General features: G+C 47.0%; 1 long non-coding RNA gene across 1 annotated transcript; it reads left to right on the top strand.

Annotated features, from left to right (window-relative positions):
• Window positions 1–38,457: 38,457 nt before the first annotated feature.
• LOC143268023 (uncharacterized) lies at window positions 38,458–42,716 on the top strand. Its single transcript, XR_013043612.1, has 3 exons — window positions 38,458–38,887; window positions 40,787–40,881; window positions 41,301–42,716. It is a non-coding gene; the product is annotated as an uncharacterized LOC143268023 (long non-coding RNA).
• Window positions 42,717–72,089: the final 29,373 nt, after the last annotated feature.

Raw genomic sequence — 72,089 nt, forward strand, 5'->3', positions numbered from 1 at the left:
CCGTATGTAACTCCAGTTCCTTGGGATCAGCTATTCTATTCTGTCTTCCTCATACACTAAACACAGACATGAAGCCAAACACTCATACCATCAAAATAAAATATTTTTTAAAAGTAAGTTTAAAAAAAAAAAAGCAAAAAGTACATTGATACATATGTGTGAAAACAGCATAATGAAACCTATTCTTTTATTTGCTAGCTAATAGAACCCAGGACCACCAGCCCAGGGATGGCACGCCCGCCCCTGCCCCCGTCCACAATGGGCTGAGTCTCCCCCATCAATAACTAATTAGGAAAATGCCTTCCAGCTCGATCTTGTGGAGACATTTCCTCAGTTAAGGTCCTGTCCATTGAGATAACTCTAGTTTGTGTGTCAAGCTGACATGACTGGCGGGCACAGATACATTCATTAAAACAACATTGAATGTAATTTTTTTTTTTAATACTTGAGCATGGCAGAGTAGGGTAGTGAAGTCACATGCCGAGGTTAAACCCCAGTTCTGGGAAGACTCAGCTAAGTACTTTTTTATTTTAAATGGAAACAATAATGGAATTTAATTTCATTTGAAAAATTGGGGAATAGAGAGGGAGGAGGTTATAACTTTCCAATGGCTAGAAAATAAAAAAAAGGGAAGTGGACATGTAACCATGTCCTTGGCTGTAACGGTTGCCATGTGCATTTGTCTTCCACAGTCCAGAGTGTCGTGGTCGAGTACAAGTAACAGTGAAACTCACTGGCCAAGTGTAAGGTGTGTTCTGGAGTAAATTTGCATATCTAATGTGAGAAATCCACGGAGTCTGTTTAATGAGCAAGGGAATTTATTGGGGGTAACTCACTCTAACATGGGTATTTGTCGAGGGGTCAGGAAAAGCAGAGATATGTCTCATGCTGATCTTCTTCCAAGATCCGCCTGGTCAGTCCCAACACCCAGAACCAGGAGGGAGCAAAGAGATGGCCGCATATGTGCATCCCAGGCCTTAAGGATCCCTGGTAGCCACGCCCCAGGGGCATGCACTTCAAGGTCATAGGTAAATGTAACAGCTACCTGCTAACTCACTAGGGGCCAGAGCTTCAAGGTCATAGCAAGAACAGCTACCCACTACACATACCTTTGTACCCCGGAACAGAGCTGCCTGCTCTTCCATGAAGGCTCCTGTGCACAGCAGAATTTTCCTGCTCTTCTGTGACGCCTCCTCCTGTGCACAGCAGAATTTTGCCCTGAGTTAGGCAGGAACTTGATGGTTTCGGGTGGCTTCCAGAGACAATCTGGAGAAAGATGAGGAGGGTCTGAAACTATGATGTCAAAATAATGTGTATCAATTTTTTTTCTGGGTAAATCCAGAGGGTTACTGTCAAAATAGAAGATAAATTCTTTTCTGTATATGGTGAATCTTCTGCTATATTCAAAGTTGTATATGGGTAAGTTCCCCCTTGTGCAACTCCCAAGGCGTCTGGTCCCCCTTGGTCCCCTCACACACTATTGCACCACTTTCTCCAACAGCAGCGTGGGCTTCCTGTGAGTAGCAAGCAGCTTCCTGACCACTCAAACTGGCTCAGCAACCAGTTCTCTTCTTTATTCCAGTGTGCCCATGTTACATTTAGCATCCCCCGGGGTTGGTGGATTACTTCCGGCTGGCACAAAATTCATGGAGAGCTACTGTGGTGTAGGAGAAGGCAGGCACACTATCGTCTTCTGAGTCGTCCCTTCCACAAACTGCCCACAGCCACTGATTCATGCTCAGCTGAGTAAGTTAAGTACTTCTGAGTCTATCCGAACGAAAGTTGTATCTACTGATGACTGTTTAAGTCAGAAATGGCCGTTGCCACACCCCAGTTACACCACATACAATCAATCTTTCCGTTGTCCAGTAGTCTAAGCAAAGTTACATTCCCCAGGTGTGAGCTCACAGCTAATATGTGAACAAAAATGGGGAGATTTGTTGAAGGATGAGCTTCCACTTTAAAAAACTACATAGTTTAGTGTGTGTGTGTGTGTGTGTGTGTGTGTGTGCGCGCGCGCGCGCGCGCGCGCGCGCGCGCACGCTACTTCGTGTGCATCCCATGTGTACAGGAGCCTGCTGAGGCAAGAGGAGGGTGTCAGCTACCCTGGAACTGGAGTCACAGGGGCTTGTAGCTGTCCTGTGGGTCCTGGGAGCTGAACCAGCGTCCTCTGTGAGCACAGTAAACACCCCACCCGACTCATCTCTCCAGACCAACCTTGCCTTTCTCTAGTGTCCAAACAGAGAAAAACTTTCAAGTGTGCTGTTCTGCCACTGTCTCCCTAACTCTTGGGATATTTAATTATGAATGGAATCTCAAATTTTACTGATTTCTATGAAGAGCTTCATGAAATTACAGAAAACATAAACCCGAAGTTCGTAAATTTCTTGTCCAAACAAATAAAAAAATTCAGACTTTATTTATTTTTTTTACTGTTTGGGGAACAGTAAAAGTATACATTTCGGCAAATTCTTTTTGGTCTACAAACTTGTTACAAAGAGAACCATTAGCTATTTTCCTGCTGCTGTGATAAGACACCATGATCAAGGCAACTTACAGAAGAGAGAGTTTGTTCTGAGCTTACAGTTTGAGAGCACTGGAGTCTGTGAGGGCAGAGGGGAGGCAGCGGGCGGCAATAGCTGAGAACTCATCATATCTTAAGCCACACACAGGTAACCGAGAGTGTATTGGGGATGGCTGGGGGCTTTTAAAACCTCAAAGCCCACTCCCAGTAACACACTCCTCCAAGGCCACCCCCTCTAACGCTCCCAAACAGCAGGCAGCTAGGAACTGAGTGTTGAAACAACAGGACTGTACAGCTCACTCACACACGACCGTCTACAGACTTGTCACCAAAGACGAGGAAGAGTTCTTACTCACCCTGCCCGCGGAGGACCGCGATTCGCTTTGACTTCACGCTCACGTCAAGGTGTAGCCCTGCAGCTCTTCTGTATTACATGGGCCCTAAAGAAGTCAGTGCATCACATGCTCTACTCAGCACTTTATTGCTTGCAGACTGGCAATGACTGTAGATGCTTTGCCTCGCTGTGGGTTCCCGGTTCCCACCAGTGTTCGGAACAGGTGCAGCCCGGGCTGGGCTGAGCTGGGAGACTGGGTACGTTAGGTGCGGTTGTATGCTTTTGGCTTGGGAGTTTTTCTTTTTTTGTTTTGTGTGCATGTGAACAAGTACCTGCAGGTGTGTGTGTGCATTCTTTACTCTATTGCTCTCCACCTTATGTTTTGAGACAGGGCCCTTCAATGGAGTGGAGCTCACCAATCAGCTACATAAGATGGTCAGCAAGCCCCTAGGGTCCTCCTGGCTCCTCCTCCCCTGGACTAGAGTTACAGGCTCACACTGTCAAGCCGGGCTTTTTATGTGCTGGGGATCTGAACTCAGATCCTCATGCTTGCCACAGCAAGTATTTTACCCTCTGACTCACCTGACCTAGGACGTCCTCAGCGTGTAATGGGTTTGTAAGGATGCAACCCCACCGCCCACTGAGGAACATCTCTAATACCATCCAATGGGCTTCAGAGCATAAAATAATGGCCATTAACCACACATGGTGGCCCTGTAATGCCAGGACTCTGTATCTGAGGCAGGGTTATTTTGAGTTCAAGGCCAGCCTGGGCTCCATAGTGAGGACCAGGTTATACCCAGAACTACCTCGAAAAACCCTGTCTCAAAACACCAAAATCAAAGCCAACGAAAACGATGGCCATTTTGGACAATGCCCATGCTGCTTTGACAGTTCCAGAGCTCCTGGAAACTGACTCCCATGGAGGAACCAGAATTTCCTCAGGGCAGTTTCCTACTCTCTGTTCAAGACACAGTTTCATTTTTGGTGTCTGTCCCAGAGATTATCACCTGTCTTTGACTTTTCACGTACCTGTGGCCAAGTGTGCACAGCAATCCTAGGCTTCCATTTTCTCACCATCTATTCCACTAAAACAATGCACGGATTTGTTATGGGACCCAGCCATCAAGACCTAAAAGTGACTGGAAATCCCATGATTAAGAAATTTCTTGGCCGTTCTCTCTTCTGCTTCGTACACTGCTCAGGCCTTTCAACAAAATAATAATTTTCTGAAGTTGGGCATCTGATTCTAATCCAACAGGGACAACCACCGTAATCATGGCAGGTACTTATTGAGGGCTGACTGTGTGCCAGCCCCTGCGGGGAGTGTGTTTTGACATGGTCATTTCATTTAATCTTTAGGATAATCTTAGGATGTTTACACAATTAGTATGTTTTTCAGAAGAGGCTATTATGGCTTAAAGCATTAAATAGCTTGGCCCAAGTTTACAGGGCTAAGCAGGAGATCAGGGATTTGAACTCTAGAAGTCTGGCTCAGCTTCTGCCTTTAATTGCTAAGCATTCTGATTTCCTAATCATAGCCCTTTGTAAAGCCAAGATAACCGGGCAACTCTCGCCTGTGAGGAGGTTTGGGGAGGTGGTCCTGTCAAATGGTGATAAGAAAGGGGACAGTCGTGAAGACTGACCTCCGTCAAGGGACATGCTTTGAGTCCCTCTCCTGCATCGGTGCAGACACATGGTAGAGTCACTTTAATTATGTGCTCACAACATAAAAGCAAAAGGAAACTACAAGATATTCATGTGCCAGAGCAGAACTGAAGAATGGCCTGACAGTCCCAGGATGATGGACTTGGAGACAGTTAGAGAAGTCTCACGGTAACGAGAATGTTCTGTGTAAGGCTGGGGAACAGAGTCAGGGATGGAGTGCAGCTCCCTCTTTACAGAGGGGGTAGGAAACGCTTCTGTCCACCTCTGGCTAGATTCCACAGCCAGTTAGGAAGGAAAATAAACAGCTCTACAAGGCAGGATTAGAACCCAGCATCTCCAGCAATCCTGTGAGGACCAAAGCTCTGAAAGCACTCTATCTGGCTCTGAACTAGAGGTCTTCAGAGAGGAGACAGGGGCAAGAAACCCTGCAAGGGGGAGGGGGAGGTACAGAGCCAAGATCTGCAGTGAAATGAGGCAAAATGGCAAAGAACAAATTCTTGTCAAGCTCATGTAATTTGTTTGTTTGTTTGTTTGTTTTTGGTTTTTCGAGACAGGGTTTCTCTGTGTAGCTTTGCGCCTTTCCTGGGACTCACTTGGTAGCCCAGGCTGGCCTCGAACTCACAGAGATCCGCCTGGCTCTGCCTCCCAAGTGCTGGGATTAAAGGCGTGCGCCGCAGCCGCAGCCGCCGCTGCCACCACCACCACCACCACCACCACCACCACCACCACCACCACCACCACCATCCGGCAAGCTCATGTAATTTAAAAAGCAACCAATCAGGGGAGCATGAAAACAATGATACAACATGAAAATCATTTTAAAAACCATTGCATGCCTGGTGAGGCGGCTCAGAGGGTGAGGCACTTGCTACCAAGCCTAAAGACCTGAGTTCAATCCCCAAGACCCACACAGTTGAAGGAAAGAACCAATGTTTAAAAGTTATCTTCTGACTTCCATACACACTTGTTATAGAATATTATTTTAAGATGTGTTACATTTGTTTATGCTGTGGAACACTTATTTAATGATGCAAAGATGTGTTGCATTCTTTTATGTTGCATTTGTTTAACTCTGTGAAGCTGTGTTACTGTGCCTGTCTAAAACACCTGATGGTCTAATAAAGAGCTGAACGGCCAATAGCCAGGCAGGAAAAAAGGATAGGTGGGGCTGGCAGGCAAAGATAAGAAATAGAGGGAGAAATCTGGGAAAAGAAGAAAGACCAAGGAACAAGAGAGAAAGGAGGAGGACTTCAGGGGCCATCCACCCAGCCACCCAGCCACTAGCTACCCACCTACATAGCCAGACACAGAGTAAGAAGGAAAGAAGAGGTATATAGGAATAGAGAAAGATAAAAGCCCCAAAACCAAAGATAGATGGGATAATTTAAGATAAGAAAAACTGGCAAGAAACAAGCCAAGCTAAGGCTGGGCATTTATGATTAAGAATAAGCCTCCATGTTGATTTATTTGGGAGCTGGGAGGCAGACTTCAAAAAGAGGAAAAACAAACAAACACACACTGTGACATGTACATGTGCACACATACACAGAGCAATAATGTTTTGTTTATATGTTTACAACACACACATGGGGGGAATAGAGTTGGGTGGATGAGGAAAGGAAGATCTGGGAGGTGTTAGGGGAGGGGAAAAGCTTAATCAGAGTATATTAGATGAAAAATACTTTTCAATTAAAAAAATCAAGAACTAAGCATAACACAGGGGTGGTTGTGCTAAATAAATATCTCTTGAGTAAATGAAGAACATTATGGATTAAAAAAAAGAACAGATGAGTATTAAAAAGACAAGTCTTGAGTTAAAAGGGTACAGGAGCTAATGACTGCAACAGTCAATGCCCAATAGATGAGATAAACTCTAGACAGGATGGCTGAAGAGTGAATCAATGAACTGGAAGGTCATTCCAGAGGAATTCAGCCAGAATCATAAGTCTTCAAATGGCCAATAACACAGAAAGGTATTAGGCATTATTAGCCTAAAATCTTACTTTAAAATGACAAGCAGCTACAGGAGGCAAACTGGTCCTAAAGCAGATGAAACAGCACCATTGAAAACAGTAAGCGACAGCAGGCCATCCTGTGTGAAAGCTGCCCCAGCCCAGGTGGGCCAGGGAAGCAGAGTCAATGCCATGGGTATGTTTATGTAGAAAGAAGTTTTTATTATAAGGGATTGGCTCGCGTGGTTTTGGATGCTGTTGAGTCCCAGGGCCTGCAGGATGAGCCTGTGAGCTGGAGACCCAAGAACAGATTATGCAGGTCCAGTCTGGTAGGTAGGAGATAAGATGTCCATAGGGCCAACGTTTAGTTCCCATCAGAAGAGAAGAAGATTCCAGTGTGCCAAGGCTATCAAGCAGGTGGTGATTCTCTCTTGCTTCAGGGAAGGTCAGTAGTTTTGTTCTGCCCAGACCTTCAAGAGGCTGGACAAGGCCCACTCACAATTAAGAGGGCAATCTGCCTTATTTGGCCTGCCAATTAAAACTATAATCTAGTCCCCAAAGCACTATTATAGAAGTATCCAGAATAATGTTGGACCAAATCTCTGGGCACCCTGTGGCCTTTTCAGGTAGATGCATAAAAATAACCATCACTTGTAATCCTGGTAATATAACCAGCACATGATATGTTGGCTGGGTTCTGGGTGATGTAGATGGCATGTGTGCTTTTGAGATTCAGGTGAGATATCCCTAACAGCTGTGTGATCTTAGAAACATTATTAATTCTTCTGCTCTTAAGAGAGAATAGTATAGTGCCTATCTCAAGGGGATAGTGGGTGTGGAGAGGGACATTTTCAAAGATAATATATATAATTCTTGGCAGAACACCTGATCCATGACAGCCTGCTGGTGGCTACTACTGTGTTGTGGGCAGGTGACCTACAATGGATTAAGTGATATTTTGGGTTGTTATAGCTGTGTTGGTTGAGGGGGTCCACAGAGGCTTCCTAGTAAGACCTTACTCAAGGTCAGAGAATCTGAGCTTAATTTACCCAGCAAGGCTGCATAATGGGATGATTTGGTCATAGGCATGTTTGCCAGGTGTTTTGAAGGGTCTAAACTTGCCTGTGTATTGTGCTTTGATCTCGCCCCTTAACGTTGTATAAAAAGTCCTTTGGAATAAACCTTGAGGTGGCTGGGTATGGACCCAGGGTCCTCCTGAAGCTATCCAGTGTGTCTCTGTCTTTTTTATTGTCTATCTTTCTATCTATCATTTCCTCATTCCTCTCTCATCCCCATAAGAACCCCGTGAAAGGTGGGAGCTGGACTCCCACAGTTGGTGAAGCAGATGCTTTCAGTATCTGTAGGCAGAGGCCAAGGTCACCACTCAACATCTCACACTGCTTGAGGACAGTCCCTTCCTAATCCCCTCCTCCAAGCAAAGAATTACTCAGCCCAAGAGTTCATCCATGCTGAGAAACTGTGGGAAGAAACACCTACAGGAGGTCATGCTTACAGGCTGTTAAGTGGTTGAACTAGGCTGTAATTGAAAATAGAAGTATTGCTGTCATTGCTATCACCACCTCCACCACCATCATCACCACCACCACCATCACCACCACCATCATCACCACCACCACCACCATCATCACCACCATCATCACCACCACCATCATCACCACCACCATCATCACCACCATCATCACCACCACCATCATCACCACCACCTCCACCACCACCATCACCACCACCACCATCACCACCACCACCATCATCACCACCACCATCATCACCACCACCATCATCACCACCACCATCATCACCACCACCTCCACCACCACCATCATCACCACCACCACCTCCACCACCATCATCACCACCACCTCCACCACCACCATCATCACCACCACCATCACCACCACCACCTCCACCACCACCATCATCACCACCACCACCTCCACCACCATCATCACCACCACCTCCACCACCACCATCATCACCACCACCACCATCATCATCATTACCATCATTACCACCACCTCCACCACCACCATCATCACCACCACCACCATCATCATCATTACCATCATCACCATCACCACCACCATCATCACCACCACCACCATCATCATCATTACCATCATCACCATCACCACCACCATCATCACCATCACCATCATCACCATCACCACCACCATCATCACCATCATCATCACCACCACCATCATCATCATCACCACCATCATCACCATCACCACCACCATCATCACCACCACCACCATCACCACCACCATCATCACCACCACCACCACCATCATCACCACCATCATCACCACCACCATCATCACCACCACCATCATCACCACCATCATCACCACCACCATCACCACCACCACCATCATCACCACCACCATCATCACCACCACCATCATCACCACCATCATCACCACCACCATCATCACCACCACCTCCACCACCACCATCATCACCACCACCATCACCACCACCACCTCCACCACCACCATCATCACCACCACCATCACCACCACCATCATCACCACCACCTCCACCACCACCATCATCACCACCACCATCACCACCACCATCATCACCACCACCATCATCACCACCACCACCTCCACCACCATCATCACCACCACCTCCACCACCACCATCATCACCACCACCACCATCATCATCATTACCATCATCACCATCACCACCACCATCATCACCACCACCACCATCATCATCATTACCATCATCACCATCACCACCACCACCACCACCATCATCACCATCATCACCATCACCACCACCATCATCACCATCACCATCATCACCATCACCACCACCATCATCACCATCATCATCACCACCACCATCATCATCATCACCACCATCATCACCATCACCACCACCATCATCACCATCACCATCACCACCACCATCATCATCATCATCATCACCATCATCACCATCACCAGCAGCAGCAGCAGCAGCAGCAGCAGCACCACCACCACCACCACCACCACCACCACCACCATCATCACCACCATCACCACCACCACCATCATCATCGGATGGATGGGTTTCAGCTCATCTTCTCCCCAACTCTCTGCCTCCCCCATGGAGAAGAAGCCGTACTATCCGGGCAGCATTCTCTCTGCTCAAAGCGCGGAGGGAGGGAACCCACTTGTGGCCTCACATGAAGAGTCTGCCAGCTGCAGCTTAGACATGCCGAGTTCTGGAATGCAGCTTCTGGGCAGTGGCATCTAGAGCACTCTGGCTCTGAGCAGACCCAGTCTCCCCTCCTCCCTGGCGTTCCTGGCAAGAACTGCAGGCCCAGGAAGACCAGGCAGCTCAGCTCCCTGTCAGGGAGGCTCTCACCAGCCCAGCCAGCTCTACCCCACGGCTCAGCGTTAGGGATGGCCGTTCTGCCTACTTTAATCCATTTGGATTCCCAAAGCCGTTTCTTTGAAGACAGGTGCCTAGGCAGGCAGAGAGGAAGACACAAGAAGAGATGTGGGGAGAGAGCTGTCCCTTCCCCCCAAGAGCTGTCTCTCTGCTGTCTCCCCCGACAGAAGTCTTTCTCCCTCGCTTTACACTCCCAAAGAAACACAAAGCAAATCAGCGTTGTCCTCCCCGCCATGCACACGTGAGCTCCACCCATTTCTTCAAGCCCCTGGTGTTTAGCGGCTCAGCCCACGTTCCCAGCCCAGTCCTCAACTAGATTTAGAAGGCGGCACCCAGACAGCACTCAAATCCTTCATACGGAGCCTTGCTGCTTCGCATTTGTTTAGCTACAGCAGAGGAAAGTCTCAGGGAAACTTTCCCGGACTCCAGGGCTCCGCTTTGAAGCAGTTCCCAGCACTAATACTGTAATGGACACAAAGCTTGCTTGCTTATGCGGAGCGTATTTCCCCTGCAGAACCACAGCCGGGCTTGCAAGGATGGCGCTGGACTCCCTCTGGGGAATAAGCTTCCCTGGCCAGAGATCGGTTGAATTTTTTTTTTTTTCTTTCCTGACACAGACCCATAAACACATAGATAGCGAAGAGTTAATTTGCGTTTTTTAAACCCCCTTTCCAATGCCCGCTCTCATTCCTATAAAATCTCCATGCCCAGACATCAAATCAGTAAGCCCTGTTGCCTGTCAGTGAATACAATGTCAGGCCATTAGTATGTTAATAAGTCCGGAGGGCGACAGGTGGCCTACTAGACAGCTCAATTAAGCTGCTCATTAAACACACGCTAACGAACAGCCAAGGCAGGGCCTGAACAGCACCATTCTGTAATGACATGATGTCAGAGGGAACAAATGAGGAAAAATAACAAAAACATTACTGCCGCGACAGACGCCACTAATAAGGACCCCTCGCACTACATCAGCCCGCAAATCAATGAGTCACAGGGATCAAAAAACTCGACCCAACATTCTCAGGAGGCTGAATGAAGCAAGGTTGGTTTTTTTTTCTTTTTTTTTTTTTGGTCACTATTAAAAAAAAAAAAAATACCTAAACCTAAAATGATTGCAAAACATCACAATTTAACTGCTACCAATTATTAAAGCAAAGTTTATTTGACACAGCTAATCATACAGTCTGAGAAATTCGTATTATGGAATTTGAATGGAAATCCTTATTTAATGAGTTCATCATTGACATTTGATTGGCCTCTCTCTCTCTCTCTCTCTCTCTCTCTCTCTCTCTCTCTCTCTCTCTCTCCTCTCTCGCACAGGTTCGAGCTATTTGCCTTCTCTACTACGCATCCAGTTTGGGAGCACAGGGAGGGAAATGTAGAAGAGCCGGTGGCCAGTTTCTCGGGCGAGGATCCTGCTTGTTAGCGACACTAACCAGGGACTTCCAGCAGCTGTAGTGTGTGTTCCTCTCATTTTCTAGTGAGCAGCTTCCTGACAGAAACCTCTCTCAGGCCACAGCTTGGCCCCTGGAGATAACACCCCGCTAAACTAATAGGCTGGCTGGCCATTAGGAGGTCCTGACCCCCAGCTCTTCCCTAATGTTAAGTTCAAAGCTGATGCCACCTTGCAGTGTGGACTTTCCTCCAGATTCAAGGGCTGAGCTGCTCGGTGGGAAGGAAGCTGGAAGACGGGGTCCACCTGCTCTGGGTCTGTGCTGCCGCTTGGAAGCATGCTTGGCCCACGTTGGCTGAGTGTTTCTTTTCAGATCTGGGATCTAAATCTCTAAATGGAGCCGGAGAGGCTGCTACCTGCCGACCCCCACACACATTGTTTCACTTCTTGGCTATTTCCTCTCAGATCTGCTGGTTCTGTCTTGTCTTTTGGTTTTTAAAACTTTCTGTGGACTTAGCAATTGAACCTAATGCCTTGTGCCTGATTAGGCAAGTGTCCTGCCCATGAGCTCCATCCTCCACCTGAGTTTTACCTTTTGTTTTGAGACAGGGTTTTACTAAGTCTGAAGATTGGTCTTGAACTCACTCTGTAGCCCAGAGTTGAAGTCAGGAACCTCTTTCCACACTTTTCCCAAGTATCTGGGATCATGGCCCTGGCCTGGCCTATCCTTTCCATTTGAAGCAAGATATTCGTCCAAAAGAATTGTAAGATATTTCTGAAATTCATCATGTGCTTGGAAAGCTGAAACAGGTAGCAAAAAGCACTTCAAAGAAATCGAGGATAAAGTTCAGGGTATTACCTAGAAATGCAGTAAGAATTAAAAATAGGGCCTAGGAGTGTAGATCAATGGTGGAGAGCTTGCCTTACATATATAAGACTGTTTAAGACCCTGGGTTTGAGGTCCAGCACCACAAATGTATAAATGAATGAATGAATGTATAAACAAGCCTATAATGCCATCACTGCAGAGGTAAAGCAGGAAGATCAGGAGTCCGATGACTATCTTTGACTAAATAGAAAGCTTAAGACGAGTGTGGGCTACATGAGACTCTTTGAAAAAAACAAGTCAATGTCTTGAAAATCAGCTGGCCAGAGTAGATGGAAGGGTGGGGCATCTGCTGGCCCTGGAAAATGTGGGTAGGATGCATGGGCAGAAGGAGTCCCAGGGAGGTTGCCTATTTCAGCCACGTACCCCAACAAGCAAAAATGACTTCGGGTACACCTTAAGTGTGTGTCTAAGTTATAAAGAAGCACATTCCACCGCATCCATATATTCTTAATGCTTTAAAATACAGAGCAGAACAGGACAACTGTAAACAGTGAGATTAAAAAAAAAATAAAAGTAGCAACATCATCCTCTGCATCCCAGACGACCACATCATCTGGGTGAGTCCTGGGTAGACACCAGGCCCCACTGTGGAGTGAGAAGGAAAAGCTGTCCAAGAAATGTAGGTAGGAGTCATCTGGGAATGTGGAGATGCTGGAGTGCACGTGGAAGGGGAGAGGTGCCAGCGGTCCCCCTCCTGATGGAGGGAAGGCCGGGGTGCTGAGGCTGAAGGGCACTAGAGCAGATGCTGCAGGCAAGGGCAGAGGTGACAGGGGTGGCGTGGACTTGCCCAGCAAACTGCCCAGGACCGTTGTCTTAGCCAGGGTTTCTACGGCTGCAATGGAACCCCACGGCTACAGCAACTTGGAGAGGAAAGGGTTTAGTCCGCTTATGCTTCCACATCATCAAAGGAAGTCAGGACAGGACCTCAGACAGGGCAGAAACCTGATGCAGAGGCCACAGAGGGGTGCTGCTTACTGGCTTGCTCCTCCTGGCTTGCTCAGCCTGCTTTCCTTTAGAACCCAGGACCTCTAGCCCAAGGATGGTACCACCCACCATGGGCTGGGCCCTCCCCCATCAATCACTAATTCAGAAAATGCCTTATATCCTGATCTTCTGGAGGCATTTTCTCAATTGAGGCTCCCTCTTTTCAGATGACTCTGGCTTGTGTCAAGGTGACATAGACCAGCCATTACAACCATCCTATCTGGTGGGGGAGCATTCAGTCTTTGAGAAGTTGAAGTTCTCCTTTTGCTCCAGAAACTGTGGGAAACACAAAATGAAAACATTTTATCATTGTCTTCACAAAGCATGCAATGGAGTCATCCATTCATATTTATTCAAGGGTGGTCTAGATGTCATCCTAGGTGCCGTGACAGATGACATGTGCTTGGTCCCAGCCCTCATGGTCATGAAAGTGTCCCTAGGCTGAGTGTTGAGGTGGTTCTGTTATTTGCCTAATCTTTCCAAGAATAATGATCATAAGGACCAGAGCCTTCACATAGGAGTCTTCACTGAAGCTTTTCCAGTGATGTGGCTGTAGAGACCCATAGACACTGACCACTCTGGGTTCCCCCAAGGACATGAGCACCATTGTACCTAAGTCCAGAGTTGCAGAGCCCCATGAGTGTGCACAGATCTTGCCACCAGCTGTTAATGTCCTATTCTTCAGTAGGAAGGGACAGTTACAGATCACTTGGTATTTGAGAACAGTCTCCACCAGAAAAGACAGAACCAGAGAAAGATTTACAAAGTACAAAGTTGTAAAGGGAGAAGAAAATGTTTTTCTATCAGTTCAGATCCTTAATCATTTGGTAGTGAATACACTAGTTAAAATCACCTCATTTGGCTCTTTTAAAGTTGGCAACGCATTATTCCCTGCAGCCACCATGCAGTGCAATTGATCAGCAGGACCTATGCCTCCTGTCTGACTGATTCTCGAGCCCATTGCCCACCGTCTCCCTGTTCTCTGTTCTCTCTGACCCCTCCACCCCTCAGCCCCTGAGGACTACGATTCTTCTCCCCGCTCCTTCCAATTCACTCGACTACATCTGTAGGTATGGTCCTGGGCTATCAGTGTTTCTGTATCTGGCTTCCTTTAGTCCGTATAATGTCTTCTGGGCTCATTTACATTCTAAATGAAAGAAGTTCCTGTTTGTCAAGGTTAAATACTATGCCATCATGTCTCTCTGTGTGTATATAGATATAACCATACACACATACGTACATGCACACAGTGCATGCATCTATATATGTTCATATACATACATATATTCTCTTTATCCCCTGTCAGTTGACAGATGGTTTGCACATCTTAGCTACTATATAACTTTATAGTGAACATGGGGATGAATGCCTTTCTTTTTGACATACTGATTTCAATTCCTTTGGACGTATACCGAGAAAAGGGACTGCTGCATCACATGATAACTCTGTTTCTCTATTTGTAGGTTTTGAAGAAGCTTTCAACTCTTTTTCGGAAGTGAATACCTTCCCACAAACATCATACAATGGTTTCTTTTCTGTGCATTGTCACCAATACTTTCATATTTTTTTTAAAAAAATTGATTTCATTATGTGTGTGTCTATGTGTATGTGTCTATGTATATGTGTCTATGTGTGTGTCTATATGTATGTGTCTATGTGTGTGTGTCTATGTGTGTGTGTCTATGTGAGCATATGTGCACATTTGTTACAGGTGCCCAAGGAGTCCAGAAGAGGGTGTCATATCCCTTGGAGATGGACTTATAGGCAGTTGTGAGCCACCTGATGTGGGTACGAGGATCCAAACCATGGTCCTCATGATGGAGTAGCAGGTGCTCTAGACTGCTGGTCGATCTCTTTGACCCCTTTTACATTTCTTGATAATAGCCAGTCTAGTAGATATGAACTAGTAAGTCACTGAGATTTTAATTTTCCTGATGATTTGAAATGTCGAACATTTTCCACATATCTTTTGGCCATGTGTCTGTCCTCCTTTGAGAAATGTCTATTTGAGACTCTATCCATTTTTAATAAGATGGTTTGTTTTCTTGATACTGAATAGTTTGCATTCTTTAATTTTTTTACACTTTTTTTTTTTTTTTTTTTTTTTACTTATTTGGTGTGTGTGCAGGCTTGCACATGCATGGCGCACATCTGGAGGTCAAAGGGTAACTTGAAAGAGTTAGTATTTCTTCCTCTACCATTTGGATCTCAGGTGTTAAAAGCTTAGCTTGACAGGCTGGTGGCCAATACCTTTGCCCACTGAACCTTCTAGCCAGCCCTCGCTTGAGTTCTTTATGTATTTTGGCGATTATCTTTGGCTCTTTAGTCCATGTAGGATTTGTGAGCGTTTCCTTCCAAATCCATGGGCTGTGTTTTAACTATGCTGTTTCTTTTGCTGTTCAGTTTTTTTTTTTAATTTGGTGTAAACCCATTTGTTTATTTTTGATCTCATTTCTTAGATGAGGTAAATTTGAAAGAACAAATTTCAGAATACTGTCAGGCATGGTGGAACACACCTTTAATTGCAGCACTTGAGTGGCAGAGGCAGGGGGATCTCTGCGAGTGTAAGGCCAGCCTGGTCTACATATCAAGTTCCAAGCCAGCTAGGACCTGTCTCAAATAAATAATAAATCAATTCAGAGAATGAACAAAAATCCCTTAAAACAAGAGAAATGAAAACCTCAGGTAAATGTTTCGGCCTGTGAAGGAAAGCACTAAGGGAAAAAGTGATGTCATGAACTTACAGGGCCACGCCGCATCACATTGTCCAATGTCCAGATTGGGAAGGTCTACAGACAGTGACAGACAGTCCCCCACAGAGGTACTCTGTGGACTTCCCCATGTATCCAGTCCCCAACTTTCCCAGTTGTGCCCAGTATTGTGGACTCAAATTGATTTACTAACTCACTGTCCAAACAAAATCCTAAATACTTCCAGAGAGGATAAACAAAATATACCTTCTATAAAGAACACTGGAATGATGGGCCCAGGAATGTGCTCTGGAAACTCTGTGGTTTGTAGCCTTGATCAAGATGTTTCAAGCAAAAGGGATAAATAAATTGCCAAACATTACAAAGTGACACAGGGGAGTGAGAACCCATTGAAAACTCCCACAGGGGTCAGACCTCTACTGCTTTGCAGAGGCCAGTTCCAAGGGCAGGCCCCGAGTGCTAGGAATGGCTGGCTCCTTGGCATCTCCTCAACACAGGTCAACATGATTCATAAGACCGTAAGTTGCTTCAGTGGGCACATGAAGATTATTCAGATTTATCAAACAAGGGATAGCTCCATACCAATCCTTCCTACTAATATTCAGCCAATGAAACCCAAGTGCTCACTTCCCAACTTTGCATCTCTGTCTCATGGAGCATCTACCACCACACCTGGCCGCACATCAAGTCTAAGTCAGGGCATCCTGTAGACGTCAGTACAGGTTTGAGAAGTAGATGGATGAGAGAGGAACAGTTTCACAGGGATCCGGGTCTCCTCCTCTCCTCCGTGGGACAAGGACCAGCTTCTGAAAGACAGTCTTCGTTGTTCTCACGGTAAGACAACAACCACCCTTCCGAGTGGTGCACTGAGCACCTGCTGCAGGGGGGCGGGGGGAGGTAATCATTTTATTGTTTCAGGCTCTGACTGTGGCCAAAACTCTGACATCTCCAGGTACTCTTTATCAGCGACTGGGAACATAGGAAAACGTCACTGGGAAATACGAAGCAACAATAACTTGAACATGCCAACAGAACAGAGGTTCTCAGTCCATGGGTCGCGACCTCCTTGACACGGGTTGCCTAAGGTCATCAGAAAACAGATCTTTACATCACAATTCATAACAGTGGCGAAACCGCAGTTAGGAAGCAGCGACAACAGTTTCATGGGCAGGTGTCCCGGCAACACGAGGAGCTGTACTGAAGGGTCTCAGCCTTAGGAAGGCTGGGAACCACTGCTCCACAGAAACAAGCAGAGTCAGTCCCACTGGTCATTGATGAAATAGAAACTGTTTTCCACCTTTTTAAAGCATGACAATTAACTTGTTCAAATAAAGAATCCTTAGGTTTTAGGGTTACATCCTACCTAGTCACATATGACATTGTACTGTATAATAGTTGGGATTTGGTTCAAAACAATCTGTTACTTGGAGATGAAGATGTGACAGGATAAGAAGTTGAGGCTTTCAACACCCAATATGGAAACAACTTCCTCTACTTTCAGTTTAATTTTTCTAATAGAATGTAGCCAGTGATGTGTGTGTGTGTGTGTGTGTGTGTGTGAGTGTGGTAGGAGAGATGTGTTTGACATGCAGGACTCATTATTTTCTAGCTCAACCTCCCTTAGAGAGAAGAAGTAGGGACACTAAATGACTTGTCCAAGCTTTTGACATGCTCATTAAGTGGCAATGCTGGGCTTCGACCTCGGGTCTAAAGGTTCCAAGTGCAATGGCCTCTGAGACACCTGAGGGGGAGAAGCAGCTTTGGCAGAAAGCGTCGTCTCCCAGCCACGGCATTAAGGGGTGGAGCAACAACTCCACCGCACTTCGGTGTGGACAAGTGCGACATCCCCTTCTGAGACAGACCCTACGGAAAACTCCAGAGCTGGGAGGAGCAAGGCTGAGGAGAAGGGCAAGACTTGAGTAGCGAGGGCCCTGGCCCTCAGTTTCATCCATTCAAAATGTCCAAGGTCAGAAAATGTTTAGAGTGGTTATTTTTAAGTGATGGGATAAAGAGTGTGGGCACTTTTGTTCGTTCGTTTTTGTTTTTTTAATACTTTTCCTCCTTGTTTTCCAAGTTTCCTACACAGATCACAAGATCACATGCTGTGTGTATTAGTTACTTTTATGTTGCTGTGCTAAAGAAAACGTAGAGAAGAAAGAGTGTTTTGGCGGATGGTTCCAGGTCAGAGTCCAGGATGGTGGGTAACAGGACCAGAGCAGGCGGCAGGCAGGGGAGCAGAAGCAGGAAGAGGGAATACAAACTGTTAGATGGGGAGGCCTTGAACCCCAAGAGTCCAGCCCGAAGCAGAATACTTTTTCCAGCAAGGGTGCACCCCTTAAACCTCCCTGAGCATCACCATCAACTGGGACCAAGTGTTCAAATGCCCACGATTATGGGGACATTTCTCAGCAAAGCGCCACACTGTGTTTATCATTCATTCAGTTATTAAACACATGTTTACTAAGTGTCCTCTCTGAGCCAGACCCCACCTTGGGGCTGGGATGTAATGAACTAAAAAGAGCATAATTCACCTTTTCCCACAGTCAGAGGCAGAAGTGGCCTTGGGGATGCAGAGGTCTGTCTGGACCAGCACATTGTTGCTGGCTTGAGATGCCACCCACCTCTCCACTCCGAAGGCTGCTGATGAGCCAAGCAAAGGGACAGCTCTGGCACTGTGATGCCCAGGTTTAAATCCCACCTCTGTAACTTCCTGTTTGGATGACCTTAAATGACGTAACTTCTCTGTCTTTGACGTCCCACTCAGAAAACAGGAATAATGGCAGTAGACGCTCATTCTCAGAGCAATGTTTATGGGCATTATAATATAATGTTTTTTATATTATATTATATTTATAACATAAATATATTTATATATATAAATTAAATATATTTATATTATATTTAAAACATAATAAGTTTTAAAATAATTCATTACCTAAAACTTCAAATTTAACTAGCACTCTCCTTTCAACGTGAATGCCGCCTTTTGGAACCAGTACTGGACGCCTGGGTGGGCTGACCCAGAGGGTCAAGGCTTGCCAGCCCAGGTGCTGACAGAATTACATAAGCGTCAAGTACAAGCGCCAGAAGGAAAAGCAGAGGTCCCGGACCCAAGTGCGCAAAAAAGGAGAGATCCAGACAGGGAGAGTTCCTGGGCCAGATTCAGCTCATGTCCCCAGTTCCACCTTGCCTGCCTTCATTTCTTGGAAGCCCCATCCTATTAAAGGGGACTATGGTCCTTGAGTGTGGCCAGAGACAAGGGACATAGTGCCATTATCCAAAGATCAGTCATCTCAGAGTTAGTCAGTCTTTGTGGTTATAGGGTTTTCTGTTTGTCGTCTTTAGGGACTCCACGCCCCCACCCCGCCCCGATTCCTTTCCACTTCGCAGTCTAATGAGTAACAGGCATGTACAGATTCACCTTTGCTCCAGCTTGTACAGCCATGCATTTTGAGGAGTGCGAGGCTCCCTTGTGACTCACGACGGAGGTGGCGACAGGATAGCCAACTTAGCCGAGGAGAGGAATCCACCCCACATGGGACACTCCTGCAAGGTGGGAAGGGCCTCGGCTTCCCTGATCGCTGCCTCTCAGTCCTTGTGTGGGTTTGCGGGCTTCATTTCTGGTACCCAGGCCTTGCTGGGGAGTGTGAAAATCCACCAGGGTCCTTTGTAAACCCGAGTGAGGATTTTGAGGCTGCATTAAAATGCCTCCCCCCTTCTTCTGAAAAAGGATTAGGTGCCACGAAGTGCTTGAGCCTTCAGCGCCTTTGAAAAGAACCCCAGTCTTAAGTGCTAAAGCTCAGATTCCGCGAGGTCGGGCAAAGGGCTCCTCAGGAAAGCAGCCTGGCTGTCACAGCTGCTAAGACCCAGCGCCACCTTTTCATGGCGGCTCCATTCGCGCCGGCTGGGGGTGGGGGCAGACCAGATGTTTTAAGGGGATTATCGCTGAAACAAAAGCCGCTTTTCCTGTGTGCCACCCACTTCTTAAAGGCAATTTTTTCCACACAATGCCACCAGAATCGGTGGGAATGGAAATCCGAATTTCCACCTTCTGATGGCCTGAAGCGCCCTAGGCTTGGGGCCTCATCTCCCTGTCCTCACAGCAACACATTGCCTGGTCAAGACCTCAGCGTCCCTAACGCCTTCAGAATGCAACCACGTTTAAAGAAGTCATTAAGATAAAATGGGGTCACACAGGAAGCGCCAAATCAGCACTATCTTTGTAAGAGGGGGAGGGGGCTTAGGTCACAGTCATTTGGGGAAGGCACAGGGATAAGATGCCACCTACAGGTCAAGGACAGAGGTCTCTGGAGGCATCAACCAGGTGGGAAGGTCAATCTCAGCCTTCTTGCCTCTGGAATTATGAGAAAAGAAAGTCCTGTTGCCTATGCCACCGAGGCTATGGTACTTTGTTATAGCAACCCTAGTTAACTAACAGAGCCCTTATTTTAACAATGAGCAAAGCAAGGTTTAGCCAGGTTAGGTAACTGACCATGGCACACATCTAGGGAGCTGTTCATCTTGGGCTGGAGTCCAATTTGCCTGTTTCCAAGGCCCAGTGTTTAACCCTCTCATTAAGTCCTGAGACTAGAGCCCAGAGGGGCTCCCAACAGTCTGGATTCACTACTTCTCTGTCGGTGTGAACAGTACCTGACAAGAAGCGACTTCGGGAAAGAAGGGCTTATTTGGATACAGTTTGAGGAAACTGCCCATCATGGCAGGAGGCTGTGGTGGCAGAGAGCAAGGCGGCCGGTCACATGGCATCCACAGTCAGGAAGCAGAGAAAGACACAGGCTGATGCTCAGCTCAGCCTCTCCTTTTTTATCCAGTCCATGGCCTTGGCCCATGCCACTCGCAGTCAGGTTGGGTCTTCCCTCCCTCACTTAAACCTGGAAACACCTCACGGACACATCCAGAAGTGTATCTCCATTGTGATTCCAAGTCCCATCAAGTTGACAGCCAAAATTAATCATCACACATTCTTCTCTCAAGTGTTGGCACCTAGGCTTTATGATGCCTTCAAAGACGGGGCAGGAATTAGACTGACGCCAGGCCACAGCGCCCAACCAGCCCCCTGCAATGACTAACCACCAAGGCTGGAGGCTCCATAGCATGAGACTTGGCTAGGGGCTTACTCTAGTTTCATCCTGTTAGCATGATAAAACACTCTGATCAAAGCAGTTTAGGAGAGGAAATAGTTATTTGACTTATACACAACTCATCATTGAAGAAAGTAAAGGAAGAAATTTGAATTAAAAAAACATGGAGGAATGCTGTTTGTTGGCTCTGCCTCTGGCTTGCTGAGACTCGTGTTCGGTCAGGTTCCTTATATAACCCAGGACCACTGCCCAGAGAATAGTACCGCCCACAGTGGACTGGGCCCTCCTACATCAGCTAACCATCAAGACAACCCCTTACAGACATGTCCACAGGCCAGTTAAGGAAAACAATTTCTCAACTGAGGCTTTTCTCTCAGGTTATTCTAGACTGACACATAATGCTTACTCGGACAGGGGTCAACATGGGCTTGTCAATCAGACTGACAATGAAGTGCTTTTCAAACCCATTTGCAAATTTAAGTTGTGAGGGCTTTGTCTTTCTAGGACTAGCTAAGAGCTACTTGGGGGTGGGCTTCTGAAATCTTCGTTTTTCAGTAGATTCTCACAGTGGTAACAATGCATAATCAAATTATTTCTTCTGAATTCGAACATTCCCTCTTAGAAGTAGGAAGGAGGCTTTTGAGACTCAGGAAGCACAGGAAACTTGCAAGGCTGAGGAAGCTCCTGCAACTTACAAGATTCACAAAGGTTCCTCCCTAGGGGTATAAAACAATGGCCATGAAGAGAAGGCTCCCCACACACCCTCTCCCTGCCCCAGCTGCCTACAAGCTGTGCAGGCAATTCCAGGGATCCATTTCTGTCACCCATGCTGGTGCAGGCTTTTCAGCAGTCAAGCTGCCTTTGAATCAACCATTCTCTTGTAAGTAATACATCATCCATACTCCAGTGGGTAACTCTCGTACTGACTCACAGATATAGACTTGGGTGGGACAGTTTCCTCGTTTGTCATTGATATACTATTTAGGGTGAGTAGGTTTGAATTCCCATCATCCCAGGAAGAGTTACATCGTAGGCACGTTTGTTGACACTTACCATTGTCCTTCCGTTGCAGAAACATTGTAATTACCCTGTAGGCCACAGCTCCAAGCTTGGCTTGCCCAGACATTGTAATTGGCTGGTCACATATGAAGAATGTAACTTGTTCCATGGAGAGCTGGCAAACCTTGTAGCCTCCTAGAGAGAGGTGTTCTGCTGTGCTGAAGTCCTTTGGATTAGAAAAGAAGCTGTCAGGTTCTAATGGGTCAGGATGACCATTTCTTCCCTTCTGACTTCATCCTGTGTGCTTTGTAAGGACCTATTAAACTTGTTTCTGTTGTGGTGTAACTAAACATCCTAAAGCTTGGTGGCTTAAAGCAACCTTTTTATAGAAGTTTCTTAGATCCAGTGGGTCCAGGGATCTAGGAGTAGCTTAGCTGGGCGATCTCAGCTCAGGGTGTCTCATGTCGTTACTGCCAAGATGTCTCCTGGGGCTGTAAGCACATAAAGGTAAGATTGGGATCTGGGGTCCCTTCCCAGATACCCAACACACATACCTGGTGAATTGACACTGGCTGTTAGTGGGAGGCCTCAGTTTCTCCCTTGTGGGCTGCCTTCAGACTGCCTTGGTGTCTTCATAGCATAGTAACTGGTTTCCCCTGAGATGGTGACCCAGGAGGTGACAAGGCAGAAATTGGAAGGATTTTATGTCCCTGCATCAGAAATTACACATCAGGCTGGAGAGATGGCTGAGTGGTTAAAAGCACTGGCTGCTCTTCAGAGGTCCCGATTTCAATTCCCAGCAACCACATGGTGGCTCACAACCATCTAGAGTAGAATCTGATGCCCTCTTCTGGCATCAAAGGTATACATACAGGTAGAGACTCATATACATAAAATAAATAAATAAATAAATAAATAAATAAATAAATAAATAAATAAATAAGTCACACATCCTCATTCCTAAAATCGTGCCAGCTTTAGCCCTGTGGAGGGTTCCACGGGGAGTCATTACCGGGGAGTGGGAATTTAACTGGGCTGTCTTGGCTGCTTCAGCTACCACACTGATGAAACAAAGTGGGCAGAAGTGTTGGCCACTAGGCAGGACTCAACAATGAAGCTATGGTGGTGGGGTTCTCTGTGGACCACCAGAGGCTGAGCTGAATGGTTGTGCTGGCTAGTGACACCAGCTGGAGTCATCAGAGAGGAGGGAGCCTCAGTTGAGGAAATGCCTCCATAAGATTGTGCTGTAGGCAAGCCTGTAGGGCATTTTTAAATTAGTGATTGATGGGGAGGACCTAGTCCTTGGTAGGTGGTGCCATCCCTGGGCTGGTGGTCCTGGGTTCTGTAAAGAAGCAGGCAGGGCAAACCACAAGAAGTGAGCCAGTCAGCAGCCCCCTCCATGGCCTCTGCATCGGCTCCCGCCTCCAGGTTCCTGTCCTGTTTCAGCTCCTGTCCTGACTTCCTTCAGTACGAAACTTGCTTTGGTCACGTGTGTGTCATAGCAAAAGCAACCCTAACTAAGCTCCTTGTGACAGCTGATTCTTCTGTGGAGTTCTTGTCTCACCACCCTGAAGAGTGGAGTGGACATACCCTGGGTCGGGTGAGCAAACCCGGAGGACTTTATGCATGCAGGATTGATCATCTGAATGAAAAGTGAAAGTTTTGAACTCTCAGTAGTGTGAGGGTCCCAGCAGAATGAGGCTGTCACTGTGCATTACAGCTCTGTTCCCTGTGGGTAGTGGTGGTGGTGGCAGTGGTGGCATGCTAACTGAGGTCAGGCCTCCAAAGAATGAGTCTGTAGAGGGCAGGTCATGGACAAAGAGAGGTTACCTTCCTCCATTTTGAATCTCCATTCTTGGCAGAGTCCTGTGTGTCTTTTTTGGGAGCTTTGGCATCTTGGAGGAGGGTGTTCTTTTGGCAGACCTTACAAGTACTGCAAAGAGATACAGTGTATCTATCTTGGAGCGGGATCCCGGGAGAAAAGACCCCTTTAAATGTGCTTTGGGGTGTGTGGGCCAAGGAAACATCTGGACACTCTACCTCCTGTGCATTTCCTAGTTAACACTGATGTCAAAATTTCCACCAACCAACCTTGTCTCCTGTCCCCAGATAAAGCAAGGGGGCATTTCTGTTCGTTTCTTCCTGTTTCTTTCTTGGATGTTTACGAGACCAGGACAATGTCTCACAGGTGTCCCTGTTCAAAGCATCCTGTTGAAACACCACCGAGCGCTGTTGTCTCAATCAAACTCTATTAGGTGTAAGAGTGAAGTCTAACTTTACTTGCTAGGAATTGAATTGTGTCTCCTTAAAAAGAGACCACATCTTGAAGCCACAATCCCCACTCCTTTAGAAAAATAGTGAATGGGGTCATTGCCGATGTAATCAGCTCCAGTGAGGTCCTACCAGTGTAGGGCAAGTCATGGGACCGGTGCCCATGTGAATGATGGCCAATGGAAAACAGAAATACAAGGAGGAAGCCACGTGAAGATGGATTAGGGTAGTGCAGCCACAAGGCAAAGGCTACCAGGACCTGGAAAAGACAAGAAGATCCTCTCAGAGGAACTTCTGGAAGAGCTGCAGACCTTGGGCATTCAGAACTGAAAAGCAGCACCGTTTTGCTGTGTTGAGTGACCTGTATCCCTCTCGGGCAGCTCGAATGCTAACTCACCGTCTGTGGCCAAAATGACTTCCTGCCCACCCAAGCATGACTAATGACATGGAGAAGAATTTCCTGATTATAATTGCTTTTTCATTTTCTGCCATTAATTCCAAATTCTACCATATCCCTTATCATTCAGGGAAATTACACTAATTCCAAACTATGAGACGGCTCAGCAGGTGACGTCACCTTCCATCAAACCTGGCAACCTGAGTGAGTAACTGTGACTCAGGAGCTGGGAAGAGAGAAACTCTCTGAAAATTGTCCTCTCGTCTCTCTACGCACATTCATGGCACAGGTAACCCCCCAAGATAAAAAAATAAACACACACACATAATTGTATGTAACATGCAAGAGTCATGGCAATCTTTATGAACACCCACTTTATCATTGAGCTAGAGTGGCCTTATACGATTATTAGTATTATCATCAACAACAATAAACGGAGCATTCATCAATGCAGAGGGTGATCTTACCCCCTAGGGTACATCAAGATACATTTGCCAGTAACTAGAAACATCTTTAATTATCCTAGGATGTGTTCCCTGCATCCAGTAGGGGAGGCCAGGGACCTTACATGGGACCGCTGCCCACAGCAAAAGATGACCAATTGCACATGTCACTAAGGCCCTGAATGTATCCAGGGAAGTTGCATCTGGTCCTCTTCCTTTTCTACAGAGTGGAGTGATAGTAGCATGAACAGAAAGTTGGGAACCTGTGCCTATATCACTGTGAGATTTGAGGACAGGAAAAGTGCTGGGAACAGGGAGGAAACTACATTAAGTTGGGCTCAGAACTGCTACCTCTGCTGTTCTTGGCAACCGTGAAGACACTAAAGTCAAAACAGCCACCAGAAGAGTTCCTGAGGCTTTCTAGATATAAATAAATAAATAAATAAATAAATAAATAAATAAATAAATAAATAAATAAATAAATAAATAAATAAAAACTGCCACTTCTCTTGAGCACTTTTTCCAATCCTGCGTGTCAGTTGCCATGACTAGAGGACGCCAGAGGGCGCTCAAGAAAGGAAGACGTGGCCCTTTGACCACCAAGGTGTTCTTGTGTCTTTAGCTGATCCCAAGGGTCAGGGGACAGAAAATTGAGCCTCATCACAAGCCAGCACTGATTCCTCCCAATTCTCTGCTTAGAGCCGCTCAATAAAACTTCCTGACATTGTGGCTAAACAAATCTTTGCTGGCTGGCTAGCTGAAGGGGACCGAGAGCTGGACACCTTCATATGATGAGCCCTTCCGTGTGTGAGAGGGAGATTTTGATCTGAAAGCAAGCCTCGCAGAGTAATGTTGTGATGGTCTCTCTAGGCAAGGCTCGTGACAGATCCTTTTGTGGCCTCGTTAAAGTTACAGGGGTTGGAAGCTGGTTGGACCGCAAGATAGATTCTACAAATGTTAACTGCTATCAACCCAGTTAGATGGAACCCTCGTTCTTCTGTAGATTTAGGTGGACCAGATGGATAGTGAGTTAATTTCACAGCATGTGCCAATGTGTCCGCAAAGAACTGAAAACCAGCTGGATTATAGAAGTCCACTGTCTATTAGTCCTGGAGGCTAGAAAGCTAGGACAAAGTATGCTGTGTGGCAGTTTCCTTTGAATGGAAACATTCTCTCCGGTATGGAGGGAGAGCATCTAAGGATCTTGAGACTGGGGGTGGGGGGTAGGGAGTGGTAAACATGTCATCTGTCTGAGAGGGTCAAAGATTGTAAGTGCCTCCCCAGCTTTGTAGACACAGTGAACAACTGCTGGGCGGTGGGTGGAGTGTGGGGACAGGTACAGGGAACGGATGGGACAGACCAGCCAGTTGAGCGGCCTGCAGGGCATGCAGAGGGAGGGCTCCAGGGTTGCAGCTTTCATCACCCGTGTTATCTTGGGCTTTTCAGTGATGTGTAGGTGACCCAAATTCCTGTTAGTAACCCATGCTCCTGTAAGTAACCCATATTCCTGTAGCAGGAATCTTAAAAGTTCTTATTAATAAAATCAAATCTGGGGCCAGTTATTGGGGTGAACTCTGGAAGATCAGAGAAGCAGAACAAGCCATAGCCACCTTACCTTGCCAATTCCTCAGCTGATTCTGTTTCCCCAGACTGTAAGCCTCTGAGTCCTCATCCAGAATGGATCTCAGCTGAACTGCTGCTCAAGAGCCTAAAAGCTTAACCAGGCCAAATGCTTCTAGTTTCTGGTCCTCATGCCTTATATATCTTTCTGCTTTCTACCATCACTCCCTGGGATTAAAGGCTCTCTTTCTGGGATTAAATGCGTGAGTCACCATGCTTGGCTGTATCCTTGAACACACAGAGATCCAGGTAGATCTCTGCCTCTGGAATGCTAGAATTAAAGGCGTGTGCTACCACTGCCTAACCTCTATGTTTAATATTGTGGCTGTTCTGTCTCTGACCCCAGATAAGTTTATTAGGGTGCACAATATTTTGGGGAACACAATACCACCACATATTCCTGTTAGCAACCCCAATAAAAACTTATTGGGTCACCAAATTGGCCATGGTGTAACCATTTTTTTTTTTTTGACCTGTCATGGGTTGGTTTCCCTTCTGGGGTGGATAGAAGTGTATTGCATTTCCCCAGGAAAAATCTCTAGTGCAATTAAAAAAAATTTCAGCTCCCAAGCTTTGAGGGACAGTGTCTCCCAGCTTCTGGTGCTGCTGGGGGTCTTTAGCATATCTTGGCTGGTAGGTCCATTATCCAAGCCTCTGTATCTTCAAGTGGTGTTCTCCCATGTCGCTGTCTCTTTCTCTCTTCCTCTCCATCTCCCTCTCTTTCAGAAGGGATTAAACCCATGACCTCACCCATCTTAGACAAATGCTCTAACATGGATCTACATTCCTGGCCCCTCAACTTCCCCTCTTGGCCTCTTGACATTACAGCCATGGGGCCTTGAACACAGGACTGCTCAATGGTGACCCCAGAGAACACCTCCCAGGAGGTAGGAGTGGTCATTTCGGAGAGGAAAAAAAGACTGAGTCTGTCTTGGGGAGTAGGAGGTTCACACAATTGATAGTTCTTTTCCAGACACCATTTCCCCTGCTTCGTGGTGCTATGGCTTCACTTTGGTGCCCGTTGAAATAAATGGAAACCGTATTTAACTGAAGAAGTGAAGCACACAATGCTATCATATTGCACAAGGGAGCATCCAGCGGGGCAGGGGACAGAGGACAGCTACCGCTTCAAGATGACTTGGGAATTCAATCCGACGTGGGGCCGCACGATTGCGTGCTTTGAAAGGCACCTCCCAGATGGGTTTCATAATTGAGAAATGCATTTGTTCTTTGTTGCTGTGTAAAAATAATGTGACTCGAAGCTTGGAGTTGGATGCCTTCCTGGAATGATTTCCCTCCGTCTTGCACACACTTAGAAATAAGTGCTCACAGAAACAGCATGGGGTTCGGGGTGGGAGTATACCCGCATGCCTTTCAAAGGATTCTGCAAACAGATGCCGAAGAAGAAAATTGATGCCTCAAGTCAGCGTGCCTGAGGCCTGTGTTGTGTGTAGAAAAGTAGGCACTGGGAACAAGAGGCGGGGCCAGGCACCTGTTGAAACAGGGAACTCCTAGGGCTTTATAGCATGAGGCAGCTCCGTATTTTGAGGACACTGGGGAGTAGGCTCCTAGGAATTCCCTGCTTCATATTTCTAGAACATTCTAAGATCTCTAGCACCAGAGAAAAGAAGTAAGGTATTCTTAGAAAGAAAAGAGAGACCTTGCCCAAGTATCAGTGGCTAGGACTTCCTCTTGTGCCCAGGGAGCAGGACCTTCCTACAGCCCTAGCTCCGAATCTGCCCTTCAGGGTTGTTTCTGACACCAGAACATTGTTCAGCTTTTTTATGTTCCTGAGATTATAGAAACTGAAAGATCTTGGTGGTGTCTTTTTCCTCGAAGATACACAAAGCTCTGAGGTTCTATTCTGGGACAGGAAAGACATCAGTTCTGGTTTTCATGTACTTCAAGACATAACATGCAAAAAACCACATCCCTACCTTTGGGGTTTGGTGACCCCTTGATCACTGACTTGTGGTAGCCTAGAAAGAGGCCCCCACAAACACTGCTGGTTCCAGTGAGGGGCCGCAGACATCCTCAAACTCCAGGTTCAGACTGCTGTGCCTCCCACAGAGTTCCACGATGCTGGGAGGGGACCCGGAAGATGCTCTTCTCACAAGCTCTCCGCTGCTGCTGCTGCTGCCGCCGCCGATGCTGCCAGGGACTCAGGAGCAGAGCTTCTGGGCTCCAGGAATAACCAGCAAGAAGATGGAGAGCTGTGGTTAAATGGTCTCAAACACCTCCCACCAAAGGTCTCCCAAGTCACCAAGTCAGCTTGAAGACACACTGGTCCAGGTTCAGCTACTCTGAGATCGAGGCTAGTAGCCAGGGGACACTATGGAAGGACACTATGCCCGAATGGCCTAAAAGCAGACCCCTGTGTCACATCACTGAAGACTGGAAAGAGGACTCGGCTTCTAGATATTTTAGCTGAGAAATGCCCTCCAGGACATTCCCAGCTTTGCAGTAATCATCTCAGTGAGAAGGATTCGGGGGTGGAGGAGAGGGGCAGACAGGATCTAATGGTGGATGGGAGGTGAGACTGTCAGCAGCCAGGTCTGCACACCTCCAGCAGGCTGAGCAGTGGGAGCATGGAATGTGCCCTCCTCTCTCTTCTCCCTGAAAGGGAGTTTGGAATGATTTTGGAGTGACAAATTCATTTAAAAATACAAAAACCACACAGAGCGAGCTCTCTGGTTGAAATGGCTGGAGTTATGGAAGGAGCCTGAAGGCAGGAGAGGGTGGGGAGACAGGTCCCCTGAGCTTAAATCTCTCTCACGTGGCTTCTCTTGACCCTCGCCCCATAGTGTCCCCCTAGCAGTTCCCTGGAACCCCAGGGTTCCCCAAATTGACCCCTTCCCTCTTCCTGCATCCACTAACACATTCTGGGGTGCCCTAAGGAGGAACCTCTGAAACCCACAAAGGTCCACAGTGTACTGACTGCCTTCAAAATGGTAGAAACTGTCTAGGGGATCATTGTTTTGTTGGCGAATAGGCTGACCCGGTAAAATGAGCATCTCTGGGGCTTCATACAGGCCTTCAGGGTGTGTGTCGGTCTATAGTCCTAGCAGTCCTAGCTGATGCTTAGAGGTGCTGTGGGTCCCAGAAGGAAGTCTGTGTGTGTGCGTGTGCATGCGTGTGTGTGTGTGTGTGTGTGTGTGTGTGTGTGTGTGTGTGTATGTACGTTCAGAAATGATGACAATGGTTCCTTGGGGAGCCAACCCATCACACACAGTAGGAGCCTGAAGAACATGGACTGAGCCTACTCATGAGACCACTGTGTTTCATTAGAGGGAAGCTGAATAGCAACGTGCTGAATAAGATGGATTCCAGGGCTTTGATGCTCAAGTTCAAGGCCCAGCTCCACCATGTGCTGTTACCCGGACTTAGGCAAGTGACTGAACCTACACTTGTTTCTTCATATGTAAAAACGGGAATGATGATGTCAGAACTTGCAGAGTTATTGGAAGGACTAGGTTTATCTGTACATCTGAAGTACCTAGAAAAGACCTTGTCATTGGACAGGGGCTATAAAATCACTTGACAGGGCCTGAAGACTCGGTAGTTAAGAACACATACTGCTCTTGCAGAGGACCTGACTTTGGTTCCCAGCATAATGCCTGTAACTCTAGCTCCAGGGGATCTGCCACCCTCTTCTGGCCTCAGTGACCACCTACATGTGTGTGCACGCACACACACACACACACACACAATTATAAATAAAATAATAAGTCTGGTGAATTGTCACAAAGGTTTTTTCATTTGTGTATCGAACCCTCAACAAATATTTTATATTTACTTCTAGAGGATTGGTGTGATAAACAATCTTAGTTGTCAGTTTGACGCATGTGGGAAGAGAAATCCTCCACTGAGGAATGTGTCCATCAGATTGGCCTGTGGCCATGTCTGGGATGCATTTTCTTAACTGCTAACTGCTGTGGGAGGGCCCAGTCCATGGTCAGTGGTACTATCCCTAGGCAGGTGAGCCTGGACTATACAGGAAAGGTAGCTGATCATGAGCCTGGGTACAAACCACTGTCCCTCCATGATCTCTGCTTCAGTCATCTTGAATTCCTTTCTTGGTTCCCCTTGATGATGCACAGTAACCTACAAACTAAAGTGTTGATGTATCTAACCGTCTTATTAAATAAGAAACACAGAACAATGTAAAAGAGAAAGCCGAGAGGTCAGAGCTCAGAGCTAAAATCTCACCCTTCCGCCTGCGGTGTCCCAGCTTCCCGAAAGAGGGCTACTTCCTGTCTGTACGCCTTTTTTATAGTATTATTGTTCTGCCTTCTCATTGGTTGTAAACCCAAACACGTGACTGCCTCGTCACTGTCTGAATGTACAGCCTCGTAGGTCTTAAAGGTATATGTCTCCAATGCTGGCTGTATCCCTGAACACACAGAGATCTATGGGATTAAAGGCGTGTACCACCACTGCCACACTCTTGCTATGGCTCTAATAGCTCTGACCCCCGGGCAACTTTATTTATTAACATACAATCAAAATCACATTTCAGTACAATTAGAATACCACCACACTAAAGGAACTTTCCCCTCCCAGTTTACTTTTTGTTATGGTGTTTATCAAACCAGCAGAAAGCAGACAAGGACAGCTGGGGTGGGAAAGGATGAACGCTGCTTGCTTCCAGGCCTGGATCCTTTAACTTCTAGTCTCTAAACTTGAAAGAAGTATGTGTTCCTGAGGGGTCAGAGGTGGCGATCTTGAGTAGTGGGAGCTGGGGGATTTGCTATGAGGGCTGCATAGCTTTTAAAAGAAGCAGGTAGGGCAGGATACAGAGCGGACCCCTATCTCAAGTTTTCTTCATCTCCAATGTCTTTCCTACAATTCTAGCATCAGTTGTTTCCACCTTTTTCCATTTATGAATAATGATGCTGTAAACATTTATCTAGCAGTTTTGTTTAGACATGTGTTTTTATTCCTCTTGGATATAAACCAAGGGGTAGAATTACTGGGGCATATGGTCTCTCGATTTTTAAGCTTCTGGGGATCTGCCAACTTGTTTCCCTAAACAGCTGCATCATTATACACCCCCACCGGCCATGCAGGGGGGTTCCGATGTCTCCAAACCCTCGCTGACACTTGTAATTACCTATTCCTCATTCTAGCCCATCCTAGCGGATATGAACTGCCGCCTCACTGTGGTTTTAAGTTGCCTTTCCCGGGTGGCTAATGATGGTAGATAGCTTGCCGTGTACTTATTACCGAGGGTCTCAGAACATGTCCTTTGTAGGTAAAGACACACAATTGCACGTTCTTGGGAAATGTCTGCTCAAATCCTTCATCCGTTTTTAATTGGCCCTCTTGCTATGGAGTTGTAAGAGTTCTTCACATATGGGCTAGATAGCGTCCCTTCCCAGACATGTGGTTTTTCAGTGACATTTCTCTTTCCGGGGGTTGTGTTTTCACTTCCTTGAGGCCAGCATTCACAACACAAAGGCATCACCTTCTGCTGTCATACAGCTGCTCTCCTCGGGTGAGTTGCGCTTTTAGAGTTCTGACTAAAGAAACCATGGCCTCAGCCGAGGCCACAGAGTGCTTTATCTTAGGGTTTAATTGTAGCCCTGATCTTTAGACTTCTGGAACATTTTGAACTGATTGTGTGTGTGTGTGTGTGTGTGTGTGTGTGTGTGTGTGTGTGTGTGTGTGGTAATGGGTCCATTCTTATTCTTTTGCATGTGGGTTTCCTCTGTCCCTGTAATCTGCTGGGTGTTACTTGGAGACCTCACAAGGTGATGCTGGTGTGCTCTCTGCTGCCTCTGCTGGACATTAACAACCACGACCTTACAAAGATCAAAAGTGGGCGGGGCCGGGTTCTTATCTGGAGCTAGATTTTCTGAGGCTCATCTTCTCACTGCTTTTCCCACTGAATCCAGAGACTCCAGTTTAAATAAAAATATAACTTTCATCTGGATTTGTTGTTGTTGTTGTTGTGGTGGTGGTGGTGGTGGTGTGTGTGTGAATGCCCTTGGAATTTGGTTTTGGCAAGCAGGTTCACCTTTCTGAAAACCAAAGTAAAAAAGACGTGAGATTTTTTTTCCCTCTCATGCCCAGGGCTGGTGGCATGGCCCTCCTCAGCTGTATAAGGATTAGGGAGGGATGCTTTGCCTCTTTGGTAGGGCTGCTTGGAGTGCCAGGTGAGAGCGGATAAAGGAACAGCCTCCCCTTTAAGGACACTTGCTTGCTGCAGGAAGTGGTACAACAGCCCACCTTGAGCTCTTGTCTTGAATTCAGTCTCAAGGGCATGCTTAGCCGGGAGCTAGTCTGGGAACACAGCAGCATCATTCCAAGTGGATATGTGACTGCCCGTAAGCTGGGGTCTCCACAGAAAAGGAAGCAGAGCAGAACTCATAGGGCTGGAGGGCATCCCTAGGACTCCAGGGATGTGCTACCAAATTCTTTTTATTTGATATCCTATTTTTATTTATTTATAGACAGATAAAAATGTATGTTTGATGCGTACACCGTGAATTCTAAAGCAAGTACCTATGATGGGATAGTTAAGTCTAGCTAATTTACAAATGCATTATGTCTCATTAGTTATCTTTCTTGTGAGGACATTTGACGTCCACTATGGGTTTCCCCAGACTACATTACCGTACACCATTCTAGACCTCTTGAACCCACCTAACTGGAATTCCAGATCCTTTAGTCTCAGCTTTCCCCACACCCCAACCACCTAGCCTGCTTCCTACTTTAGCGAGATCAACTTCTGGGACTGCCGAGTGCGTGAGGTCGTCAGCCCAGTATCCTTCTCATGCCTGCATTTTCAAGCAGATTTTCAAGCAATGCACTTGGGTTCAGTGCTGGGGTGGGGGTGGGGTGGTGTTCCAGACACCGAAGCAAATGAAACCCTCAAAGGGCTCCCTCCGAGTTCTGGGATAGTTCTGGGATTTGCTACTTGAAATACGTTGTTCTCTTTGCACTTTCAAACGAAGATGTGAGCATTGTTTTCCGGGACAATTGCACTGTCCAGACTCAGGGCCTCACAAAAGTGTCAATTCAACCCATGTTGGCTTTTTTTTTTTTCTTCTTCTTTCTTTCTTTAAACTAATTGTAATAAGTGGTTGCTGTGAAAACGCAGTCTTCCTCAGGCTGCCCTTCCAGTGACCCATACCCTGACCTGCCCAGACCACCTTCTGTCCAAGAGGGGGGACGTTTTGTTCATAGGTCAGATGAAACCCGGGTTTACCCCTAGTGACCAGCAGGATTAATCAGACACCAGGAAAACAGCAGACAGCAACACTAAAAGCCGCTCATAATAAGAAGCGCTCACACCAGGCTGCACTCGACCCAGGTGCCAGTCCCTTCCGTCTTTTGCCCTGCGGTGTGGGACCTGCTTCCCCAGGACTGCGCCTCAGAGCTTCCTAAAGAGAGCCACTCGCTTGCAGGCTGAGAAGGGGCTACACCGTTACGCTGTGCACCCGAGCTGGTTAGAAAATGCGAGGCCGGGAACAGCATCTACATCCGGGGCTCTTAGAGGATTAGGCTGCTGTCCCACACACTGGATAAACACAGCCCCGAGCAAAACCTATGTAGCTTTAGAATGAGCTCAAAAGCGCCGACCTCTGTGTGAGACCATTTAAAGGTAAATCTTTCCAAAGCATCACACATGTTCAGATGCAGAGAAGGTGGATGACGGTGAATTTCTGAATTTGGGAATTTTTTTCCCATGGGAAGAGCCCTCTGGAAATACAGCCTTGTCAGGGAAGTGGGTACCAGACTTTCCCAGGCCAATTTCTTTTTCTAGGTACTATGGGCAGAGAATCATTCCCTCAGCCACCCTTGTCCACTTCTGTTTCTTTGTTTTACAACATTCTGGTGTGGGTGGGGGGGCAGGGAGCAGAAAGCAAACAAAATCATGTTTTTGGATATGGACTGAGATAATTTAGCATCAAATCTACTACGATTCAAAGTGTTTTCTTCCCAATTTTATTTGAAAACATGTTTTCAAAATAAGCTTAAGCTCACTTCTGGCCATAAATACAGCAAGTGCTGGCGTTGTAGGGAAAGCATGGAGGACAGCCTTACAAAGACAGGGTGACCAGGACAGGCAGGGTGACCAGGACAGGCAGGGTGACCGGGACAGGCAGGGTGACCGGGAAAAAATGGAGGCAGAGCACCCCCCCCCTTCCAGCACCCGCTTCTCAGACTTCGGGAGTGTCTGACTCAGCAATATCTGAGATGGAAGAGATCTGCCAAAATGTGTCTATATGGGAAGGAGGAAACACATGAGGAATTTAAATCAGATGCCAAAGGGTTTTTTTTTTTTTTTAAACTAGGGAATAAAATAAATCCACTTCTCTGACCTGTGCTTCGAAGGAGGTATTTCGAAGCAAGACCTGCTTTATTTCCCAATGCCTTCTGGAAGCTCTCCCCCAGGACACAAGGCCCATGCTATTAATCTTGACTTAGTGAATGAATGTATTCTATGAATTTCAATCCAGACCTTCCAGCCTAAAGAGCTCTGAAGAGCCCAGATAAAGCAACCCGGTTTTGCTTTGGGGATGCCACAGGGGTGACACCCTTCAATTCCCTTTCATCTCTATGGGAGGCTCTAAAAGCCAACAGGTTTCCCTTTCTGCTTCCTGGAGAGAAAGCATTTGCTGCTGTGAGGCTGAAGGTGGGGGACCTGTGTTCATTCGTTACCTTGGAAGCCTTGGAGAGGCAGAAGTAAGTACCAGATAATAGGCTTAGGGCGCATTCCTCCCAGCTACGCAGAAAGTGCCTGCCCTTCCAAAATGGCCAGTTTGTTTTTTGATTTTCCACGGTCCAGCCCTGTGTTTAGCACAGAAAGACACTTTGGAAGCCACAACACTTGTAGTCACCTCAAATACACACAGGGACAAAGCAGGGGGCATGTCTGCTTTGTTCTATCACACAAATTATGATCTAAGTTTTCTGTCAACACCACTTTGTGTGTGTGTGTGTGTGTGTGTGTGTGTGTGTGTGTGTGTGTGTGTTGTTTAATGCAATAGCAACCTGTTTGCTGAAATTCTAAAATGCAATTAAAGTTTCTAGCTTAAGAGGTGGAAGGAGGGAGTTGAGGGGGGAGACTTTCTAATAGAATCACAACCCCAGTGTGAATTAAAGGGGGTAAGGCAGGGGCAAAAGAGACAGCTCTGTGGTTAAAAAGCACTTGTTACTCTTGCATGGGACCCTGGCTTGGATCTCGGTACCCACAGGGTGGCACACAACCATCCTTAACTCTAGTTCCAGAGAATCTGATGCCCTCCTTTGACCTCTGTAAATACTGGGTACTCACGTGGTCCAAATATATACATGCAGGCAAAAAAAAAAAAAAAAACCACATACACATAACATTATATATAATATATATATACATATATACATATATGTATGTATATATATGTAAAATACTGGGGGAAATTAGAATAGATTTTAGGCTAAGGGGAAGACTTTTTGTGCCTCCACACGTCACTTACAGGGGACTCAAGAGATACGAGGGACTCTGGTAGCAGATGAGCCAGCTGGGTACAGGTCTTGCAGGCTTCACTGAGTTGGCTTCACTGGACAGGACTGCTAACAACAAGGCAGTGGCTGGCCACTGTGTCTGTTACCCAGGGCCTACAGAGCAGCCACGGAGGCTACCGCTCTAGTTCGTTACATTTTTACATTGAGAGGACAGGGCACCTGCCAGTCTCTTTACCCCAAGGGCTCATTAGAAGATAGCAACACACAAAAGTGGACGTGTGAACCGGGCAACACTTCAGTTGACTCCATGGATTTTATTGTCCTCAAGCCCCAGTGCTGGGACAGGCCGAGGGAAACAGAACATGGAAACATCAAACAAACAAAAACCCCCGAGAACTGAAAATGTAAGATTATTTTAATCCCACCCCACACACCCTGTTCCTACTAACTTTTCACCCATGCATAATAATGATTGTCCTGGCCAGGCAGTGGTGGCACAGGCCTTTAATCCCAGCACTCCAGAGGCAGAGCCAGGCGGATCTCTATGAGTTCAAGGCCAGTGTGGTCTACAGAGCGAGATCCAGGGCAGGCTCCAAAACCCTGTCTCGGGGGGTGGGGGGTGGGGATGAGATTGTACTGACCAGGCTGAAGCTTACATTTTCAATTACAAGAAAGAAACCTTCAGGGCTGGGGGGGGGGGGCACATGTGTGTGGTGTGCAAGAGACTCTGGGGTCAACCTTCAGCATCAAAAAGTAACGCAAGTGAGAAAGGAAAGGATTAAACAAGAAAGTTTTAAAACCACAAAACTTGGGCTCCTGGCACAGCACTCTGAAGTAGGTTGAAACACTTTTGCCTTACAAATCTGAAAAGGTGAGTTTGGTCCCCAGAACCCACTGTGGAGGGAAGAACCAACCTCCAGAAGTTGCCCCCTGACTCTCTCTCTCTCTCTCAGTAAATTTTAAAATAACTAAATAAATAAGATGAAGCTGTAAAATCATATAAAGCTGGCAACTAAGTCTTTCAAGTATTCTTCATATATGAGTTAAAAATTAAAACTAAGTCATTTCAATCAAGAGAGGAAAAACTTGTTACCCCTGGCTAGAAGGATGTAGCATCTTCATATACTTTTTCCTCCAGTCAAGAAAACTGTCCAAGTTGTGGACCTCACATATGCTAGGGACGCCAAAATACACCCAATACACAACAATGCAAGGATTTAGCTTTTGTCCGACTCTGTTAATCTCTGAAAGGCTTGTTTTTGATGTGAATTAATTGGATAGTCTAACATGCGCCTGTCTGCCCATCAAAGTATCCGTAGATTAAATGACAGATGATGTAGGCACTTGGCTGTGGCGCTGCGGTGTCACTGGTCCCTTCCCCACAGTAGAGAGTCACATAGGAGTTGCCAGAAGGAGTCTGCTGTGTGAATTTCCACAATGAGCAGGGCACAGAGCCTCCTCTGGCCCGATCTGAAAAGATCCTCCTCGAGCCTTTAAGACGAACTGGAAAGCGAGGGTCTGACTGAGAGGTCTCTGAAGTTGCAGTCCTTTGTATTTACACTTTTGAAATATCTCCATTGTGATGCAAATCTTGATTTTTTTCAATCAAAATTGCCTGGAAAAGAAAAAGTTTCTCTGGAAAGCGTTGGAGGAAGTAAGGCTAAGTTTGACTTCCCTCTGCGCCGACTTCCTAGAAACTGTTAAGTAAATGCTGTTAAACAATTAAACGTGTAACATCTTTCACAGCTGATGATTGAAGACTGCTGTTGTGTCCCTTAGCACTTCTAATTAACCGCAGTGTGAGTCACAAGGGGCACAGGGTGTATGAGTATAAATGACCACGGCTTTGGGGGGTCCCCAGTTTGGATGGCAATGTAAAAAGTAGCTAAAGGTATTTTAGCTTTTGCCTGCTGTTCCTGGTGGGCAACAGAGTCCCGGCAGAGATCTCCTTTCTCTGTCTGGATCCTTTATCTAAGATCAGATGGATAAACTAAGATGAAATGAAAAAAGAAAGATGCCATGGGCTGGAAGCTTTCCAAATTGTATTTTATTTAAAAAACTGAGCATCGGAATATGGAACGCTCTTGAACTCTGCAGATAGTTTGAAGACCTTTAGACTTGGATGCCTGGTTTCAGGAAGTCTTTTACCTGCCCGTTTGGAGGAAGTTTATATAAAAGTGTGTGTGTGTGTGTGTGTGTGTGTGTGTGTGTGTGTGTGTGTGCACGTGTGTGCATGCACACATACTCATGCACACTCGTGCATGCATGCACACTCTAGTTTGAGAGCATGCAAGCCCGTGTCTCTGACTATCCCCCTCGAGATGGAGTATTTCTCCTGCCAAAATACACACACAGCCTGGGATTAAAAGGGCTGAAACCTACCAGCAAGTTCTTAACGCCCTCCCACAATCATTAGACCAAATCCACATCATTCTAGATTCATTTTCTCCTTATTCATCTGTCCAACTAATTCCCCCCGCATTCACCAGGCTTATATCTTAATCTTTTCTGTTACATGGAGAATACGCACTGAAAAGCTGCATTTTCTGGGTACATGCACACATTTGGAACGGATGAACCATATGTGAAGCGACATACAATGCTGAATGCCGGCTGAATGGTGTCCAGCGCTAAAAACACTGCGAACCCGGGAACAAAAAGCAGATGAACGGGAGGCAGCACAGGCCTGGCCTCTGCGAGGACACCAGGGGATTCGCCGGGAAAACATGGGTATAATTTCACTGTTTTCACTCACGCAAGCTGTGGGAAAGGAGTCACCATCTGATGTTTGATTGTGTGGGATATGTTTTTGGCAGTGGCCTTGTATTCCCCATTGACAAAAAAAAAAAAAGTGAAAGAAAAAAGAAAGAAAAGAGGGGGAGGGAGCAAGGAAATAAAAAAAAAGAATCCGGCTACATTTGCTGTTTTCAATTTGCTCTCCGGGGACAGACACAGCTGACAGCTCTGACCAGTGGCCACCTGAAAATTAGGGCCAGGACCTGGCTACTGTCCCCAGTGTTGCGTTCCCCGCCCCCAACAGCCCGGGCCTCCTTTTATGCTGATGCTGCCGCAGGGAACTTTTATCCCTTTTCTCCTGTCGCCTGGTTAACTTACAGCTGAGCGGTGGGGCTGATGTTTGCCTGATTTAATAAAGCCTTTTATCTGAGGGAGTGGCTGAGGAAGGAAGGTGGGGGGACCTGGCAGTGCCGAGGGGAAGGGGCCCAGCTCGCTCTCACCAGCAGGCATTTCCTGGCACTGGTGAGGACAAGGGCTGCGAGGGGGCGTGTGGGATTGGCATCCGATGGATGCCGGGCGGCTCCAGGGAGGAAGTCCCCAGACCTTGGGTTTTGCTCCGTGGTTTGTGGATGGAGGCGGGTATGGTTAAGATTCCAGAAAGAGCTGGCTCATCCTCACCCAGGAGGGGCCAGATTTCACAAAGAAACACACAGAACACCAGGCTAAATCTGTTTCATAAAAACAATGAGTATGTTTTAAATGATGAATTTGGAATCCAGATTTGCCCTGTATTTTATCTACCGTGATGTTTCCAGGCTGGGAGCGACCCACCACCACCACACCAGCAGCTGGGGATGCACAGCCTTTCCGGTCTGCATCTCAGCATTGTGAAGAGTAGGGAAGAGAAAGGGAGATACTTTCCAGAGAGGGGCCGTGGGGCCTCGCCAGTAAACACACGCTTCCCATGCCCGGCTATGCTAACTTAAAGAACTTCTTCTAATTTCCAGTTCATGCTAAGAGACGTTGCTAGCAAGACCAGACAGAATCCAATGTTATCTTCCTTCTCCAATAGGCTCTGCATGATTTGATTTGGACCATGCTTTTAAACCAGACCGAACTCCCCAGTCAACACCATTGCTTTTTCTAGCAGTAAATATAATGCCACCCCTTTTCTTAACTGAATACTGGGGTCCTGCTTTCTGCCATAAGCCTGCTCTATCAAATCCCTTATCAACACCAGCCTTAGCTAGTATGGTTTTGGGTCTCAATGGCTATTGTGTGTGTGTGTATGTGCGTGTGCGCGCACACTTTACCATGGACTCTCAGGATCTGAACTTGGAGTTTCATGCTTACAGAGCAAACACTTTAGCCATCTCCCCAGACTTCAAGAGGCTACTTTTGATCACCCATGCTTGCTTTCAAGTTGCAGAAGCCCTGCTGGCCACTGGGACTTGTCCATGTGTGTAGATGGCCTCTAAAATGTCTCATTTAGAATAACGGGAGATGGAAAAAGTCTTTGCAAAAAGCAAAAAGGAGTTCAGATCTCATGGTCAGACAGTCAGGAAGCTGGCTCTCCTCCACCCTTCATATTGTGATTACACTCAAGCTGCCTATATATGTGGCTGCTAAGGCTGGCTAGGAAGAGGAGTATGGGTCCCCCACGAGGGGAAATTGCTCCAGTTTTCAAGCACAGTGCAGGACCATAATGACCATTTATAATGATCACATTAGCATGGTGTGGCAATAGACCTACAACAAATTAAGACTGCATCGCAATTAGCACCAATGATCACAGCTGCCGCCATAAATGGCATATGCACTAATTAAATAATTTGTCACTTGACTGTTAAACAAACAATTCAGCCTCTTTACATTACACTCTGCCATTTCCAGCACACCGACATGGGCCATTAACCCGGAGGAAGGAACAGCTTGGAGCACCCGTGTTCCTGGAGCTATGTCTACACAGCATGATGAGGGGTGACAAGGTAAGATTCGTCCAGACCACAACTGTCCTCAGACTGTGGGAGTTCTCTTAAGTGTGAGTTCCGGGAGATGAAGGCAAATGGGGCCTCCCAGGCTTTTGTTTTTTGTTTTTGTTTTTTTGTTTTTCGAGACAGGGTTTCTCTGCGAAGCTTTGCGCCTTTCCTGGAACTCACTTGGTAGCCCAGGCTGGCCTCGAACTCACAGAGATCCGCCTGGCTCTGCCTCCCGAGTGCTGGGATTAAAGGCGTGCGCCACCACCGCCCGGCTGCCTCCCAGGCTTTTGGAAAACAGTCTATTTCGGGGTGATGCTCTCTACTCCGAATAGAGAGAAGAGCCCTTATCTCAACTCACTTTTCTGTCTTTGGCCACAATCTCTTCTCCATTTACAATACTTGATGTAATTTTTCCTTTTTTTTTAAAGTCTTTTCTAGCCTACTACAAACTCGTGGGTTTAGTGATGGCCTCTGAGAGCCCACAGCATGGCTATCTGACAAAAGTCGACCACCCCATGAAGAGCACCTGAAGCGGTACACAGGATGTTGGTCGGACTTGAGACCCTGCTCACCCACTTGGTCCAGGGCCCATCTATATAGGCAGCCCCATCTCTGCTTCCTCTGATACCGGAGAGATTTGGGTAATTCGTGAAGCCACAGAAAATTCCCGAGACAGTTACCACCACAGCTCCTCTTTCTTTGCGTGTTTACCAGGAGAGTTAACCTCCCCAGGTTAACTTTAGCCTTCCTAGTTCCGTCCTAGAGGAGGAAGGCCGACAGAGAGCAGGAGGATGTTAGGGATCCACCCCTGTCCAGGGCTTCACGGAGCACTGCGTTTCCAAGGTGCATTCACCCCCTGAGATGCTCTTGGGTACCACGAGGTCACAGTTTAGGTTCTATGCTAAGTGACTTTATCGCAATAAATTCCAAGAATGTTGAAGAACACTGTCAGTAAAAAAATAAGCTTCACCCCCGCCCCCACCCCACAAACAAAAACACATGAGCCGCAAAGACAACAAAAACCTGTTTTCCGCTTGGCCCTGGGGTCCGTTTCCCACCCTCAGTTTAACCAGTCAACCATTTTGGTTTTTCGGGGACTTGTCTCCACATTTCTAGATGATATACACCTGGACTTCCTTTACTACATTTTCTAATATTGCTCAAAATGTTAAAAATTTAGTCACTCTAATTTCTAAGAGCTCTCGTTTGCATTGGTTTCGTGGATGATTACCATTCTAATTTCATTTCTGTTGCTCTGATAAAACACTGGGACAAACGATCAACTAGGGAGGAAAGGGCTTGGTCTCATTCACAGCCCCAAGTCACCAACCATCGTTTCCGGGAAGTGAAGGCAGAAAACGGAGGCAGCTGGTCACATCACATCCAAGAGGGAAATGAAAGCGAGTATGCTTACCTGCTTGCCAGATCCCCTGCCTAGGGAATGCTGCTACCCACACAGGGCTGGGTCTTTCCACATCAGTTACTGAAGACAGCCCCCAAAGATAAACACAGACAGGCCAAGAAACCAGCCCAACATAAACCATCCCTCATTGAGAATCTTTTTCCGGGTGACTCTGGGTTGTATGAAATTGACAATTAAAACTATTCTTGTTATTTCAAAAAAGGTTATAATGTTTTAAAAATAAATGTGCCCCTGTTGAAACCTGTGCTGAGGTCTCGACTCCCTCTGGGTTCATTTTTGTCTCTTTTGCCCTTCTCTCTCTCCTGTTGGCGCTTACCTCAGTGGCCCGATGATTCTGCAGCATTTCTGAGGCAGGTCCTGAGTAGCCAGCGGCACCCCGGTGTGCCGGTCAGCTTTTCACAGCTGTGACAAAGTCCCTGAGACAAACCACCTAGGAGAGAGTTGACCCTGGCTCATGGCTTCAGTCCATGGCCACTGCCTAGGCTTCTGGGTTTGTTTTCGTCAGCTTGGCACCAGCTAGGGTCGCATGGGAAGAGGAAACCTGTGGTGGTATTGTGTTCCCCGAAATATTGTGCACCCTAATAAACTTATCTGGGGTCAGAGAAGAGAACAGCCACAACATTAAACACAGAGGATAGGCAGTGGTAGCACACGCCTTTAATACTAGCATTCCAGAGGCAGAGATCTACCTGGATGATCTCAAGGTGACTCACGCCTTTAATCCCAGAAAGAGAGCCTTTAATCCCAGAGAGTGATAGCAGAAAGGTACATAAGGCGTGAAGTCCAGAAACTAGAAGCATCTGGCTGGTTAAGCTTTTAGGCTTTTGAGCAATAGTTCAGCTGAGAGCCATTCTGGATGAGGACTCAAGAGGTTTCCAGTCTGAGGAAACAGAATCAGCTGAGGAACGGGCGAGGTGAGGTAGCTGTGGCTTGTTCTGCTTCTCTGATCTTCCAGCATTCACCCCAATACCTGGCCTCGGGTTTGATTTTATTAATAAGACCTGTTAAGATTCATGCTTGGGAACCTCAACTGAGAAGATGCCTTCATCAGATTGGCCTGTGAGTGAGGCTGTGGGGGCGTTTGCTTGATCAACGGTTGATGCGGGAATGCCACCCCTGGGCAGGTGGTCCTGGGTTCTATAAGAAAGCAGGCTGACTAAGCCACGAGGAGCAAGCCACTAAGCAGCAACCCTCATGGCTTCCGCCTTGAGTTCCTGCCCTGACTTCCCGTCATGATAGACTGTAGACCGTGAAGTTGAAATAAGCCCTTCTCTTCCCAAGTTGCCTTTGGTCGTGGTGTTTATGACAGGAGACTAGGATGGGCCCTGGGCCTTTGACGAGATAGAACAACCTAGAAGCCCACAGCAGGGGAAAGCTGCTCACCACATGGCTGCCGGGAAGCAAGTGTGCGAGAGGGAGCGTCCACTTTCATAACAACACCGCTCCCCTAAAATCCATTAAGCTGTGACTCCATCAACGGACAGGTCCACTCATGAGACCCAAACGCTCTTGATCTAACCACCCCCAAAGACTACCCTCTGACCACTGCTGTACTGGGGACCAAGCCTTGACCACACTTGAATCCATGTGAATATGGATCTTAGGAATCCGTATCGTAAGAGCTGAACTTGGGGTTAGAGGGAGTGGGTCGCGGCCTCGTAATGAAGTGTCTGGCCGTGAACACAGGACAGCCACAGACAACGGTGTAGGAGGACACAGAATGGCTGGAAGGAGAACCGTCAACGCAGAGGCAGCCTTTCCTAAGTCAGAGCCTGCTGCCGCCGCCGATGGGGGCAGGGGCTGGACAGACACACTGCTTTCTCACACACCCAGTCGGAACGTCGGCAAATTTGTGAAGCGTCTTCATATTCTCTCAGCTCCCACTAGTTCCCACCTTGCGTTGTCCGTATACTGTTTCTCTTTATTTTATAGTCTCAAAGGTGGAGTCTCGTGTAGCCCAGGATGACCTGGAACTCCCTATGTAGAGGCTGGCCTCGAACTCCTGATCTTCCTGCCTCCATCTCTTAAGTGACGGGTAAGAGGAGCCACTGCCAGCGATGTACTATTTCTACTTAAAAAAAAAAAAAGACCTTTTCAAAGACAAAATTGCAAGGTGACTGAAACAAAAATTAGTCCTTTGGGTTGCTGATCTATATGATTTTTTTCTTACTTGTATATGTATAAAATACATGTGTACACATATACTCATGTACATATGTATCACATACCATTTGTATCTGCGTTTCACCTCAAATCTCTTGGACACACACTCTCGAGGGAAGGTAGGAGAGTAGCCAGCAGGCAGGGAAGGTTGTAATGAGCAGCTCTTCAAATAAAATGTGTAATATTGTCTCTTTTTCTTACTATTAAGAAATGTGGCCGGGCGGTGGTGGCACACGCCTTTAATCCCAGCATTCGGGAGGCAGAGCCAGGCGGATCTCTGTGAGTTCGAGGCCAGCCTGGGCTACCAAGTGAGCTGCAGGAAAGGCGCAAAGCTACACAGAGAAACCCTGTCTCAAAAAACCAAAAAAAAAAAAAGAAAGAAAGAAAGAAAGAAATGTTCGATTCATTTTACATACCAACCACAGATTCTCCTCTCCTCCCTCCTCCCACCCCCCAACCTTCTCCCCCCAACGCACCCCCCATTCCCACCTCCTCCAAGGCAGGGTCTCCCACAGGGACTCAGCAGAGCCTGGTAGATTCAGCTGAGGCAGGTCTAATCCCTTCTCCCTGCACCAAGGCTGCACAAAGTGTCTCACCATAGGCGCTAGACCCCAAAAAGCCGGCTCATGCACCAGGGGCCCCCTAAACAGTTCAAGTTAAACAACTGTCTCGCCTATGCAGAGGTCCTAGTCCAGTCCCATGGGGGCTCCACAGCTGTTGGTCCACAGTTCAAGAGTTCCCACTAGTTTGGCCTGGCCCTCTGTACGTTTCCCTATCATGATCTCAATGTCCCTTGCTCATAGAATCCCTCCTCTCTCATTGATTGGACTCCTGGAGCTTGGCCTGGTGCCTGGCCGTGGATCTCTGCATCTGCTTCCATCAGTCACTGGATGAAGGCTCTATGATGACAGGGTATTCACTAATCTGATTACTGGAGTAGGCCAGTTCAGGCATCCTCTCCACTATTGCTAGTAGTCTAAGATGGGGTCATCCTTATGGATTCCTGGGAACTTCTCTAGTACCCTGTTTCTCCCTATTCCCATGATGTCTCCATCTAGTGATGTTGTCTCTTATTTACAGAGATTTGTTATAGACCAGCATCAAATTTTTTCTGCCATGAAGTCTGTGTAAATAGAATAGACCCAAATAAATGTCAACGTGGCAGTACTAGACAGCTCGTCTGAAACTGTCGTCCGATACTGGCAGATTACAACTCCCTGAGGACAGACCCCTACAGTAACCAGCACCTTGGGGAATCAGAACTGGAAACAGCAAGGCTAAGAATGAGATCTGAGTCAGATCCCTGGCCCTGGGTGGAGACGGCATCCTCGGCTGCCGGGTAGGCCATGAGATTCAGCTGACGGAGACTTCACTACCACTGCCTCTTCCTTAAGGGTTCATCCAAATGCTTGTCCATCACCAAGGCAGGAAAACACTCTCGGATATGTCGTCTGCTCCAGAAACTTTGGAAGTCAGGACTGCCAATAACTGTGGATGGGACGGTTCTCTCTGGCTATTGTGCGCTCCCACCTCGTTTTGTGGTGTGCCCCTTTTTCTTGTAACAAACTCCACCTGTCTTCTTCATTATGCTCTGGCTTGTTTGGCTCCATGCAACCCTTCAAGGACTCCTCAGGGGCCGTGAAGCCTAGGGGAAACCCAAATGTGCTGGCCAGTTTTATGTCAACTTGGCACAAGCTAGAGTTATTTGAAAGGAGGGACCCTCAATTTAGAAAATGCCTCCATGAGACCCAGCTGTAAGATGTTTTCTCAATTAGTGATTGGTGGGGAAGGATCCAGCCCATGGTGAGTGGTGCCATCCCCTGGCTGGTGGTTCTAGGTTCTATAAGAAAGCAGGCTGAGCAAGCCAGGGGGAGCAAGCCAGTAAGCAGCACCCTTCCATGGCCTCTGCATCAGCTCCTGCCTCTAGGTTCCTGCCCTGCTTGAGTTCCTGTCCTGACTTCCTTCGATGAACAGTGATATGGAAGTGTAAGCTGAACAAACCCTTTCCTCCCCAACTTGCTTTCTAATCATGGTGTTTCATCACAACAGTAGAAACCCCGACTAAGACACCAAGTGGGACTCCAGCAATGGTAAGGACAGAAACCACGTCTTTAAAAGGTTTGGGGCTGTGGGGAGTGGGGTACAGATGGAATATCCTTCCCCAAATCGGAGTCACATTCCTAGTCCAGGAACAGGTTGGGCCACCAGCCAGGCCCTCCCACAGTCTCCTTGAGCCTCCTGTGAAGAGGTGCCTGGGGTCCTTGGACTGAAGCCGGTGGATCGGGGATGACCTTAGATGAGCGTGAGAACCAAACAGACCAGAGAGGTGGGGACTCACGAGAGTCTGCAGGTGGTATGCAGATACTGCAGCATCTTATCAGAGACAAAACTTGTAGACTTTTGTTGTACTGGGTGTCCTACCAGCCCCCAGCAGACACCGAGGATGACCAGCGATCTTTTGATAAAATGGAGGAATTCCTGATTCCTCAGTTATCCTTTCAGAGTCAGGTGTTACATGGACTGACTGCTCCCTGACTCCTGAGGAAGGTTCTGGAAGTAGGGATAAATATTGCCTATGTTACAGACAAGGTGTGGAAAGAGAGACACCCACGGTGGAAGGATGTGGTGGTATTGTGTTCCCCAAAATATTGTGCATGCTAATAAACTTATCTGGGGTCAGAGACAGAACAGCCACAATATTAAACATAGAGGATAGGCAGTGGTAGCACACGCCTTTAATACTAGCATTCCAGAGGCAGAGATCCCTCTGGATCTCTGTGAGTTCAAGGATACAGCCAAGCATGGTGACTCTTGCCTTTAATCCCAGAAAGTGAGCCTTTAATCCCAGGGAGTGATGGCAGAAAGCAGAAAGGTACATAAGGCGTGAAGTCCAGAAACTAGAAGCATTTGGCTGGTTAAGCTTTCAGGCTTTGGAGCAGCACAATTCAGCTGAGATCCATTTGGATAAGGACATAGGTTTCCAGTCTGAGGAAACAGGATCAGCTGAGGAACTGTCAAGATGAGGAAGCTGTAGCTTGTTTTGCTTCTCTGATCTTCCAGCCCTCACCCCAATACCTGGCTTCAGGTTTGATTTTATTAGTAAGTACCTCTAAGATTTGTGCTGCAGAAGGACCCTCCACTACTCAACAGTAGAGGAGGCAGGACCTAGACTCAAGTGTCTGCCTCTCCTCACCAGAGGCTCTGAGCTTCCTCCCGCACATCTGTACATCAGTCTATACTGGGTTCTGTTACATAAAAGAGCAGAGCCACACTTCACACACATGCGTGAGCACAAACACACATACACACACATACACACTTCACACACACATACACACTTCACACACACACACCTCACACACACACACTTCACACACTTCACACACACACACCTCACACACACATACACACTTCACACACACATACACACTTCACACACACATACACACTTCACACAATCACTTCACACAAACATACACTTCACGCACATACACTTTATACATCCACTTCACACACACTTCACACACACACACCTCACACACACACACTTCACACACTTCACACACACACACCTCACACACACATACACACTTCACACACACACACACCTCACACAATCACTTCACACACACATACACTTCACGCACATACACTTTATACATACACTTCACACACACAAGCACACACACACACACTCTGAATTTTCTCCTTAGGACACAGAACACAAGGGAGCACACTGGAGCTTTTCCTCTTTGCTTGGGATCCCTGTGAACCAGCCGTCTCCTCCTTTTTCCCATCCTGGTCACGGAGTGATACTGAATTGTTCCTGAGTAGATGGGTGAGATTTGTGGACTGAATCCTGGTCTAAGTCAGAGAGAAAAGTATTTCTTTAGAAATCTTCTGATGATTATTTTGAGGGACTTTCTGGTAATCCCCAGCAAATCTGCATATTAATAGGAATCATTTACTCAAAGCAGGGGTCCAGGAAAATAGCTTTACATAATAACGGGAGCTTGATTTGATGACTTCAATTTGGTCCTTGCTATTGGATTCATGGCCAAGCCAAGCTTTTGGAAGTTTTACAGAACGGTAAACAAAATGGGAAGAGCAGAAGACTAACTCAGCGTTCCCCCGTCTGGATTTATTCTTCCTCATGTGCAGGGAAACAGGATGGAGGCGTAAAAGCCATTGATAAGCTCCTTAGCATCTGGAGATAATGTATTGGTTTCTCCCCACATCAGAGCTCTAAGCCTGCCTAATATTTGCTAAGATTCCTTGGCAGCTCCCTCCTAAAGGAGGCGATCTTCCTCATGGTGTGGGGTCGTTTTGTTCACTTAGACCCCAAAATGCTGCTTGGTGTCTTCCGATATTCCTGGCTATTTTAAGTCAGAGAAACCCTGTGAGTTCTTATTAGTACATGTTAATTATGTATAATATGGAGTTTCAATATGACATTGGCATGTATGTATATAATGTATCTTAATCATATCCACCACACATTATGCTCCCTTGGTCCCATCCAAATCTCTCTGATCCCCTCCTAGCTCCCCTGTGGAGGTACTTTTTAAAAACTCTAGTTTACTTGGTTGGGTGTGGTGGTTCAGATGTCTAATCCTAGCATTCAGGAGGCTGAGGCAGGAGGATTATCAGGAATTGGAGGTCAACCTAGAGAGCAAGAATCTTGCCCACCCACCCCCCAAAAATTAAAAATAACCAGCACTTCCTGACTCATTTATTTCAAACTTACTAAAACCACACAGAGTTCTATAGACTCTTCTCCAAGCCTGCTCTCCGTTAACATTGTCAGCACGCACATGTGCGCACACACCAGCTCACAGTTCTGGGCTGGAGAGGCGGCTCAGCAGCTTTAAGTACTTTGTGCTCTTGAAGAAGATCCAGAGTCAGTTCCTAGCACATACAGAGCAGCTCACAACCTGTCATTCCAGTTCCAGGGGATCTGTCTGATACATTCTTCTGGCCTCACCAGGCATTGCATACTCTTGGTACATATACATACATGCAGGCGAAGTGCTCATATACATAAACTGAAATACATCTTTATAATCTATATTATATATAATATAATTAATATAACATATATGTACTATTTTTAAATGTATTTTTTAAGAAAACAAAGCTTTCGCCTCAAGGGGAATGTTACTCTTTATTTTAGAGCTGTATTGTTAGTTATTAAGCGGTGCATGGTTATTCATTGAGCAGTGCTGTTTACTGTGTGAGAATAGCCACGAGGTACAACAAAACCCACTGTAAGTTTATTAGGGGAAGAGAACAGAAGGGATGTAATAGGCCTGTGGGAATAGAATGGCTGTGCAGGAAGAGAGGAAGAGATAGATGGAGCCTACTTTTTTATAGGTTCCCCCTGTACATGCACATATAGGCTTACCTAGCTACACCATGCATGCACATAGATTGCATGATCACAGTGCACGCAAATTACATGACCACACATCGTACGGATTACGTAGGACATGAAGCCCCAGAATGACGAAGCATCTGGCCAGTGCATGATGCTTGGTCATGGGGAAGCGAGTGACCATGTCACAATTTCATGAGGTTTCTATAGTAACAAAACAAAATAGAGTAACTTTTGGATACACTGTGTGGAAACATCCTGTGGTCATGGCAAAGCAGGGAATTTTCTGCTACCGTCTTGTCTGGTAACAATTGGGTTGGTGGAAGCTCCAGGGTCTGCGGGTATATTCTGAAAGAGTGACCTGGTAGTCACAAGGATGTTTAGTCACACGCGAAGATGGTCAATAAATAGCCATTTAGGGGCTAACATGGCCCAAGGTAATTTGGTTCTGGACCTGCAACACTCTCGTTTTAACTCTCTACAATTACTAACTTCTGTCCAGTCAGCCTGCAAAGTTTAACGTTACCACGGCTTTTATTTTTTTCCTGAGAACTTCCTCCTTCAGAGCATCCTATATATGTCACAGTTTGAACCCAGGCTTTCACATTTGAACACTTGGTCCCCAGCTGCCTTCCACAGTTTGGATGTTGTGACACCTTTAGGAGGTGGGACTTAGGGAGAGGAAATGAGTCACTAAGGGGCGGGTCTTGAGGGTCATAGCCCTAATGTACTTCCTGCCTTCCATGTTAGCAGTAGTTAAGCTACTGTGACATGTTCCTGCCACCATAGACAGAGGACTCTGCCATGCCTTCTCTATCATGCTGGACTCTTAAAACCCCCAACCATGAGACAAAGCAAATTCTTCCTCCCCTCAGCTATTTCTACCAGGTATCTGGTAACAGTCACAGGAGAACAAAGATATGTGCCACAGAGCACTTACCAGAATTAAGAAATTAAAACTTTTCACTAAATTTCAGAACTTGTTCACATCAGCAGTTTACGCGCTGATGTCCCTTGTCTGTCCTAGGGCCACATGCAGGATCCCACACTCCGTCTAGCTGTCTTGTCTCCCCTTCCTCCTACACCCAGTGACTGGCCCTTGGACTTCCTGGTCTCTGTGCTTTAGGAGGAGGCTGGCCACTTCCATGGACTGCCTCTCAGTTTCGGTTTGTGAATATGTTCTTATGATTAGATTAGGGTCATGTATCACTGGGGAGGAAGTCACAAGATGACAAATGTGTCCTTCTGAAGGCCTCATGTTGCTCTCTACCCGTCTAAGGTAACATCTGCCGCTGTAAACGTGCTATTTTTCCCATTGCATTTTAAGTATTTTGTAGAGAAGGAAACTTTGAAATTGTGCAAATACCTTGTTTATGCTTAAACACTCAAAGCGGTGTGTTTGACCCTCAACTCTGTAACCTAACTTCAGCTAAAGGCCAACAAGATGTCAACGTGGACTTCTGGAATCAGCAATGGGACAAGAGCCTCAGGACCACTGCCTTCCTCCATGAAGCCCAAAATTTCTGGAATGGACAGGCAGACCTGTATTTCCTCCACCACCTACTAGACTGCCTGACTCTGGGCAGGGATTCAGAGGTAGGTAGAAGCCCTACTTCATCTCTTAGCATAGCTTTGCGTTCTTCTTGGATGGCTTGGGAACAACATGACCGCAATATGGAAAGACAGGAAGTAATGAAATAACTAGTATTCTGTTAGAGAAAAATACTCATGCCATATACCAAAGAATAGCAGGACAGAATGTTCATATGGGCCATCACAATTGACGTGGGGTTTTGCATGGGGCATAGAGGTTAGGCGGGGGATGGGTGTTAGCTAAGCACTCCCGTGGGTGAGAGCCAGTGGTCAGAGGAATTTTAGAAAGGATGCATCAGAGAAGGGGCATTCTGGGTAAATCACCTAATGGGGCAGAGTTATCAATGTCACCTGTAGGATGAAAGATAAACAGCACAACTGACTGGTGAGGATGATCAGATGTGAAAATGGGGGGTTCTGACTAAATTCGCTTAGCAGGATTCTTGATAAAATCGGGTGATACAGGGATGAATACAGAATCCCAGAGGACAAGAGCCCCGGGAGAAGTGAGTTCAAAGGAGTCTATCTAGAGTTCAGCCACGGAGGGAGACCTTGTTAGGAGACACGAGCCATAGATGTCCTTTGAGACAGTAAGTGTGGTTCTGACCTTCACCCCATAAAGACCTGCCACTCAGAAAACAGGTGGGTGGGAATTTTTACCCACGGGTTTTTCTCTCCATTTTCGGTTACGTTTTTAAGAATAGGCATCGTTTACCAGACCTGGCTCGGCAAACCTGAAATTCCCGAGTTTGGGGTGTTGAAGCAGAACGATGAGGATGGGACCCGCCAGGGCCACACAAGACCCTGTGTGGTGTTCTGAATGAGGACGGCCTCCTAGACTCACACGCTTGAACACGCGGCCCCTAACAAAATAGTGGACAGAGGTGTGCCACTGTGGGCGAGCTTAGGGTTTCAAAAAGACATGTGAGATTCCCAGGGCCCTCTCTGTCCCTCATGGTTGTAGATCAAGATGTGAGCCCTCGGCTTTTCTTTTTCTCCACCATGGTGGGCTCAACCCCTCTGAAACAGTAAGACAAACTCAACCCTCTGTAAGTGTGCTTGGTCATGATGTTCCATCACAGCAACAGAAAAAGAAAAGAAACTAAAACACATGTCTCTATAGAGAAAGTGAGAAGACGCATCGGCATATCCCCACGTGATTAGGAGTGAGAATGAAGGATGAGGAAAATTAAGCAAAATATAGAGAAGGAGACCTGGTCCCCAAATGCTCATCTAACTAGTGACCAGTTCCAGCAAGCGCCAATGCTCTGGTTCACGTAAAGAGGAGAAATGCCTGTCTCTCACTCTTCTTCATTTTTGTTTCTATTTTGTAACTCTAAAATTGTCTTCCTCAGGTTTCTGGAGGTAAAAGTGAACTCATGGTTTTGGCTTAGCCTCAAAATGGAATACCCCAGATGTGATCATAGGGAGACACTCTTATTTACCAGGGGTACCAAGCCTAGGGTCTGATAAAGTAGAAAAAGAGTAAAAATAGAAACTCAGCTGATAGTCACACAGAAATTAGCAATATGTATCACCTTCTTAAAACCTCTGCATGTTTCTTTCTTTTTTCTTTTTTTTTTTTTTTTCGTTTTTTGAGACAGGGTTTCTCTGTGTAGCTTTACACCTTTCCTGGAACTCACTCTGTAGACCAGGCTGGCCTCGAACTCACAGAGATCTGCCTGCCTCTGCCTCCCGAGTGCTGGGATTAAAGGCGTGCGCCACCACTGCCCGGCATCTGCATGTTTCTTTCTCCTTCTGGAATCACATGTGCTCAGACATGCGTGTGTGTGTGTGTGTGTGTGTGTGTAGTGTATGTGTGTGTGTGTGTGTGTGTATGTGTGTGTGTGTGTGTGTGTGTGTGTGTGTGTGTAAGTCAGCAGTCAACCTCATAAGTCATTCCTTAGGAGCCACCCATCTTGTTTTTAAGTCAGAGTGTCTCACTGGGACCTAGGGCTGGCCAATTAGGCTAGGCTGGCCGGCCACTGAGGACTGGGGATCCCCTGTCTCTGCATCTCCAGTGCTGGGATTACACGTGGCTTTCTAGAAGCATGGGCACTGGGAATGGAAGTCAAGTCTGCATGGCAGATTCTTACTGACTGGGCTGTATCCTGGCTCCCGGCGGGTTTCTTTGGTGGGAAATAAATGTAGATAGCCGAAGGTGTGCCTGGAAGGAGGTGCTGAGTGAGCTTGCTGGTTGGCCACACTTAACCTCTAACTAGCCTTCATGGCACTCACGAATCTGTCCTTTGTGGTGTAGCTGGAACCTCCCAGCTGACCCTTTCAGGAAGCTTAAGGTAACCACATGACTATTTCAATAAATACATTCAAAAATATCATACAAGTTTCCACATTTGTAGGGTTGAGCAGTTGGTGATCAGAAATATTTGGGAAAGAATTACACTGTGATAAAAATACAGACTCATCATTATTCCTTAACACAGCATAACTATTTAATTAATATTTGCATAATATTAGGCATGATGAGCAACCTCGAGATGAGTGAAGATGTAAGGGAGGATGTGTACAGGCTGTGCACGAATATCACACCCTTTTCTATAAGGGGCTTGGGTACTGCAGGTGTGTGTGTACTTTGGAGCCACGCCCCCATGGAGACCCAGGGATGACTTACATTCAACCTCTGTGTTCTGCACACGGTCAAAAATTGTAGCCCCTACAGAAGCCCTTGTCTTAGGGTATCAGTAAACGTCGGTGGCCTCAAATAAATGAGGACATTGCTTTTTAGAAAATATATAGAAGAGTAAGTTCAGCACCAATAGAAGGGCACCTGGCAGTGGGACCCCACAGTATGAAGTATAAAGGAGGGGCCAGGAAGATGACTCCGTGGGTAGGTGCTTCCAGCGCGTGAATTCCGGGAACCCATGGAAACCATGGCAGCATCCACTTGTAATCCTGGCACTCCTAGGTGAGGTGGAGGAGGAGACAGGAGAGTCCCCGGAAACTCACCGGCAAATCAGCCCGGGGTAAGCATACACACATACACACATACACATCAGTCAGCAAGAGACCCCTCTCTTAAACAGGAAGAGAGGCAAAGACCTCCACTCAAGTTGTCTCTGAGCTCCGTGCATGTGCCTGGGCTTGCGCATGCCTGCATCTGCACACATGAGCACCCCACAAGTACTCAAATACTCAAACATGCATAGGGTGGGGAGAGAGAATAGAGAGAAAAAAAAAAACAAACAAAAAAAGGGGGCGATCGCATACAGATAAATACGTTTAAGTTCTAATGAAAAGCGGCCAGGAAAACTTGAATCTGTGTTTATAAAACTCTGAAGAAGGCTGAGACACGTACTGTAAATGCAATTTAAACTTTAAAAAGCAATTTCCCCTAAAAGTACTAGTTTTAAGAGAATTTTGGTATCCTATAATTGTGAGCAATTTAGAAATGTAACAAACACAAAATCCTTTGCTCGGTTGTGCCAGATAGCAAGACATTATTTGAGATCCCACAAAGCTCTGCTGACTGAAGTCAACGCTCGTCTGTCTTCTCTGCAGATGGTGTGGCTGGGAGAACACTGTCAGAAGAAGCTTCCAGACGCGTCTTCCTTCCCTTCCCCCATGCGGCACTTGTCTGCGCCCCTACTTTGAGGGCACAAACAAATACCTCCACAGCAGCTGGTGGGCTGGTCCCAAACCGCTAGTGTGGGACAAACAGAATGTGTGATTGATAGAGAGCTTGGGAGAACAGGCCCTGAGTCTGGGAGCCAAATGGTTCCTTGCACAGAGCCAAAGGGATAAGGGCGCACCGTCCATTTGGGGACAAGAAACGCATCCCATTAACACACGACGCTGTCTGTTTCTCAGCACAACTCTGGCACTGTCTGACAGAATGCTGTCCAATGTCCTCCATTGCTATGTGCAAGGTCACTCCTGTCTTCTGCAAACAATTCAGATATTAATGCTGATGGCAGTGACTGTCACATAGCCTCTGAACAGATGCCCCCTCTGTCTTAGTTAGGGTTACTGGTGCTGTGATGAGACACCCCAGCCAAAGGAAACTTGAGAATGAAAGGGTTTATTTCACTCACTTCCATATAAAGTCCGTCATCTAAAGCAGTGACAGCAGGAACCTACACAGAGCGGGAACCCGGAGGCAGGAGCTGATGTGGAGGCCATGGAGGGGTGCTGCTTACCGGCTTGCTCATCGTGGCTTGCTCAGCCTGCTTTCTTATAGATCCCGGGACCACCAGCCCAGGAATGGCACCACCCACCATGGGCTGCACCCTCCTCCATCAATCACTAATTGAGAAAATACTCTAGAGCATTGCCTACAGCCCAATCTTATGGAGGCATTTTGTTTGTTTGTTTTTCTTTTTAATCAAATAAATACTTTATTAGAATCATAACACTTAATAAATTTCTCGTCACCATCAAATTATCAGATTTCTAGACCAATCAACGCCTTCTCATTTTTACAGCTAAGACATGTAAAGAGATTCTGAAACAGCATCATTTTTGTTCAAGTGCTTTGTCACTCACCCACAAGTCTAGAATGCAATTAATCTACAGATCTAAGTATTCACAGTTAATGAGCTATGAATTTGGTCCTTAATATTATCTAGAAGCAATCCAGTTATGAAAGTACCACCATTACATCTGAAAGAAATTTAAATTAATACCACACCAAGCATGACCTGTTACACCTCGGAAAAAATCAAATAAAATCTCAATTAGATTCCAGGGTGCTGCATTTTAGTGATTCCAAGTAGAATGTACAATGTATCTTTATGGCACATTTGTGACTTCATAATACATAATTCATAATAAACGTTTTAGGTGTGTGGTCTAGAGCTGGAAAAAGAGTCAGGAATCATGGAAAAGACAGGAGATGAGGGTAAGGTCCTGAGACTGATTTCTTCTGGCCACATACTGAAGTATCACAGAGTGAGACCCCAGAAGGCTCTTCTTTTTTGGGGAGTATTAGATAAGCACCATTTAATTATGAAGCATTGGCTAAGTTACTCACCTTTGACCTTTGTTCCATGAAATCCAATACTCCAACTATGCCTGGCACCCTGATGGGTCATGTTCTTAATTGAGGTTCCCTTCTCTCAGATGACGTTAGCTTGTGTCAAGTTGACATGAAATTATTTAGGGGCATCATCCTATGTAGAAAGAGTATACAGTATTTGATTTTTTTAAAAAAATATTGTTGACTAAAGGTTATAGGGAGATGACTCAGTAAAATGGCTGCCATACAAGCCTGAGGACCTGAGTTTGATCTTCCAGAACCCAGGACAACAAGCAAGGTACGGCAGCATGCACCTGGAATCCCAGCACTAGGGGAGGGAGAAGCAGACACAGGCAGATCCCTGGAGCTGGTGAGCCAAGCTCTACCTAAGTGGCAAGCTCCAGGTTCAGTGAGAGACCCTGTCTCAAAAAACTACAGTGGAGATTGAGGATGTCACCTGATGTCACCTCTGGCCTCTACCTGTGCACACGCATGTGTACAACACACAAACAGGCATGTATACATAGATGTGACAGCCAGTGCTTACTCTCTAAGAAAGCTCCTCTCCTGGATAAAGCCAAGCCCACTGAGCACTGTACATCCACCTTACAGGCAGCATCACGCTGTGAGGAGATAAGGCTGTGGACGGTGTCATCCACTTCCTGAGTTTACAGCCATATCAAAATTAGTGTTGATTTTCTTTCTTTCACCCAGCACCTCGTTGCTTCGTTTGCAGAGCCCTTGATTCCCTTGTGTTGTAGCAGCCTCTTCACATAGCTGACCCGGCACCAGGTCTCACCCAGTTTCACTCATTTCCATTCTCCTAATTCCATATCAAGGCAAGGGATTTAACGTGCAGGCTTCTCCTTTTTATTCCAAAAGAGTCTCTCTGCTATAATTTCGGTCTCAAATAAGTAACCCAAGTGATTTGACAAAGTACACAGATGGAGAAAAACTGAACAGGGAGATGAATGGATGAGGTGACGGTGGTGTGGCGTCTTAGCATTGCCCTTGACTGAACCAACTCTGCTGTTAAACAGAAGCTACAGTGCGACGTGGTCATTTTGAATTTAAACAAAATTTGCTTGCATTTCTGCTATTTTTCATGCCAACGACTTTTCACCTCCCCACCACCGGAAGTCAGCTTGCTACACTGTTATTGACAGCACGTTTTCATATCATTTTGATCGTTCTGTAGACGTGGGGTTGAGTTCTTTCCCAGGGCTCCGATTACTTACAATTTTAACCTATGTATAAGGCCCGTACTGCTAAATTACATCTCAGTTTATCCATTTCCCGTCGCCGAGCCCCCAAGACATCTCAACTTTCCACTCTATCGTAAATAACGGTGCGATAAATACATCAGCACATACGCCATTCCTTCTTTTAAATTACTTCCTTGAAATAAATTCCGAAGAATGGGATTGCGGGGTCAAAGAGTATGAACATTTAAATGACCTCTGACCTACATTGATTGCCAAATGCCCTCAAAAGGCATTGTGCCAGTTTTCAAAGAATGATATATCTACGTTCCCCGTAGCCTCATCAGCATGGAGACACAGGATCTTCCATCTCAGCTGAGAATCGCTAAAATGCAGGATGATTTTAACACTATATAATGTGCAGATCTCTTAATGATGCCTATGTACAGGATGGAAAACAAAACAGGAAGCAGGCTGAACTAAGCACGTGGGCAGGCCAGGCTTCACTCCTGAGAACAATGAAATTGGCTTGGAGACTACCAGAAGACATGGGCACGCCAGAAGCAGGCCGCTAGCTGACTCCTCGTTTTAGGAACATTCACACTCTCGTGGAGCTACAGACTTGCAGAAAGACAAAGAGATCGCGCTTAAGTGAACGGTGCCGACGGCCCACGTTTTACTCCCTGAGACCGCTGAGAGAAGCATCCAATTATTTCCGTTGTTCTTCCTCTGTGCGCGAGAATGAGGGGAGAGTAAAGACAACACAGGGGAGACAAGTTTTGGCACAGCTGTTCTCTGGAAATGCTGTAGAGACAGAAACGGGTGTGCTGCCCGCCCGGGTGCTTTGGAGATGGGGGGATGAAACAGCCCCGCTGCACAGGTGGTTCTTGGTGACCAGCCCAGCAGTGACACGGTTCTTTCTCAATAGCATGCTTGGATCTCTGTCATCTAGGCTCTGAAGTCTGTAGGGTAGATGATCCTGGAGTTGTGCATAGCAATTTTGTGGTGTGTGGTGGCGTTGGAGTATGTGTATGTGTGTGTATGTGTGTGTGTGGGGGGGGGTGCTTGTGTATGTGCACATATTTCTCCCTAATGTTGAAATTTCCTATTTAATCCACCCATGACTCACCCCAAGGGAGGTTGGGAGGTGGGTACATCTCTTTTTCTGCATCAGCCATTTGTCCTTGGTGTTAAACCTGGAGCCACCACATTCTTATTCTTACGCTGCAGGGAGGGGACATATTTATTGAGGACTGTGGGGGAGCTAGTGACTGATTTGTGCTGTGGATGTTCATGAGGGGCAGGGTTTAGACCATGTCCTGAAGACAACCTGTGGCCCATGGGGCTGAATAGTGCAGAGGGCTAAAGATGTCCTGATATGGGCCAATCATGGTGGCGCATGCTTTTAATCCCAGTTCTCAGGAGGCAGAAGCAGGCAGATCTCTGTGAGTTCAAGGCCAGCCTGGTCTACATGGTGAGTTTCAAGACAGCTAGAGTTGCATGGTGAGACCCTGTCTCAACAACAGTGAAGTGTCCCACTGGGACCTAAGGGATTTCTCCCTGAAGACTATGGGGGAGGCTCTCTGTTAGAGGGATCGGATCTGCAGGTATTGACAAGAGCCGTTGTAAGCCATACAGCTAATGGATAACAAATGGATAAACCTTAGCCTACAGGACTCATTTCCTTCCCGAGGCTCGGGAAGGCCCTGCACACTTGTTCACATGCTTACATGGCTCCGAGAATATTAGTATGCTAAATGTCCTAACCACAATCCGTTAGGGTGACCAGCTGGCGGCCCAGGCTTTGACTTCCTCTCTTTCCCATATCCGGCGTCTGTGGCTGTAGACTGACTAAGTGCATTTGGGAGATGTGGCTGGAAGGCAGCTAAACAGGGAACGATACCATCCTGGGACTTCCTGTGTGCTCGGCAGCATTTTCTCCGCATTCAAGGTTCTGCCCATCACTGGGGTGCAGAAACCGCTCGCAGGGACTTTTGTCTGCTCAGACTCTTGGGGAGGTGATGGGATGGCAGGGTTTGGAGGGTTTATCGGAGATGGGCGAGGAGTGTAGGGAAGCCAGACTTGGCAATGTACAGGGTGGGGAAGTACCGCAGTGATGCCGCTAATTAGAAAACACACATGGATTTCTTGCGCATCTATGTTGAGTGTGGACACCTGTGCACGCATGGGGAGGTTGATGACAAGTGTCTTCCTCAACTGCTTTTGTATTTTTTCTAGAAACATCTCTCACTGAACTTGGAACTTGCCAATTCACCTAGGCTGGCTGGACTGGGAGCTCCAGAGACGGCCTGCCTGTCTCTGCCTCCTTGGGGCCGAAATCACAGACGCACACTCTCACATCACACCCAGCATTTTTTTTTTTTTTTTTTTTTTTTGCTATATGAGTTCTGGGGATTTGAACTCAGGTCCCCATGCTAACATGGCAAGGACTCTAACACCTGAGCTATCTCTCCAGCCCCATACATGATAGCTCTGAATTATCTTTATTGATGTAACCCTTGCCATTTGAGAGATTTCTTTTCTCATTTAAAATACCTATTTATATTCACATCGTTTCCTCCATCCATACTATCAACAGTCTTCGGCAGGCCTTAGACTCACTCGATTTACTTGTCATGGAAACTCGTCAGCGGCTGCAGAGAGCCTGGCTCTGGCCTCCTGGCAAGAGACATCCCCAGAGCCCCTCTTCTCCAGCGGCAGCAGCTGCCTCATCCTGGGAGGTGCTGGGAGCCAAGAGTACCAGGGGGTACCTGGAGGCCAGGACTTGCCCAGTGGCCTTCCTTCCTGGCCAGACGGCTGCCGTTGGCCACCAGCTGCCAGTGTGCGGCCCCTCTCTGTAGAGTCTGTGTGGCCATTCATCCCCGGCCTCCTGGAAAGGCAAAGGCCTTGTTATACTAGGTGAAGCTTATCTCCTGCATCTGCCAAGACCCACGAGTCCCCTCCCTCCCCGCCTCTCCTCAGCTTCCCCCCCTTTCTTTCCCCATCTTGTGGGTTTTCAATAGCGTGTGCTTTTTCCTCCCCCTTTGCTCTCCTCTTTCTGGTCAAGACAAGGTTGTCTCTCTGGGTAGAAAAAGGCCGTGTGTTCATGGTCCGCAGCTGCATCTCAAAGGTACTTTGTTGGTCGTTTATGAACTTGTCTTTGCTCGTGTGGGGAAACAGGGAGATTCTTTGGCTCCCCCACCCAAGCTGAAATTGATGTTATTTCTCTGCCAGTGGTACCCAAGGCAAGGTTTTGTTCCATTTCCTCCCCTTTCAGGCTGAGCCCTATTTATGTTGGGAGCTGGGGCGCTGCCATGAAGGTCCATTGTCGTCTCCACCAGCATCCGAGGCTGGCCAAATCCAGCAGCTGTGGGTTCATGCCTGCCCTCCCCAAGGCTTATTTCCTTGACAACATGTTCTTGTTTGGAGCAACTTGCCTTGGTCTTTCTGTTGTGAGTCCCCTCCTCTCCTCTCCCGCTCTTCCAAAGTCACCCTTTCAGTTTTGTGGGGCTTAAAATGAGATAGGAAAAGTGTAATCTCCCTGTGTATCTGTGTGTGTGTGTGTGTGTGTGTGTGTGTGTGTGTGTGTGGTGTGTGTGTGTGTGTATGTGTGTGTGTGTGTGTGTGTGTGTGTGTGTGTGTGTGTTGGAGGCCATAGGCAGGAGATTGGATCTGGGAAGGGGATAAACACCCTGGGAGGTGGAGAATGGGTAGAGGGGCCGATGCATGGGGCGAAGGGCGGGAAGTTTCACCATAAATAATAGGATCAAAATCGTTATTATTTAGATGATCACCAGTTGCCTCCGACCCAGTTTTGTAAGCCTGGCCCTCATCCTTACCCACCCCCAGTGTGTCAGATGGGACACCTAGGTGGCCCACCGGGACCCCTGACCTCTATATCCTGTTCCTTTCTCCCTCCTTTGCTACTTTTCTCCTCGATAAAAGGAGAGAGTGAGAGATAATTAACAAAAAACATGGCCCCGGGACAATGGAGCAACTGGCCTTGGCCGGCCAGCGAGGGATCCTGGTCCTCTTGGTGGACTTTTCTCCCATCAATCTTTCCTTTAACCTCCCTGTTCGGGGGACACCGCCCCCCTCCCCCGAGCAAATGCTTTCCTTTGACTGGAAACAAAAGAGGGGGCCCTGCAAAGACTGAGGTGAAATCTGGGTGGTATGGGCACCGCACAATGGGGCCGCTGTTCCTGGCCGGGCTTGTGTTTTACAACAGGGGAGGGGCCAGGGTGAATGGTCTGATGGTGGAGACAATCCCCCTGATTCAGGCTACAAATGCATCTTCTATTCCACACGGAGCCGGGCAGAAAGGACGAGAGTGACAAAGAGCCTGGGCGGGGAGAAGGAAAACAAAATGTTTTCAGTTTTAAAAAAAAAAAAAAATCTCTCATATCCTACACATCCTCAGAAGAGGTTCTGTGGAGAAGGCCTTTGGAGAGCCCCGGCCCACAACTCAAGGGCTTTGTCTGGACCCTGATTTATTGACGAAGCTTAAGCGACTAGCTAAGAAAGGCCCAGGGGTGTCTTTGTCTTGGAGATAAAGTACAATAGGCCACAAGGGCCCAGATCTCTTGGGATGCTCCCGGGGCCTGCCTCTCTCTTGCCCTCTCCTCCCTGGAAATGCCAGCAGACGCTGGAAAACGATCAGTGGTGTGGCTGGGAGTGCTGGGGACAAGCCGGGCCACTTGAGGTCTCTTCAAGAGGGTATTATGGTCAGGGAAAATATTTGCGCTCTGAAGATGGCACACTCCATTTGTTAATGGCTCTCATCTGCCCCAGATAATCACCTCCCTCCCGGCTGTCAGGGGTGCAGCCACTGCTGATTCACAGCGCCCTCAGAGAAAGTACCCTTGTCTGTGGTGACCAAGATGGCCACATTGTGCTTACCCACTTGAGCAGAGAAGAAGGTGACCGTGAGGGCAGCCTGCATTGTAAATTACAATTAAAACAGAAACAGACAGTTCCCGCTCTGCCCTGGGACCCCCCACCAATAAATTATGGGTGGACATTGGAGGAGAGCCCAGGAGAGAGTGGGTCCTGAGGAGAATTCCTCCAACCCCACAGCTTACCAAGGGGCCTTGAGGTCTGGGAATAAGGCTACTAAGAGTCACCATAGACGGGCTGGCCACTCAGACGCCCTAGGCTCATCAGGAGGGTCCCCACTTGTCCTTGGAGAGAGTCAAGGGAGCGATCTGGAGGTCTCCTCACCTACTTGCTTAGAGATGATTTATGCAGAGTTCTTTGCATCTGGCCCCACCTCTTCCCAAGGTTCCCTTGCAGGTGGCCAGAAGCAGTGAGGAAAGGAAGAGAGGAACAAGGGGAGGGGTGGGAGAAGAAGACAGGGATGGAGAAAGGAGGTCTCTACCATCCACAGCGAAGAATGAGTGTGCTTTTTACAGAGCGCAGTCTCTCACTTCTATTTAAAGTCTGAAGAAATGAACTACACAGGAGGCTGAGGCAGGAGGATTGAGTTGGAGGCCAATCTGGCTCAAAGCAAGATCTTGGCTCAAAGAAACAAACAAACAAACAAACAAAAAAAAAAAAAAAAAAAAAGAGAGAGAAAAAATGGGGGAGGGGCATGGAGAGAGAGAGACAGAGAGACAGAGAGAGAGCGTGCACGTACAGATGTGGGCTTTACTAGAGATATCAGAAGATAGCCTGGCTGCTGAGCACTAACCAGGAACCAGGAAAGACATTAACTTCATGCCATGGCAACCGGGCTCATCCAATTATTTACCTAAGTTAGTTTTTAAATAGTTTGTTGTTTTTTGGTTTGGGTTTGGTTTTTCTTTTGGAGTTTTTGTTTTATTCTCTTTTGAAAACATTCTCTGAAAGCCACAGGCGTTCCCAAATGTCTATCAGCCAGGTGCGACACAGTATCTCACACCCATCCTTGGTGGTCCATCCCGGCTCCCACACTGACTCGGGGTCAAGCGGGCACGAATGCGTGGAAGTGCTCTGTAAACCCTGAGGCTCCACACAGCCCCCAGCTACCCTCCCCCCTTCCACGAGGATGGAGGGGCAGCTTTGTGAGCAGCCATGCTGCTGTGCAGGGAGGTTCAATGCCTGCTTCAGGGCTCAGCTGTACGCTTTCTCCTCCTTCTGTTCCTCCATTCTGCCCGGGAAAGCAGGCTGTCTAGCTTGTCAACAGTGTGAAACATGGAAGACGTGTCCACACGCTCTGGCTTGGCGACCCAGGGCCAGTAACTTAACTCCTCAGTTTTTTACATCACAACATCATCGAGAGGATTAAACGGGACAATTAATGCCACATGCTCAGGGCAGGCTGCATCATGGTGATATAATAAATATTAATTATTACTAATGATAGTTTATCAGGCTGGAGAGGTGGCTTAGTAGTGAGAACGCTTGTCACTCTTGAAGAGGATCCAGGTTCGGTTCCCAGCACCCACACAGCAGCTCACAACCACCTGGAAGTTTCAAGGGCACCAGGCACGTATGAAACACACGCATGCAGGTAAAACGCCCACACACGTGAAATAAAGTAAATCAATTCCATAGTTAGGAATGGAAGATGTTTTCTGTGAGTGTCAGGCGTGAATGCCAGCCTGCATTTTGCACATTAGGAAGATCATTATTTTCTGTGGCTTCTGCTCTTTTATTGCCTTGATTCTGTACATGGGTGGACTCCACAGGGGGCTGCACAGAGCTGAGCGGTCCCTTTATCATGAAGCCAGTTCAGGGAACCTGAGATCTGATCCCCAAATAAATAATCACAGTCCTGAGCCTGGAGCTTTGCAAACCTGGGCAGCTAAGTGTGTGGGGTGGGGTGAGTGTGTGGTATGGGTGTGGGTGGTGCGTGTGGTATGTATGTATTAACCAGTGCATGGTGTGTGTGTGTGTGTGTGTGTGTGTGTGTGTGTGGTGTGGATATATGTAATATGAGTGTATGGTATGGGTGTGTTTGGTGTGTGGGGCATGGGGGGTGTAGGGGTGGTATGGTGTGTTTGGTGTGTGGGGGTGTGTGTTATATTAGTCTGTGTGTGTGAATAAGTGTGTGTGGGGTGGTGTGGTGTGTGTGTGTGGTGTGTGTGTGTGTGTCTCTCTCTGTGTTGTATTAACCAGTGTGTGTGGTGTGGGTGTGTGTGCGTGGGGGTGTGTGGGGGTGTGGTGTGGGTGTGTGTGCTTGTGTAGAGGCTGGAAGTTGATGTCAGGTGTGTTCCTCTATTTTATTCTCCACTCTATTTTTTAAGGTGGGGTCTTTCCTTGAACTCAGAACTCATTCATTGGTTAGAATGACTGGCCAGTGAGCCACAGGCTCCTTCTGGCTCCCGGGTACATACCACCACACCCAGCTTTTTACATGGGTGTTGGGGTTCTGAACTCCAGTCCTTATGGTTGCACAGCAAGACTTCTGTGGCTGAGCGTCTTCCCAGCGCTTCCGTGGCTGAGCGTCTTCCCAGCACTTCCGTGGCTGATCATCATCTCAGCACTTCAGTGGCTGATCATCTTCCCAGGACTTACTTCCGTGGCTGAGCGTCTTCCCAGCACTTCCATGGCTGAGCGTCTTCCCAGCACTTCCGTGGCTGATCGTCTTCCCAGCACTTCAGTGGCTGATCATCTTCCCAGCACTTCCGTGACTGAGTGTCTTCCCAGCACTCCCGTGGCTGATCGTCTTCCCAGCACTCCCGTGGCTGATCGTCTTCCCAGCACTCCCGTGGCTGATCGTCTTCCCAGCACTCCCGTGGCTGATCGTCTTCCCAGCACTCCCGTGGCTGATTGTCTTCCCAGCACTCCCGTGGCTGATTGTCTTCCCAGCACTCCAGTGGCTGAGCGTCTTCCCAGCACTCCCGTGGCTGATCGTCTTCCCAGCACTCCCGTGGCTGATCGTCTTCCCAGCACTCCCGTGGCTGAGCGTCTTCCCAGCACTCCCGTGGCTGATCGTCTTCCCAGCACTTCCGTGGCTGAGCGTCTTCCCAGCACTTCAGTGGCTGATCGTCTTCCCAGCACTTCCGTGGCTGAGCGTCTTCCCAGCACTTCCGTGGCTGAGCGTCTTCCCAGCACTTCCGTGGCTGAGCATCTTCCCAGCACTTCCGTGGTTGAGCGTCTTCCCAGCACTTCCGTGGCTGAGTGTGTCTTCCCAGCACTCCCGTGGCTGATCGTCTTCCCAGCACTTCCGTGGCTGAGCGTCTTCCCAGCACTTCCGTGGCTGAGTGTGTCTTCCCAGCACTTCCGTGGTTGATCGTCTTCCCAGCACTTCCGTGGCTGATCGTCTTCCCAGCACTCCCGTGGCTGAGCGTCTTCCCAGCAGTCCCATGGCTGAGCGTCTTCCCAGCACTCCCGTGGCTGAGCGTTTTCCTAGCACTTAGCTGAGAATGTTTAAGGTCACTAGTCCACATCTGCACCTCTTCCGGAGTGTGTCCTCTCAGACTCGAACAAGAATGACCACGGCAACAGTTTTGTCACTCACTGGGCATCTGTCCTGCTTTAGGCACTGCTTTCCTACTTTCTCTAGATCCTTCTGCCAGCTGAGGGGCCAGAAGATGCTGTGGGGTCCACTCACCCTCCCATAAGTAAAGGGCTGTGCCTGAAGTCACCAACCAGCTAAAAGTGCTCTTGTCACTGGCTTTCAGTTTGATATTTGGGTCACCACGCTGTGTCTCATTCTGTGGTCTCACTGAGGCAAAGCCAAGCCCACCACACACAGGAGAACACAGGGTTGGGAGAGGCTGGGGGAAGGTGGCAGGTGCCTTGGCCCAGGAAATGGGAGGCAGACCTGTCTGTGCTGAGCACCAATGAGCATTGCTCTTCCCTGCTTTACATTTTCCTCTGTTGTTGTCTGAATCCGCCCGTTCCCTTGCTGGACTTCGCTCGTGGCGACTAGGTCTATAACCGTGAAACGTCATAAGACGGTAACAGCACAGGAAGGCTCGGCCGATAGAGCGCTCGCTGTGTGAGCATGAAGACTAGGGGTCAGAACTTGTGCAGAAAGCCACATGTGAGGCGGGGAACCCAGCACTGTGGAGGCGGCGGAGACAGGAGGGTCTTTGGGGCTCACTGCCCGGCTGAACCTGCAAATTCCAGGCAAGTAAGAGACACTGTCTGATCACAAGGTAGAGAGCAACTGAGGAAGACATGTGAAGACACTCCTGACCTCCACACGTACACATCTCTCTCTCACACACAAACACACTTGCATATACATATGCACACACATATAAACATACATATACACACCTAAACGTAAATGCCGAGTAACTAATTTTAGCAATTATAAGGAATAAGAAAAAAAACCCACATGTATAGAAAGAACAAAATATGGCAGGACAATGCGACTCCCGTGGTTCCCTTAATCTTATTAATTATAAAATTTTAAAAAGACAACAGAATTCTGCAATCTAAAAAAGTGATAGTTAAATGCCAAGAGATGGAAATTCTAAATGCCATGCTATGTGGCCTGAAAGCAATCAATTTGCAAACTGTAAAAGTAGACCAGAAATTAAGTGATTTAAACATAGTGCCTGATTAGAGAAGAAACTTCTGGACAAATAGGAAAAATTTTGAGTCAAGAAAGAATAGATGCAATGTATTCTCAGAAGGCTTAGAATGAATGGGTCGATGAGATAAATGCTCGCACTCGGAAAGCCTGGATGAAAGGTGCACCTGGGAATTCAGTCTACTATTCTGGCAAGCTTTCTGAAAGTCTAAGGGTGTAGTTTATCTATGTACATATAAAATATTGAATATTTAAATATTATATATTAAAAGTAGAAAGTAGATAACTAGAAGTAATAGAACTAAGTCAATCAGTAAGGAAATAAAACAATTTAAAACAAAATGGATGATTTAAGGATTAAATTGATAAGCACTTACATTGGGTTAGCCAGTGATGTCATCAGCAAAAAAGGACTGGAAAAGAGTGCACTTTGCAGGTGAGTGAGTTCCGGGTGTAGACTGACCACCTCTCTAGTCCTTCAACACCCCAAACCCCTCCAGGGATGGGGTGTCTTCATGCTAGGCTCCAGATCTTTACGTAGCAATGGTGTAAGAAGCAGAAACATTAAAAGTGGAGTTGGATTTTCAGTGAAAATTAGGAGATCGAATTTGTACCACCTCCTCCAAGGGACCACATTAAAATCACGCTCAGATTGTTTTTTCCGAGACAGGGTTTCTCTGTGCAGCTTTGGAGCCTATCTTAAAACTCGCTTTGTAAACTGGACTGGCCTCGAACTCACAGAGATTCGCCTGCCTGTGCCTCCCGAGTGCTGGGATTAAAGGCATGCGCCACCACCTGCTGCTCTCAGATTTTGGGTGTGTATTAGATTTAGTCTAAAAAACATTAACTTGAAAATTTGTCATAAATTTGATATAAAAATCATACACACCATAAATGCTTTGGTTTTGACCTAAGGTGTCAGGATTCACAACATGTTACCCCCAAATATGATCTTTAAGGCTTGCCTAGACCTTACTATGGAGCCCAGGCTGGCTTTGAACTTACAATCCTCTTGCCTCAGCCTCATGAGTACCAGGATCGCAGGCCTGTACCACCACAGGCTGCTCCTGTGCAGTGTGGTATTTGCTCTGCCCATGACCTCGGGCTCTATGGCCTGAAGGAGGCGGTGCTTCTGGGAAAGATTCCTTCCTACTGACCTCAGGAGCGGGCAGGACAGAGAGAAACCTGCCTCTACACGCCTGCCCAGCTTTTCTGTGTGAGAACTGACTATAAAAGGGTCCTCTGGTCTACTCGTCCCTGAAAATAGATTGTGAGGGCCTCACACGGTGGGTGTCCCGTCCTGTACCTGGAAGAAAGCAACAGTATGCACAGAGGCAGGAAGACACTGAGCAGACCTGCTCCTTCCCCATCCTAGGAGGTCCCAGCCCATTTATCCAATCGCATTCCTTCCTACACAGCTGCCCGGCCACCACTGAACCTAAGCATAAAAACATACAGTTCTCTTTGGGTCTTTGGGTCTGAAGCCTCCCATGTCTTAAATTTAGTTAAATAAATTCATTACACTTTTCTCTTACTAATTTGTCTTTCATTATGGAGTGTCTGTCATGGCCCTTACCATAGGTAGGGTGAGGAAAAGGTCCCCTACCCAAGGTCAGGAAACGACAGCTCACCGCAGCTTCCACTAATCCATCACCCACCCAACAGCTGAAACGCAACCTTGTTTATGTGACATTAATTCAATGATGTCATTCCCCACCTGAAACTCTCTTATGGTGTCTCATTTTCCCTAGAATAAAGCCGACACCTTAACGTGGCTGTCATGCAACAAAGTACTTCACATTTGGTGACTCTAAGAGACCCACATTTATTTTCTGATGGTCCTTGACACCACAAGTCCAAAATCAAGGTGTCATTGGGCTTGATTCCTTCTGGGAGACATGGATCTATTCCAAGTGTCTGTCCTTGGCTTGTTAAAGGACATTGCTTCATATGACGTTCTCTGTACGCACAGCGCTCTGCCCAAATCTCCCTTTTCTATTGATGACCAAAACAATTAGATCCCACTCTGATGACCACACTGTAAGCTCACTACCCACATGAAAGCCCTGCCTACAAATGAGGCCACATTCTAAGGTACGGCCCTTTGGATTCTAGCATCTCTTCTTGGAGGGCCACAAGTCAGGCTGTAACAATGGCTCAGAAACCCAGCACCATGGCCCCTCCTCACAAACACAGGTCCTCCTCAGTCACCACGCTCCACTGGGCTTCATTCTCAGAGGCCTTTTGTTCACATTTCCAGTGTGTCTTCCACGTGACTGATATCAGCTCACTCTTCAGGGCTGTATAGCACTCCTTCTGAGATGGCTTCCTTGACCAGCACTCCAGTCAGTCTTGGCTGTGTGCATGACTGGTGCTTTTTTTCTTCATTCGAACGCTGTTTTGTCGACTACAATGATCTAAGTGCTTAGCACATAGGTCAACAAATTTATTAGCTAACTTAAATGAATGACTACATTAGTTCCATTCACCAAAATAGTATTATTTTCCCCTCCACCCATAATTTCCCATTTTTGTTTCTAACTATCTTATTCATGATATGCATGTATTTTGATTATAAGCCTGTCCAATTCCTTTATGCCAGAAGCAGGCATAAAAATGGATGCAAATTATTAAACTAATAGAATGTTTCTTTTTTGTGTGTGTGGTACTGCAATTTGAACCCAGGGCCTTGCACTTGCTAGGTAAGTACTCTGCCACTGAGCAACAGCCACAACCCAAAACAGAGGATTTTTTTTTTAATCAAATGTTTTAAGGAGTTTCTTAGTAAGGAGTTTAGAAAGCTGGGTGGTGGTGGCGCATGCCTTTAATCCCAGCACTCAGGAGGCAGAGGCAGGTGGATCTCCGAGTTGAGGTTAGCCTGGTCTACAGAGTGAGTTCCAAGACAGCCAGGGCTATGCAGAGAAATGCTGTCTTGAAAAAACAAAAAACAAAAACGGTTAGAAATTTACACTTTAGTATACTTTTTTAAAGATGTGTGTCGTTTGGATACTGAACCAGGACCACTGAACTACATCTTCATCTACCCCCGAAGATGCCCAGGCTGGGCTTGAACATGCAACCCTCCTTTCTTGACCTCCTGAGCAAAGGAGATTACAGGTGTATGCCACCGAGCCTGGCTTTTATAAACTTTATTATTGATTCACTTTTTGAAAACACAGAAGACCATTCTGTGGCTATTTGTACAGCTCAAAAGAAGTGAAACTGAAAACTATAGGTAGACAGATGACTGACAGCTGTAAAATGCACGTTCGTTATGTTAATTGATGAAGAAAGTTAGGAATTTTCAATGACGCTGTTTGGTACAATGTCCACTTAGTTTCTCTATAGAATCTTCTACATTTATTAAAAATGAAAGATCTGTTTATTGGAAGCCCAGAGAGAGTACACATTGCTAGAATTTGGGTCAGTGTGTTTAAAGGTTTTGTCCCTAGCTTGGTGCTATAGGACAGTGGTGGGAGATGAGGCCTTTAAGAGTCAGGGCTTAGGGGAAGGTCCACAGGTCATCAGAGGTGTGTCCAGAGGGCACTCACCCTTTCCTTCCTTCCTTCCTTCTTCTCAGCCTGATTCATGATGAAGTGAGTGGTTATGGTTCGCCACATTCTGCCATAGTGGTTTAGATAACACTGGCCACCATGGGCTCACATATTTGAATGCTCAGTCACCAGGGAATGGCACTAATTAAAAGCATTAGGAGGTAAGCCGGGTGGTGGCTGGCGCACGCCTTTAATCCCAGCACTCAGAGGCAGAGCCAGGCGGATCTCTGTGAGTTTGAGGCCAGCCTGAGCTACAGAGCGAGATCCAGAAAAGACACAAAGCTACACAGAGAAACTCTGTCTCAAAAAAACCAAAAACAAACAAACAAACAAAAAAAGCATTAGGAGGTGTAGACTTGTTGAAGTGGTGTGGCCTTGCTGGAGGAAGTGTGTCGGCTACCTCTCCATGCTTCCCGCCTTGATGACAATGGACTAAACCTCTGAAACTGTAAGCAAAGCCCTAATTAAATGCTTTCTTTTTATGTTGCCAAATTCCTGGTGTCTCTTCGTGGCAGTAGAACACTGACTATGACCCTGTGACAGACCCAAAAGCAGTGAGCTGACTGATCACGGACAGGCTCACCCAAACCGTGGGAACCGTGAGCCAGGGTAAGCCTGTGCTACCTACTGATGGAGGTTGCTTATCTTCGGTGTTTGTCGAAGTGATAGCAATCTAAAACAGGCTTCAGCCATACTCCATCCTCTCCCCGTCTCTCCTTCCCTCTCCGTCCTTCCTCTTTTTGCCTTTCAACAAATATCAGTTAAGCACATTCTAAACTTCCATTACCACATTAGGGACCGAAGATACAGAAATGAAAAGGTCACTGTCCCTGCCCCTAGGGTGTTCATGCTTCATTTTCTGACGGTCTGTCACATCTTCCCACGGTCTGTATTTTATGCCTGTATCCTATTTCCAAGTTTGGAATTATTTCCTCTCAGAAAATGATTCCACTGTGCAGATGAGCTGGCCCTGGGGGTGAACTCATACTTCTGTGCTTTCCTGTGCATTTTATAAAGCATTTCATACATGTTGTTTCATGTGGTTCTCATAAACAGCCATGATTATCCCTAATGTGTTGGTGGGGCAACTAGGGGGCCCCAGCTGTCTATAGAGAATTCAGAGGAGCCCTCAAGTTAGCGAGAAGAGCCCTCATGGGGACTCCGTCTCTCAATCTTCATGCTGACAATCCTCTCTTCATCACCATGCTACCCTGCGTCCCTGCTGATGCGGACCCTCTTGTTCCTGATGTAGAGGCCAGCCTTGGGCTCTGGGATCCCATCCTTCCAAGAGAATAACAATGGATACAGCACTGGGCTGAATTCAGTCATCCAGGACACTCAATAAAAGTAGAAGGTGCTCTGGGCATCATCTAAATGCAGGGCGAATTAGAAGCCACAGACATGGCCTGACGGTGGCTTAAGGGGCAGTAGAAGAAGGGTCAGGCGTGGGGGCATATGCCTGTA

The sequence above is a fragment of the Peromyscus maniculatus genome, chromosome 12 (genome assembly GCF_049852395.1).
Source record: "Peromyscus maniculatus bairdii isolate BWxNUB_F1_BW_parent chromosome 12, HU_Pman_BW_mat_3.1, whole genome shotgun sequence".
NCBI classification, from domain to species: domain Eukaryota; kingdom Metazoa; phylum Chordata; class Mammalia; order Rodentia; family Cricetidae; genus Peromyscus; species Peromyscus maniculatus.